Raw genomic sequence first — 72089 nt, 5'->3', positions numbered from 1 at the left:
ACCCCACCTTTCTGTTGTTCAAAACTTCTTATTACTTTCCATCAGAACTGAAAATTTTAAAATTCTCTTTCCCTCTTTCTCCTCTTAAAAAAATCTTTTGATATTTTGCTACTGAAAGGGATGAAGTTTAATGTTTTCTCTGGGGGTGGATAATTCTTTTCCACTTGTTCATTTTTCTTTCTCTTTTTCTACTACACCCATTTTTCCAAATTGCCACATGGAAAGGACAAATTCTGGCTAAAGAGGCTAAGACTGAGTCTGTAGCTGATGCTCTGCAAGCTTTCTTGAAAAGTTATCAGGACACAAATAACTTTTCATGGATGGGAAGGAATGAAAAAAAGGGGGTAGAAGAGACCAAGTGTATGTTCAAATACTACAAAATAGAAAACAAACAAAATCATTTCAAACTGGAAAAAGCATAGGTGGTTACAAATTTCCCTATGAAAGAGAAACAATGTCAACACTGACAATTTTATTTTGCAATTTAATTATACCTCCATTCGTCTTTGGTGAGAGTGTACAAGAGAGCATGTCAATGGCATGAGAAGCTCCTTCAGCAACAGCAAAACATAATAAATAAATTTAATTGCTAGTGATAATAATTAGACATTTCTGTGAAAAACAGTTCCCAGAACTACTGAAAACTATTGAGAAAAATAAATGTTATGGCTACTACAGGGAAATCCATTTAAATGCATTCATAGTGATAAATAATTTAAAACTGGTAAGGGTTTTTTATTATTTTTACTTTTTGAAACAAAAAAACCCCTCCCACAATTCCTTAGGACAAGCCTATACCGCTACTCATACAAATGGGTTCTGCCCATCACTTTAGTACCGAAGTAGTACCACAGCAATAATGACAATAATAATTAACGACAAATGCCATTCAATCTGTTGATCTCAGAATGCTGCAGCTCTTCCTATAAATGGCCTTCACCTAGTGAAATACAAGTCAGCATTAGCACACATTATTTTATCAGGCAGACAAGAGTTTTAACTCTTCCTTGGTAGAGGTGATAGTTTCCCAGTATCTCTTCTCTGAACCCAGGTATATGTACTTTCTCAGGACAGTGTAGAAAAAAAAGAAACTAGGATGAAAATCCCCCAGTGACAGATGCAAAGTGTCGGGCAGAGTTAAGGGTATCACGTCTTCTCTGTGCTTTATAGTGCATGATTTTCTTAGGAAGGAAGGGCGGGGGGTGGGCAGCTGGTAATCTTTCACTCTATACGGGGAATCCTTATCAAGTATTTGGGAACTGAGCATTATTTCTTAGATGGATGGGTCCCATTTAATGTTTTCAACACTGTTAGAAACACGAAGTTGCTGCTGACACAGATTGGGAAGGCGGTAAATAGTGATGGCAGGTCACTGATGCACAAAGGAAACAACAAGGCAGGAGAAGTGTAAACTGATAACTTTGGGTAAACAGATTGTAAGGAATAGTTACAGAAGGGAAGGACTCTCTCCTGGAAAGAAATGGCTCCAGAAAGAACATGGCAGGATGGTGGATGCTCAGCTACACATTAGCTCTGTAGCTGGAAGGGTAACTTCAGTCCTTAGGATATGTAAACAGGGGGATATAACCTAGAAGTCCGAGGTAATATTATCTTTGTCTGTGGCACTGGTGTAACCACTAATGGAATAGTGAATCCAGTTCTGGTGCCTATGTTTCAAGAGGTTGTTGATAAATTAGAGAAAAGAGCCAAGAGAATGGCTAAAGGACTAGAAAACATTGGGAGGATTAGAAAACAATTGTGAGAGGCTCAAGAAGCTCAGACTGTTTAGCTTAATAGAGAAAAGGTTAAGGAGTGACTTGACCACAGTATACAAGAACCTTCACAGGAAACAGAAATTTGATGGAGAGCTCTTCAGTTTAACAAAGACATAAGTAAAACAAGATCTAATGCCTGGAGGTTGAAGCTAGATGAATTCATGTGAGAAATTAAGGGGAATTTTTTAACAATGAGAGCACTTAGCAATGGGAGCAGCTTACTGAATATTGTGGTGGCTTCACTGTCATGATATTTTAACATCAGCTTTGGAAGGCCTGCTGAAAGATATATCATCATGTAAAGGAAAACCTTCAAGGAGTCCTGTGGCCTTTACTAGGCAGAAAGGCAAACTAGATAATGGCATTGCTTCTTTTCATCTTTAGCAACCAACAATTTATAATCTATGCTTTATGTCTAAACATTCATAGCTATCGTCATGATGTGTAACAGTGTGCCTGTTATTTAAAAAAACCACTTTTGGTCTGTTCATACTCTTAAATTGTTACCAGGAAATACAGAACATGACTCTCACACAATACACATGATGCTGAAAACTTTCTAATATACTTGTTGCTTCCTTTCAGATCAAGCCTGGTTTGATGATGTTAAAAAGAATTATCTTAATTTTTTGGTACTTTACAGTGTAAGCACAGATGGCCAGTGACTTGTTCCACTTCTCCCTTTTAGTCAGAAGATGCCCAAGTTTCACTTCTGAGCATAGAGCTTGCCAGCAATTAATATTGTTGTCTTCATAAGGTCCCAGGGGGAAGCTCAGTGGGTATAAAATAACTGGGTGTTTTTGAAAGGAGTTTGTAAACGTGCCACCACAATTTTAAAAAGTGAACACTCCAAAATGCAGAACCGCATTATTAGTGCTGATCTACCCTCAATCCTGCTCATCATATAACTCATTGAAGTACAAGTTTAATGAGCAAAATGAATGCATTCTTCTACCAAGGTTTCAGTAACATTCCTGAGAGTACGCCTCTCATTTTTACCTCTTCATTCATCCCTGCGACACTCTGCATGCACAGTAAATTACTGTGGATTGGTTTCTTGTTGAATCAACACGGTTTGAAGATAGTGTCCCTTTGAAAGTTAAAGCTAGGATGAGCAGTGCAATGGGCTGATCAATCCTACGGTCCCAAACATTTGTCAAATGAGATTTAATGAAAGAGGAGTGTCCTTGCTAACATGCTAAATCCAGCCTGTAATCCCCAGTATAACAAGAAAACAAAGACGTTTCCATCCCCTCTTATATCAGGAACAGAGATAGGATGATGGAATGATGTGAACATAAAATAATTGTACACACAGAAGCTTATGCAAAAAGGCTTTGTTTGGAAGTGCTGGAAAGCCACTCACCCTGAAACAATGGGGCAAATTAGCATGCATCCAGCCCAAGGGTGCAAGCAGCACACACACGCACTCCCGGTGACGGATGCTTAGCTCTTGCTGGGAGGTCACCACTACGAATCTTTCTTGAGAAGGCAGCATGTCAGATTTCAGACACTTTCCCTACAAATGGGCTTTTGCAGCTCAAAGGAGGAGGGGGGGAGCTTTTCGATCCAGATAATAAAGTCCATTTACATGAAAAGATGCCGCTTTCAATGACATGATTAATTTCGGAAATACCTGGCATCTGAATGAAGCAAAGACTTCAAGAGATGACTGATGATGAGAAAAGATAATTAGGCAAATGTCAAGAGTCAGTGTTTTGATTGGTGACTGAGAGACTGGTCTGACTAGGTTATCGTGTACTCATTCCAGATGGAAATGAAAGGTCTTTGTAGGGAGAGCAGGGTGATCCCTTCATGGTTAAACATAAACTCTGTTTAAGCCTGGATTTCTCCTAGGTTTTCCTCCTGGCAAGCCCTCCTACCTCAGCAAGTGCTCTATCTGCATGGTACTGCACCAAGCTTGCCCTGTTTGAGTCTTAAGATGTTTTAAACATGAACAATTTATCTTGCATTTTATTAGCGCAAGGCTAGAGTGGTCTTAGCCTTTCCAAAACACGCCAGGCTGCCTTCTCCCCAGCTCTCCAAAGCTGAAGGATAATACAGCTGTTTTGCAGAGAGGGCAAAAGACCCTTTCCCAAATGTGTCCAAATATCTCTCCTCAGCTTCTCATCAAATGCCCAGGGTAGCGACTGCCATTGAATGCTGGTGCCCTCCACAGGACAGATAAAGACCCGAAGAGGATGCTGGGGACCCTGGCGTGGTGCACTCTGACAGGATTGCCCTGTTGAGATTGACGGATTATCTCCCCTTCAGAAAAGGGAGCATTCACAAGGCCCTCTCCCTAATCCATCACGGTGCTCCAGACCGCGCTTCCCATCGCTTGCCCCTTCTCCACGCACGCTGCTTTTGATTTGTGGGATATGCTGGCTTTGTGCAGGCGCATTTAATCCTCAGCAGGAAAAGTGCCGACACTCAGAGACCTCACTGGCTTTCCAAACTGGTTTTCAGAGGAGCTCAAAGCACCACTTGCTTCACTTCTTTATTGTTGTGGTGCAGACCAAATATTAGGCCTGGTCACCACCTATTGAACCAGCTGCCAGCAAAGACCTCCTCTGCAAAGGCAGGCTCGAAAGAGCAGCGACGAAGCACCGGCCTGATAAGTCATACCTAATTTGGCTAGCCATCCAATGCTGAGGCTGCTATTAGTTAATCTTCATATAATTTGTTAAAGTAGGCTTTATGAAGCACTGGAAATAATTGTCTCCCTCCCCCCTTCTGAATCCTGCGACCGTGCACGTTTAGGGGTTTAATAACAGACTGTATCGCGCAGTCAGAAACGGTGAAGGTTTTATAGCAGTGCATTAGCCAGAGGTGGATAACCTATCTCTAGAGGCTTGATTGACTGGAAACATATTCTTAGCCTGCTTAAAACTGCTTAGAGTGTGTCACGGAGGTCCCCCAAAATAAAACGTTCAGTGTATTTAGTGAAACTCTACACCCTAAGTACATGTAAGGGCACTGTAAGATACTAATTAGGTTGTAACATAAAACACCGTAAAAAGCAAAGCATGACATACAAAAAAAAATGTTTAAGCTCTGGCCAGCTCTTTCATGTTAGAGAAACACATTAAAAATATATTCATAGCAAATATACTGGGGCTTTGAATAAATCTGTTTCTCATAGTAGCCCGTAGCTGAAAAGGATAGATATTGCTCATTATGGAGAAATTTGCACTTAAAACTGCCCTCAAATATTAGAAACTAGCCTTATTTACTTTTCCTTTAAAAAAAAAAAATAAATCCACTAGCACTAAGACCAGCAAATGATCATTACAATGACACTGGTTAAAATATGCATGCCCAGCTTTGCCTTCCCCAATCTTTTTCCCAGGAAAGGTGAGGAGAAGGATGATACCAGATGAAAATAATGATTCTGCATGCTGGCATATATAATAATCATTTCACAAGGGCAACATACCTCAGAATTTTTCCCCTGAAATTTAAAATTAAAAATACTGTTCAAAAACCTTTCACTGAAATACTAGCATAAAGTTAGTTTTTTAAGGTGAAAGTCTTCAGTTCTATCTCATGCAATCACTCACAAACTACAAAAGCAATGTTTTATGTATTTTCTTAGCATCTGTAAATTCTGAGATTCTTAGTATTTTATTTTTCAAGCGTTAGTTGTCTGGCAGAAGATTTTCTCCATACTTACACGTTTCTTCTGTTATCTAGTGCCACTCAGCTATATACCACATTGTATAAATTAGAAACACTACCTCCTTAATAATGTTGGAATTAGTGTAATTTTTAAACGTTTAAGAATATAATTATTTACCTGCATCATAAATATTAACTATTAACATAAAACACGTGTGATGTACTGAAAGAAGTAGAATTCAGCACTGTCAAGCACGAATTTAAATTTATCAAACAAAATTGAGTGTACATACATAGTTTTCTAGAAAGAAAATCCAGGTGAGATCGATCCCAATGCCTTTATAAACATCTCTAATGGTACATCCATATATATATGTATATATAATTTGCATTGTACAAAAATAACTGTATAGATTTAAATATTATCATACCACTACCAAGAGCTACCTTCTGAAAAAGCCTTGCCATTGTTGCGCATTATTGAAAGGAATGAAGTGCTAATTTAATAAATATGTCGCTAGCTGTGTTCAAACTAAACACCATTAATGTATGTTTGTTGTTGTATGTGCATAAGGTTACAGATTGCAAAAACCCTTACTAGGAAACAAGCTGCATTTTATCAATGAATATATTCTTCTTGGGATTTTATGGCTTTGCTTTAATGTGGACGGTCACTTTTCCTCCTTTGTTTGCAAAGGTACAGTTTATATTTCTTCCCAGATTTAGCATTTCCCTCAAAGGTTTTTGTGATTAACAATATAATATTTTTATTGAGTTATTTCACACACAAATGACTGGGCCCGAAGGGTATTCTAGGTTTACAAGATTTTACTAATAACTATGCTCCCCTTTGTATTAAAGCTGCTAATTAGTGCTTTTAAACAGCTCAACATTTAATTCTTTGAAGGCACCATATCAAGGGCTGATATAAAACTGTTTATGTAGAAGGATATATAAAATAAGAAGGTGTTAAACCCAACACAAATTGAGTGGCAGGGGGTTCCCTAAAGTGCTAATTTTATGTTTGTTTTCGTCTCATTTAAAGTTAAGATGTCTGCATTATAACAGTGATGTGTAACATGCTTTACATACAGATTAAGCAAAATGTGTCAATTTATGAGCCTTATTTGCCTGGAGAGGTAGCCACCAGTAGTTTCATCAGTGATTTTATTCATGGGGATATATATATATATATATACACACACGTGCGTGTGTGTTTTCACATGTGGGGATACAAAAGTGTGTGTTGTGTATACATAGCTGTGTGAGTGCCCACACACACATGAACACATTTTTATGTCCATATTAGCTAGCCTCTGTATGTCCCTGTATTTCAGTGATTTGGAAAACTTAAAACTAATTAATTAGGTGAGATTGCTCATTTAAAAAATTTAAATATTTAATTTCATTTAAATATACTGTGAGATTTTAAAGCCACATTTTGTTTAATTGGTATTGCTAAACTGAACTGATTTATACACACTGAAGATATTAGATGGCTGTAATTGAGAAATAAATGACTTGTGAGCTACATTTTATCCTTCTTTTCTCCAAGTTAATCTTCAAAATGTCCCGGAAATTCATTAAAAATACGAGAATTTTCACTCAAAAGTGCTGAAGGAAAATTGGAAAACTCCTTCTTAGGAAACCAAACATGAAAATTTCCTTTTTTCATCAAAGACATTGTTCATACAAATACAATTTTGAGCACTGCGTTCAACAAGGTTTTAAAAATAATCTCGTGAAGTGAATTTCTGAGTCTCATAAGGAACTGTGAATTGAGTGAAAGTCTCAACTGTCCATCTTCAGCTGACCCCACTTCACTTCCTGAGAGCACCACTGCTGCGCTCCACTCTCTGTGACCACTTCTGGAGGGGTGGTAATTGTTTTTTGATATATATATATCCTCATATACATCTATAAGATGACACAATATCATGCAGACAGGAGAGACCAGATCCTGGAAGTGGAAGAGCTCAGTGCAGAATCCCACCCAAGCTAAGTGGTCCTGGTGCAATTAATCAGTTTACAGGTCTTGAGCTAGTACAGGTGTACTCATTTCAGGGTTCACATGCAAAACTGATGAGAATTTATTTATGCAACCTAGCGACTGTGCATAATTATGTACTAAATGTAATTTACATAGTACCAAAAGTGTCTGATGCAAACATTAAGATGGAGAATGTCACTAAGGTAAAGCTGCAAGAGGGGGTAAAAATAAAAGGAAAATTATCAGGTAGGATAACAAATACATCAATGTCATCTCTTTAATGCTGTATCTTATTGCAATGAAATGGAGGTTAAGAACTAAATATCCACCCTTTTCATTGTATAGTAAACTTTTTTGAGAGTTCCCTTCTTAAACTACATTCAGTTCTGTCTTTTCATTTTGGATAGGCAAGTATTAGACATCAGCATCTGGCTATACCTGCCAATGTACAAACACATGCTAAAAATAGACTTTCCCCATAGATACCGGTCTAAGGGAACTGCCTCTTCACAGCAAGATGATAATGGAAGAATGTAAGCAATAGCATCTTTGTGGCATTGTTACTTCAAGAACAGTGCTTCACCACTCTGTTATGTTTATTTGGGCAAGCATTTTTCTCTTTTGTAGCATGAATCACTTATTTTGCAACCGATACTACAAATGTTTAGGTCTGTTTATTTTATATGTATGTATGAAGGCAGTGGGTGGAAATGAACTGGCTAAACTCAAGATTTTCTTAGCATGATCTTGAGTAAAATCCAGTGTGGCTTTTTAAAAGCCTATTTCAAAAGGCCTGTTAAAGCTTTACCTCATTCCCAAAGTATATGATTAGCTGGTGCTGTCAAAGCAGAAGTAGTAATGCTGTCCCCACAGCTTGAGGAGCAAGTGTTAGTATCTGCATCTGATTTATGCACCTCACCACATGCTGAAGTATCTAGAAAGATATGTATATTATTTTGTGTTGAAAATTTAAGGTGAAATTACATATGTGATGCTTTATATTTGCCTTAGCATTAGAACATAAAATACACCTATCTCCCATTTTCATTGTCTTTGTTTCTCTATTCCTAAACTCAGCTTCCCCTGGAGACCCTCTGGGACCATGAAAAATTGGAAAGTTGCCCTGACTCTCATTCCTCCCTGACACATGTGTTGGTATGGTTCAGGGCAGCCTAGAGGTAGCTTCGACAAATAACATCTGGCAGTTTGCCTCCAAGATTTGAATTTATCGTACTGAACTTTAGGCACACACACTGAGGCATCTTTGGTAGGAGCCCATCACTTTCTTTCCTCTCTAGGCAAGAAAGAAAGGCAGCCACATCCAAAACGGGCATCCCTGAGGCACACAGGATTTAATTTTCTTTATAAATTAATCTCATAAAAGAAAAAAGAAACGCAGTTATGATGTGAACTGTGGATGAAGTAGAAATGGGAGAGCAGCTCTGCCACTTCTCCTTTTTGTAACTTAGGAAGCCTAGCCATTATCCCACTGACATCAGCATTTTTATAATAGATTGATGGGTGCCACTGGCTTTTACTGTACAGTGTCAAAAAGTTGTCCATAGCTGAACGTTTAGAAAAGTCAGAAATAGTCTATCTCTGTATGGTCTAAGTCATTTATATTACCATGAGACACACCAGCTTTCTCCTTTGCTTCGGTGTGAACTTACCATACTGAAGAGTTGCCTCATACTACTGCATGACAGTCCAATTCCTAATAAATCCCACCTGACTGAAATGAATTAGGTCTGGGAATATGTGTTCCAGATTATTAACCAGCACCTTTGCAAGTAACTTACCATCCACATTTATTAAAGATATTGGGTGATAATTTGTGCAGTGTTCTGGATCTCTCTCTGGTCTAAGAATTATGGTAATTAGTGCTCAGAGAGAGGTTGTCACTCATATGTTTCTCAGGGTACAGAGAATAGCATATCATTACACTCCTTTTAGATTTGAGATGGATAACTCTAAGGCTATTCCTATTTTTTAACCTTGGCCAGCTGCATATGGATGGAGGCACCGAGCAGGTCAAGAGACCTGCACTCCATCTCCAGCTTTGCCAGCATGGGACAAGGTACTGCTTGCTTTGACCTGGCCCCTCATTTCCAGTTGCAAATGAGAATAAAGATCTGTGAGGCTGGGTTTCAATTTCAGCAGGCACTTGCCCAAGAGGAAACACTAGGTTTGATGAACTGCATGGAATAAAAGGTACCTGCATCTTCGGTGCACAGTGCCAGGTGAAGATCTGATGACAGTTCAGAGGGTTGTAAAGTGAAAGGCCACTCCAGGAGGAAGGGTCAATGAGAAGCTCTGCCTGAGGCTGATACAAATAACGGTGCTGGTGCTGTAGAGTGACCACTCTAAAAAGCCTTTTAAGACCTTCTTAAAAGATGCAGAGAAGGGCAGAAGATAATAAACCACCATCTGCATTTGGAGACATGAGAAAGCAGGTCTTCAAATTCTAGGAGATAATTTAAGAAAGAAGAAAATTATAAACTCCCCCAGGAACTTAAATATTAAATTCAAGTCTGTGAATGGACTTTCACTTCCCAAAGTACTCAGAAGTGTGCCTGCAGTGGTCCCGAGTAATCAGTCTGACAGAATTACCCAAACCAAAGTGCCTACTAATAACATTCATATCTCAGAGTTTCAAGAGACTTTAGCTATGTCCTTCACCTGAGTTACAGCAATCCTGCAATGTTATCTGAAAATCTCTGGCCGTTAGATACATCTGCTGGAACATGATGTCTTCATACCACTTTCCTAGGAGAGAAAGTAATCTACATTGCCACATCTTTATTTCTATGTGCAGTCATGCAGACACACAAAGGACTGTGATAACAGTACCGACAGCTCAGTTTTCTTCACCCCCTTGTAGAACTTTTCTTTGGCTTATTTCAGAGCTAGTCATTAAACAGTGCAATAATTTCCATGGCGCTATTTTGGGGGATGAAAAAAAAAAAATCAACTTTTCCCTTCAACAACATATTCCTGCTTGACTTTCATCAAAGAGTTAAACAGCCAAGGGCTTTTAGCATCTCATTTCACTTACACACACAGGCCATTATAACCTGCATAAACAAGGATGACAAGTTGAGATTAATGAAGGTCCCAAAGTGACAGAACAATTTAATTGTCAGAAATCATAGGAGGTGAACTTTGCCAGTGTATTTATATAAGACTGCCATAGTCTAAAAACTTCCCTAATTGATTATGACCAATAAGTAATAACACTGGAAGCAGTTTTCTGGTATACAAATAAGAAATGACCCAAAACAGTTAATAGTGGTATTAAGATGCATAATATAAGAATGTTAGATTGATAAAATAAATGACCAATAACACTCTGCAAATAATTGTAGTGTTTACACTTAGAAGTAGAGCAGAGAAAACTGCAGCTCTGACAAAAGTCAAATGAAATGGTCTGGCTTTAGAAAAACAACTTGCAACAATCAGGCAGGGAGCCTTGCAGTGATATGACTACAGCAGAGGCAAGCAGGATCCAAATTTTAAGATTATTGTGCCTTTTTGTTGAGGAAGATAAAACCAGTCTTGTGTAAGCAAACACATGTACACACACAAATCTCCAATACTAATTAAGTGAGGCAAGCCATGCAAAATCTTACTTCTAACCTTTGAAAGAGTCACCAGGTAATCCAAAGGTCAAAAATACAACCCACAGCTCTTTGTATTTTGAATTCCACATGCTCATTCAGTTGTTGTCTAAATATACCATTGCCTTTGGAGCTCACCACCTCAACTGGAAGCCTGTTCAACCTGTTCCCTTGCCTTTCTATGATCATATCTCCTTATTTTTCACTTCCACATATCCTGTCTTACGTTCCACTTATATCTTCTAGTCAGGCTTCTCCAATGATCCCAAGCAAATCATCAAACTAATTTGAATGATAACTCCTGGAGAGCTAGAATAACCTCTCTTTTATGTTTTTGCGGTATTTTTTCTTCTTCTTTTTTTTCTAGAAGGTAAGTAACTAACTGTGCTGGCAGCATTCCTCCTTCTAAATATAAAGAATATCTCTTCATTCCAGTAATATTTTACTTAAATGGCTGCCAGGGATGTCTGTATAATTGATCCTGCCTTCGAGCAGGAGAACAGAATATATGGCCTATGGAGTTTCCTTCCAGTCTTACATTTCAATGATTCTCTAATGCTAAAGGAAAAAGGCAGCACTTAATGCATTTCACTCATATCACCTCGTAACTGTCCCTCCACATGACTAAATCAGGCTCGTTGCACCATCTTGCTCTCCTAGTTACAACAGCACGTGTCAACTTAGCTATTCCAAACGTCTTCCAATACACAAACCAAACAGGATACTGTAGACCAAGCTCTGCCTCAATATACATGAGCTGTTCCCATTAGATCAAAGGGAAAGGTAAATATAGCTGAGGCAGAAATTGTCTCCATATGTCATAGTCAGCCTAACTGGTGTTTTATAAAATGATACTTACTGTCACCAGCAATCTGTGAAAACACTCCCAATTTCCATGGGATCTTCCCCTTGCCATTCTTTTCAAATGCTTAGAAAAAAGGTTAGATATTTTCACAGGAATTTTTGCACGCAGAAAGTCTACGCTTACTTTTCAACAAGAACTTGAAAACCTCAGTCCCAAATGCATTACTTGCTTTTGGAGTTCAGAAAGAAAGCGCCCACATTTCAATTTAGATTAGTTAGACACATCTTGATAAAAGCTGAGGTCTGACTAACCTTCCTTACTGCTGCTTTGAACAGGGCATATGCAGCATTAAGGGCAAACTTGTTCTGCTCAAGTTTAGTTTCTTCTTGATGAATACATTATTTGCAGGATTTTAGCAGAGATTTTTTTGGTTTTGGAAGTGGCCAGACAAATACTTTGTGTAAACCTCTTTCAGACAGTAGATAACTTCTAGGTGCTGCTTGGCTGATGGATTTTGAGAAATTAATATTCGAAATTCAGGACGTCTTGGCTGGTCCCTGATGTGTTTTAATTCTTTGATCAGATAAATGTAATTGCTTCAAAAAAAAGTATGTGTCTTGAAGGACTGGGAAAATGAATTCAAAATGTGCTTTCACAACCAGTTAAGGTTATTTAGAGAGAGGCCTGGCTTCTACAGCCTTCTTCCCCCTAAAATTTGTCGTGTGTTTATTTACAGAATGTGAAGGAAAAGGAGCATAAATCTAACACCAAAGGGTTAACAAAATGTAGTTTTGGGGGAAGACTCAGGTCACAGTCCTCTTGAGCCAATGTATGGTTTCAAGACTTTTATCATCATTAAAATCCTCACTGATAACAAACCAGAGCTCCTTAACCTTCTTACATCACCTCCCGTTGGAAGGTTGGGAGCCCAGCTCATAACGGGGTTGGGAAGGACAAGCTACAAACATCATGGTTTGGCTCCGGCACTTCTCCTTGATAAGTCCAAAACAGTCCACTTTGACAGGCTCTTTATATGCAAGCTTGAAAAATAACCTATTTAGCATTCCCCAGCCCCAGCACATGATTTCACTGGGAAACTATGCAAAAGATACTTTGGAAATAAATATGCACAAGAAATTACAACTCTGTCTGAATGACCCCCTACCTTGGAATGTCTAGAACTGTGAGAATTATAAGGTCAGGAAATATGTACAGGCCTAGTGCCTCGAAAAGTTACTATTCCTTATTAGGAATCTGCACAGACATGGAAGCAGGAGTTGTATAAACTAAAAGGAAGATTTTTTTCCTGTCGCTTACATGCCTAGTCCTTGACCTATCCCATTTATAGTTTCCTTTAAGATACTATGCATTGCAAGTTCATTTGTTTCCTAGTAGTCCTCCAGCAGTGATCTTCAGATCCAGCCAATACTGCAGACAGAGCGGGGCTATGTAAGCAGAAGCTTGAGATTTATATGCCTATAAAATCACAGGTATTCATTTATATCACTGCTAACAATTTTGAGCTCTGACTCTACAATTTCCAGGTAAAAGGTATCCTTACTCTCTGTCTGAAAATCTTAAATGCAGACATATAGAACTGTTTAGTCTGCTTTACTATAAATAGGAGGTAATATGTTATTTCAAACAAAAAGCATACCATAAACTACACACTTAATTTTGACAGATTGTGCATTCCTATATATGGCGCGGTCCTGCTGTGCTTTCATGGATCAAACTCCCATTGACTTCAGCTGTGTTCTCCTAACAGTGCAATGCCAAATATTGCCTTTTGTTATATTTCACACCTTTGGGTTTTCTCCTAATCCTTTTCTCTGCATAAAAGTACAGTATTCTGCAATATCCAATTGTAGGCTTGCACAGGCAATGCAATAGTTGAAAACTGCTTGCAAGAAGAAATTCTCTCCATTTCCTTTCCTCTCTCCCCACAATTCAAATGACACGATTAAACGATCAATTCTCAAAATTAAGGAGAATACCACTGCTGCAGATCACCACCAAAATCTGCAAAAGAAAAATAACTGCTTTTACACTGTAGATAAACCTTTCAGTGAACATTCTCCTCTGTATCCCCACAGTTTGCAGTTAAATTGCACGGTGTGTTTATTCTTCTAGTGAACAGGCCCATTATATGACTTAAAAGTGTTAGTGTACACAGCACTGACATGTCCATTACATCCATACACACTGATACATAGATTACAGAGAAGTTCAGGTTACTCAATTAAGAATTTGAGCTGCATTTTGGAAACCGAGAAGCAGGAGGGAGCTCTGGTCAGAGTATTTCCATTTACATGCTGATAAAGGCAGTGTCTGTTTGCAGAATATTGGTCCACCAGGTCCAAACACCAGCAATCAGAGGGAGAGTGGGACTGAAGAGAAAGACCCAAGCCCAAATATAAGTTCAAAATGTAGAGCCCTAGTTTAGCCTCTGAGAATTGAAAAAATGAGACTGAAAAGATGTGGCTTGTCCTCCTGCCAGTGCGGAAGTGCAGTCTGGAGAATGGGTGCAGGTAAAACCCATCACATGAGTCCTGGTCATGCCCAGGGCAGCCTGCCTCATCCCTGCATCCCGTGGCCACTTTACATCCTGCCTCCTCACTTGCACCAGGACTCACGCTTTAGGCCAAACAGCCCATGTAGCCATCAAAACAAATATAAAGTTAAACTAAAAAAAAAATCCCAAACAAATCCTGCTGTACCAGGAACATGGCCCAGCCAGCACGTACCTTCTCAGGGCTTCATAGCTGTGGGGTTAGGACAGATTTTGCCACGTGAGCCTTTCTGGTTTGAGCCTACCATTGGTTATCAGAGATTGTCAGCTTTAATTAAAATAAACTAAAAATAATGTAAGAGGTGTTCTGAGACTTTAGTTAAGCTCAAAACCTAGGTATTATAACTGCCAAAGATGCCCAGTGACTTAGAACTGGAAGACTGAAAAAAAAAAATCTCCTGGGGGGTATAAGGCTTTTGTCTTTGACGCAGCTCTTGCGAGTGGCTTGAGCCACAACTACGAATGCTGTGGGTTGACAATATCACTCTGCGTGGGTATAAATAACTCAAGTGCTGTGGGACAGCTGCGCACCTTTCTCAGTGCTTTGAGACTTCTCCTTTTTTCCATGGTAAGGTCTGTGCCATGAATCATTTCAGGTTACCAGGAGATTCTCCACTGACTTCAATGGGAACAAAATTGAACCTCAAGCAGTTGTCAGAGGAGGACACTGATAAAGGCAGCTCTAGCCGCTTCCATTTTATTTAAAGATGTTGTTACGTGCTTTGACAGTTCAGCCCTGCACATTTAAACATTCGGTTACTGTAGCTTTAGTGAAAGTGATTCTCTCTAGCAATACAAATCTCTGGTTACCAAACATTTACTTTATGCTCTCAAAAAGATAATCTAACAACATTCAGAGTTTTCTGTTTCCAAATAAAATGAATTCACGATATCCCCTTATGTTATTGTTACAGACTGTACAGCTAAATTTAACTCCTTTATCTCATGCTGATCTTTCAAATAAAGTTCATTATTATATCAGGTATGTTCACGGTTAGCAATGATTGTTTAATATTAAACACCCTTTGCCAATAAAGCTCCATATATAATTGACTGTTACAATCTTGGTTACAGCTGTTCCAATAATAAAAACTATAATTAAAATCACATTCAGATTTCCAAGATAACCACTTTGGCCTCACTCATGCAGAAAGTAGTACCTTGTAACTGTCCTAAAGACCAGAGCAAGACCATTTCTCCAAGAAAGCCCCTGATCAGTGGAAGACTGCAGAAGCTGTTCCTCTGTCTCAATTGCTGTCTCCTTTGGGAAGAAGGAGGCTGAAATTTCAGTGCTTTCAGACATATTTCTACCTAGTCAAATTTCTTAGAAGTCCAGATGAACTTCTGAATAGTAAGAGCTGAAAAACCTGTACCATTTTCTTTAACCTTCTACAATGATTTTATAACAATAGCTTTCCTAACACCAATATAGTTAAGCTTCATATATCTGAATTGTGGAACTTGCCCTATTCCCTCTGATATTGTCTCCTCTATTTCTTTCCCATCTAGCCCCAATTTGAAAAAAACTTTAGGGAAAGTCTATTCATACGTATTTGAGTCTGGAGTAGATGATGGTGTTCTTTTCCCGAGATGAAAGTAATAGAATCTTCTTTGCTTGTGCCTCTATCAAAATGCCTACTAAAGAGTTCACCTTGCTTGGACATAATGTGCCACAGTGAAGACTTAACGTGCCATTACTAAGAATGTTGAGATTAGATGCTAAAAATCGCAGTGGTTTAAAAAAGCAAATCAGTGAATTTAGAAGTTAACTTTGTGGCATGCATTTTTTTGTGTCACATAAGAAGCAAATGATAGCCTAAACTGTAGACTGGCTTAATAGGAAAAAGCAGAAAGACATGCCTCCTTACCCATCGAAGAACAGGTAACTCCTGAATAGGTGCTGCCCAGAGGCAGGAAAGCATGGCTGATACTTCAGCAGAAATCTGGACCTGTTGTTCCCAAAACCTGTAACCATATAATCCTGCATTCCAAGGGACACACTCCCTCCCTGGAATGTAAAAATGTTTATTCTCTTCTGAACTATGATTGTTCTCACAGTTGATATAGGTGCAACTCTGTATGTTACTCTTTTATATGTAGTAGGTCATAATACCTCTGTTTACTCTTAAGGAACTGTATAAGTATATATTAGTAATAGCTAAAACTACTACCACGTGGAAGAGACTAACAATCCCATGCTGAGCAGCCAGCCTGCCTTGTGGCAGATTAGGTGAAGATCTGTAAGTAGAGACATAGATAGAGTTGACCTTGCTCTGGATCTAACACCATGTCATCAAGACATTCTCAGGTATACACTCCACAAAACCAAATTCCACTTAACCATAAACAGCATAAAGAAATCACACATAGTATTCTGCTCCACTCCTCCATTTGTCTTCCCCCTCCAAATATTCATCTTAAAGAACTGAGACCCTGATATCAGCAGGAACAGGCAATTATCACAGCACAAACTAAGGGGTTCTTCCCTTGTAATCCAGCCTTACAATAAACCATTCTTTGGCAGAACCAGATGTGTGGAGTAGGATCTTGTCTTGACCCAGTCACCTTACTGGAGCATCATCCAATTTTTTTAATATTAACATTACAAAGGACAAGCAGTTCAACTCTTCTTTCTTTCTTTAAATAAAGCAAGCACACAGGGAAACTGAACACACTACATGCTTAAAGGGACAGATATAAACATAATTAAGTGAGAAAAGGAATGAATAAAGTTACTACCAGAAGACTTGCTCACTGTCACCAGGACTTCAGCTACAGGCCAAAATTTCAGCCAGTGCCCACCAGTGTTATTCCAGGCACTTCAACCACACTACTCTAGTTCACACCCTCCAAAGAACTCAACCCTTGCACATGAGCATGCAATTATGGCTAGGAAGTCTTGGCCACTGGTTTCTTCATTGCTGGGTCATCCTGAAATATTCCAGGAAAAGATCTGTGGTATCTGAGATGTCCTCTTTTCTCCTCTTTATCCAGTATCGGTCCCACTGCGGCTGGCTGAAGATTTCTTCTTTGCTCTTCACTCACCTATTTAGCCCCTGCCTTGCGGGGTGGACTGGGGAGGCTGTGTCAGTGGTACTCAGCAGAAATGAGATGTTGCCAGCTTTTGAGCAGACTTCTAACTCATCTGAGTCTTTCCACATTGGGTGCAGTGATTTAGGAAAGCCCTGCTGATGTGCAGAGCTATTTTGCAATCATGCCCTTATGTTCATCTGTTCCATTCAGATGAGTGAACACTGCTGTGAAAAAATTTGCTTCTGAGCTTCCTTGCATTTTAAATTTATACCCAAAATCTGCATTGAGAAAGTGATTTGGTGTTTTCATACTGAAATAAAACTCATTTGTTTTTATGAGGGTAATGTACCAGGCTAAATAAAAATAATCTTACATGGCACTTCAGAGTGAAAGTGAATTTTGGGTAATTCAAAACAGTAACCTACAGAGTACTGACCTACAGAGGACTGGTAAACCCTCACTTCGCCTGCCCCTTGGTACACTAGCTGTGTAGGACAGTATTAGGTTTGGTAGCACCCTTCTCATTGCATCATTACAAAGTGCTTTACAAAGCAGCTCTGCTATCATGTCGCGTTCAGTGTTTCTGTTGTCATACATTATTTTCTGAATATGCACAAGGAAAGGTATCTCCTGGACTTGGGACATCAAAAAGGAAACAAGTTTCACACCTGGTCACTCAGGTTTCCTGCACATGTCTGCAGTGAGTAACTTCATCTGATCAGCTCTCAGAGCCTGACAAAGCATCTTTATTCAGTAGCAGGTCTGAGCCTCTCACTTGCCATAATAACTGACCCACTTCTACCCCCCCATCTAAAAAGTGAACACACATGATGTATGTTTTAATGTAATACAGGGCTCCCCTCATTGCATCTCGTTCATTCGACAGCTTCTCTATCTGGCACCAAAGCTTGATTAAATATTAACACGGGGTGGGTCCTATTATTTCCTGACTTCCAAGAATCCATCGGTAAATTGAGATCTAGCTGCTAAAAATTTCTGACACAACATAATTTGTATTGAACCCCCGTTCCATGCCAGAGTGCCAGTGTTAATAAATCAGGCTGTTCACATTGAATAAATCTATTTAAATACTTATAAAATATTAAAGATGCATTTGGGAAAAGCCTCTAAGGTGATTGTTGCACCCATGCACCTCACAGTAACTAATTTATTAAAGAGTTTGCAAACCTGGGAAGGAAGGGAAAAGAAAAATGGTTTCATAAACCAAGAGCAGAAGCCAATTTTTCAGCTCAGATGATGAAAGGAAGCATGCATTTCTAATCAAAAAGACAGATACGCCTTTTCTCTCCCACCATTCCCTCAACAGCAAAGTGCCTTTTCATCATCAACAACACTCCATTCCTAATGTCTGCTGAGGCCTTTCTGCACCTTCTCCATACACTAGTAATGTACACACAGCATCCCTTTGAAACAAGAGCCCATTAGCCGTGGCAGACTACCTTTTCACATGAAGTCCTTCCGTTGGTAGTCATCAGCAGAGTGCTAAATCATCCCAACTGGGCATGCTCACATCATGGCAGTGGGATAAACAGATATTTAGAGCCACAGAATGAAAATTGCTTTTCTACCTTTCTTGAAGTTTTTTTTTGGTGGTTTTTTTTTTTTTTTTTTTTTAGGAAAGGTCATAAACTACACAGGGAACATCAAGCTCTCCTCTCTCACCCCATTCCCTCCTCCCTTAAATACAGATTTTTTAACAAATCCACTTTTGCTTACACCCAGGTCATCTGTAATTTTAGACCTTCAACCACCAGCCAGTCCCCTTTAAAGATTACATAGTAAATGCAACCATAAATTTGCCCCACAATAAGAAACGAGTTTGAGCATGCCCTGCAAGAGGGATTTATGTGATTGTTTTCCTTCCAGTGGGCGTGGTGAAGGGATATAGAAACTGTCAGCAAGAGCAGCAAGCGGGGTGATACTTCACAATAGCTACCTGAGTAATGCAAGAGAGATTAAGCCTAAATTGAGGACTGCCACTTCAGAGGACAATTAATTTTCAGGCTGTCGTAAATGCTCTGTTGATATTTCTCAGTTGAGATTTTGCTTCTTGGTAAGGGTTTAAAGAGCTTTGTTCAATACAGGCAGTGGTGCTGCTGCCATTCTTTGGGCTAAATCTACAGGGGGGTCCCCCTCGAAAAGCTTATTTCTCTGACATGCAAGAAAGCTTCTGTGTATTTTGTTAATGCTGACTTCTAGATATTCACCTGAGAGCCCATCTCAGACTCAGACACTCGAGAGCTGTTTTTCCATAAGTGCCTGATTCGGTATCCTAATGTGGTTGGGCAGACCAAAGATGAAGCAGCTGAACTAGAAGCAGCTGCCTCTGACCACATTTGGGCAAGGGTTTGCTTGTGAGACCCCTTTGCTAGTCCCTTTCTTTTCAACCCCAGCAAGCACCTAGGAGCACAATGGACCATACCTAGGAAGTCTATTGATCTCTGACTATGCCATATGTGCGCAAAATGCTTTTATGCATGCTCAAGTCATTCTTCAAGTCCGTAAGTAATTTTACTGCAAGAGATGACAGATGATGGTTCCAGGTCCACAAAGAGAAATCCTGGCCCCTGCCTGACAATAATGCCAGAATTGCTTTTTGTTTTAGTGACATTAATCATAGAATCATTTAGGTTGGAAAAGACCTTTAATATCATCAAGTCCAACCGTTAACTTAGCACTGCCAAGTCCACCACTAAACCATGTCCCTAAGTGCCACATCTACCTCCAGGGATGGTGACTCAACCACTTCCCTGGGCAGCCTGTGCCAGTGCTTGACAACCGTTTCTGTGAAGAAATTTTCCCTAATATCCAATCTAAACCCCATTCAAGCTCACGACAACAACAGACTGGCATCACCTAAAACTGTGGCCAGTGTGGCCTGGGGCACGTTCTTCCAGAAGGGTGTCTAAAAGAAGGTGCCTAAGTGAGTTGTTGGGCAGCTCAGAGAGTCCAGAAACAAGAAATAAATGAGCTAAACTTTGAAAAAGCACTTCTGCTACAGCGAAGCCACTAGGAAACTCCAGATCACGGTACCTGGCTGTAAGCAACACCATTGGAAGTGGTTGGCCTTGCTACTGGGTCCAATTTATTACCAGTGACAAATTGCCTGTCAAGAGGCAGCTGCTTTGTACGAATACACAAATGTTTGTGTACAGAGACCGAAGGACGAAAGGGTTAATTATCCAACAAACTCAGGCAGAAAGGGAAAAAAAGTTTCAAGCTCAGGGAGGTTATCATTGCCTTTTGCGCAGGCTGGTTTTAATCACTTTCTTGTACCTCTCCCTGACTTCATTTATCAAGCCTTCACATAAAAGTTGCAAAGTGAGGTTATTCAGCGGATACCTCCATTCATCTCGGATGATTGACCAGGGTGGTTTGCAGTACAAGCCAACCTGGGTGATGGCATTCCTCTTGTTTTCATTGCACAGCCTGCTTTCATTTTATGCTGTAATTGTGTTTTCACAAAACCATAACCAAGCAGGCTGCAGATCCCAGGTTCCAGATTTATTTACAAACACCCCTGACCAGCCCCCTCTGCCTTCTCCTGTTATCTGCTTTATGCTGCTTTGGATCTTACCGCCAGGAGTCTGGGGTGGATTAGCACAAAATAGGAATTAGATCCAATCTAAGCAAGAGGACCTAATCAACCCGTGCTTCCACCCCCGCTCCTCCTCCTCAGCATAAATCCAAGTCCTGCTTCCACACAAACATTTCATGGGAACTGGTATCTGATATTAAATACTACTTTGTGACTTTGCAGGAGTGGTGTCGACCTCAGGCAGGTAACAGAAGTGCTGGTCTTATTTGACAGAAAGATGTAAGCTGCTCCAGCAGGCAATTCAGGAGATGTAAGTGAAGAGGCCGCGTCTCTCGAGAGGCTGTTCAGGGACCTGAGGATCATCATCTCTGCACCTCCACCAGATGGGCCATTAAGGTGAACAAGGCAAGTTATAGATACTCTTACTACTCAAGGTGCGTATATATGGGTGAAGAGCAAGAAAAGAGCAGATAGTTTAACCATCTTTTTATTAATGCAAATAAGACCTGAGCTGAAATTTCATCTGCCAGTAAAGCTTCAGAGCTGATCACAAGGCAAAATGTGATAAAAACCTTTTTCCTGCCTTTTGCGGAAGTAAAACCAACAGAATCTGGATCCTGCTGATTACTAAACAGCTGATTCGCATATAATGTAAGGGGTTTTTTGTGTAGCTCAGGACCTTCAGCTCGGGTATATCTTGGTAAATCTTATTGATGGCTCTGAGTCAGTTCACACGGCTCCATTTCAAAACCTGATACAAATTTTTCAGTGTACTTCCTTCGGGAAATGTACATCGAGTGAGAAAAGCCCAGCCAGTGATTATGAAGAGTTCCTGTCGGCGCTGCTCATCTGAAGTCACTTTCTAGGCAAAAAGCCTTTTAGATAAAAGTAGCATTTCCATCCAAACAACCTGGACCAGTTTGGGTGGGGAAGAGGAAGGGCGACAGGGCAGAATAGCCGACCAAGTCTTTGTTCTATTTAAAGCATTCCAATAAGATTTCAACCACAGAATATGGCAACAGAACTGATCACAGGGGAAAATGCAATTAAAATACCTTCCTGCATTTTGCAGCCACAAAATCGTTGGCAAATCACTGTAATCTGGCTTTACTGAAGTGGAGGGCATGAGTCAATGCACCAGGAAAGAGTTTCAGCTAAGTACTTTTCAAGTTAATAACCTTGCTCAGGGACAGTTCAGAGCCTTTTATACCTTCCCTCATAGAAATTGGGATCCACAAGTGACTTTTCTTACTGTCCTTTGCTTCCACTGCAGTGCTGAAACCTTGAAGAGACTCAGTTCAGTGACTGCGTATGCCACAAGTGCAGCAGACAGAAAAATTGCAACTTCAGGTTGACAGAGATTCTGTCACCTTTTTTTTACCTTTAGGTTTTGTTTCTGTCTCTTAATAGGAGACTGGTTTTGTAAATTACAAATTAACTTTGAGCAAGAACAGCAAGCAAATCCATCCGGCCTGAAGCAAGAAGAGCCTTCAGGCGTGTGTTTGTAGGCTTTCTTTAGAAGGGCTCCCTGGACACATAAAGGGAGTTCATTAGTGGTGGTTTGTATATCACTGCTGCTATCTTGTTGATAGCATGCTTGTCTCCAATCTTCTTTGTCTGAGTCCAATTCAAACTGGAATTCAGACAGAAGTAATAACCAGAGAGGGATTCTCATTCATTTTTTCATCTCCTTCCAAATTCCTTGCTTGCAAAGGTAGTTCTTAGATTGCAACTTTGACAAAAAAAGTCTTCCACTATTGCTTTTGCCTGGACTGAGATCAGTCTTCCTGAGATTATTTATTCTTTTGTGTGTGTGTGTGTGTACTGAAGTTGAATATTAAGATTAAAAGGAGCTCTTCGTTCTTTTTCATCAAAGAGTTGAACACTCCCTGACCCCTGAGTGACCTTTTAGGTGATGCTTTGGGGAGACTAAAATCTTCAAAAAAGCAAAGGCTCAAAACCATGAATGTTATTAACACTAGATGCTGAGCAAGCCTTTGATCAGGTGGAGTGGAATTATATGATAATAGTCCTAATACAATGCTGAATTGGAGACACTTTTGGAGGTAGATTTCTTTCTCTATGTGACCTATAGCAGATGTCAGGACTAATGTAGACAAGTGAAAAGTTTTGCTCTTTTCTGGAAATATTTATAACACAGGCATATTTTATCATAAAGCTAATGAACAGAGTTTTAGCAGGAAGATTACTAAGGTTACCATCCTGCTGAGATGATCATGCCTCGCTATTACAAATGCAAATTGAAATGTTACCTTCCTGAAGAGATGAGAAAAAGGTTTTGCTGCGTAGTGTTTGAGACAATAAACTTTGGGACAGAACAGTAATGGAGAAATGAATGCATCAAATTAAAACTTGGCAAGAGAGGAAAAAAAAACCCCTTGGGTTTTTTTCCCCTAAATTTTTAAAAGACACATTGTCCAGATGTAAGGAAATGAATCATTAGAGAGTAAACCTGGCATTATCCCTGTATTGAACCCGAGGAATGAAGCAGGATTCATTCAGGGCTGCTTTTTCTTTGAGGATGGCAAAGATTAGCTGATTTATGTGAGAAATTTTAAGAGATTTTTTTCCCCCAAGATTTCACAGATTCCCTTGTTTCATGATAAAAATAAGTTTTGTGGGCTTGTTTGGTTTTCTTTTTTCCAGTAAGTGTCATTGTGAATCAAAACTTCTAGAAGATTTTTAAAAAATTTGTATGTCTTGCTGTCAGTTCATCATTATAATCAGTGTAACCTTTTTGTTGCTCGTTTCAGTGCGCTAGTCTATTTTATATCTCCTGAAACCAACAAGGGGGGGAAAAAAAGCCCTATTTAAACTTTACCCTGTGATGTAATATCTCTTTGTTTGTACTCCAAAATTTTATAGGCCTCCTTTGCTATTGTGCCTTATTGAAAACTCATGCCTTATTTGCTGTTCATTATTATCTTTTCAATACTTCTGCTTCTTAAGATTCCTCATCCTCTTCAACATTTGTTTCAAATGATTTTTCTCTGCAAAGGTATGCACTTGCATTTTTGAAGGGAACTGGCATATTGCTATTATCTACCCGTTTTTCTAATTCGTTTGGTCTCTGTCATGAGCTGTGTGTTGTCCAAGACAGATGTTTGCAAAGTATATTAGTTAAGAGTCTGCAGATCTCAAATGCCTGGCACGCATGGATGATGCAAACAGGTTTAGAGACAGGAGAAGGTAGGCTGGAACTTTCATTTACTTGTGAAACAGAAAAAATTAATAAATGGATGAGGAAGACAGTCCATTCTAAACACATATGATACTCCGCTAGAGTCAATCCTAAAACACAGCACTGCTCTATTTTTAATGCACTTACAAAGTTTCATCTGCAAATTTCATTAATATACTCCTGTAGATCCAGGATGGCTTCTCCTCAGGAGTCTCTACTTTCTGGATCATAAAGTTGTCTTCACCATAATTTAGGAACCTCTGCGATGATGCATGTTCAGCTGTATTTGTTACTCAACAGATGTCTGGGTAGTTAAATTCCTCCATGAGCCTTTATCAGTACTTCTATTCTGGGATTCCCAACTGGTTCAAGATGTACCTCTCCTAGTCGGCAGCAGTACCACTGCTCAGTGATCAATATGCACAGCTTGGGTCAGGCTTGTTCAGCAGAGATCTAGAGTGGCTGGCGGCCCTGACCACCACCAGTCTGGCTGCTCAAGTTGACCATGTAGGCCTGAAGTCAACGTCTTGTTGATTCCTGCTCAAGAAGGACCGGGTTATAGGGGCAGCTGGGGATAGGGCCCACATTCATAATTCTTGACACCATCTGCTGCGGTAACTGTCGCTGCTCTTCCTGTGGGGCTGCCGCCTGGGCTTGCTGCTCCTCCATAAATTTCGACAACACCTGCTGCTCTTGCTATTCCTTCATATATTACATCTACAACAGAAGCTCGAAAACATGCGCTGCTCACACTTCATTTAAACAGCTACCTTTCCGACATAACGCGCCGATTCCAAAGCCGCCCCTTCAAGCAGTTTGGTTTCAATAAAACAGGCGTGATAACAAGTTAACAATGCTAAGGGTGAACGTCTCTTCAGACCTACCCTGGGTTCTTCAGCCATCCCAGCTGCTCTTCCCACTCCCTAGGTCATCTCTTGTCTTGGAGAACCATTTGTGCCTGCCTTGGCCACTGGTTTCAAGGACTCAGCAGGATGCATTTAACCTTCTGCCAGAAGGATCAACACCCAACAGCAGTGTGGTAAAGTTTTAGGCAAACGATGCCAGCCTGCTCTATTCCCTTAGGCTACTTCTTTGCATTACATTCTAAGGAGCTTTCCCTAGAGCTGGTCAAAGAGTAAAATAAGAATCTGATTTGCAACTAGAAGTGCTGAATCTGGATCACTATGATTCACAGAGTCATAATATTAGTTATTAATGAGTATGCAGCCTACTGCTAGTATCTGAGAAAATGCTCCCAAATCCTCAGAGTTTAAGGAATTTTAGTCTGAATGATATTCACCCAGGAGTTTAGATGTCATTCTTCCATCTAGAAGTATTTGTCATCCAGAAACCAGAAAAAATCCTAGCCACTTTTTGGTTTTCTGAGCAATCAGAAATGAATAAACACAGTCAAAATAAATGGTTTATTTTGAGTAAGCTGAAAAGCACTTGTTCTCCTTCTGCACTGGCTGTGCACCAGTAAGTATTAAATTTACAGGTGTCAGAACTGGTTTGCAAAACATTTCTTATTAAAAAGAGGATTTCCACCTCACAGCAAAGGCATAGCTAAACTCTGTGTAATTTCAACTTGTCCTGTTCTGCACTGCAGCAACTGGTGAAGTTGGTCCTCTGACATGGGAAGTTTTGACTGTATTATAGGCACCTTTCACTTTGTCTGAAGCCGAAGTGCTTCCTTCTCCTGCTGAAAATGGGCAAGAAAGGAAGGAGATGAGACAGTATCATTCGAATATCCCTATCAGTTTGAAGATTTTTGCCTCTCTACTAATTTTTCTTCCTGGTCACTTATAATATGCTGATAAAAGGCAGGATGTGTTTCAGGACACTACTCACCATTTAAAAACAAGATAAAGTGCAACCAAAAAGAAATGCTTCTTCCTTTTCAACAACTAAATTGATCTCCTTTGCCTGCACCCCTCACCAAGTATCTGACTTCTTCTGGCTAGCTAGTAAATATAAAGTCAAACACCTGTTTACCAGACACAGAGCTATGTGTCTGCCGTTGCTGATCCATCTGTGGAACATAAACATAACTTTCACCAGCTGCTTCTTTTAGCATGGGCTGGTAATGGAAGCCATTATAGAGCATATCAACAACATACTTTCCTAATAATCATGGGCCAGAGCATCACAGGGCGTAAACTGGCAAAGCCTCACGGAAAGTGATACTGATTTACACCATCAGAGGACCTCACCCTGCTGTGTTTGTTTTCTTCACACTCTTCTTCTTTTAGCACTCTTATTTTCCTAGTTTCTAGTTTGTTTCTGGTGTTTGGTTTTTTTTTTTTTTTTCCCCCATTATATTATACTAATGAGGCAACGTGTTGTGAAATAATTCCTGGGTCAGGCTCAAGCAGTAATGGATAATTACCTTGGGTACCATACAGCCTCAATATTAATGACTCTAAGAAAACCTCTGAAGATTCAGAGGTGTGATACTGCAATGACTCCAACTGGATTTGGGCCAAACGCCCCATTCGTATAAACACACTCAACTCTATTGACTTCAGCAGAATTAAGCCTGCTTTTGTTTGTTGCAAATGTGCTGTAGGTGATTCACAAAATCACGTCCAACCACGTTCACACTCTTTAGATTTAAGTCAAGCTTGAAATCTCACAGTACAAACAGCAGATTCCTTTTTGTCTTGCATGAAGACTAGTGTCTTATGACTATAATTAAATTGCTGATAGATCCCCTTATCTCTCAGGCTGCTTCAGGATGCAGTAATGAGGAGCTGCTCTTGACGAGCATCAGCATACCTCTTCCCCTGTGTCACATCAGTTAGGCAGGTCAGGATCTTGATGGTGACCAAAGACAACATTCATCCTATGACCAGGCAGTTCATTTTCCTTTCAGTGCAAAGGGCGGAAAGGCCGTGAGACTTTTTGACTCTTAATTTTCCAGTCAGGAGACAACCTGGAACTCAGAAAAGAAATTCCATTAGTACCTGAGGCTCTCAAATGGGAAAAACTTGTACAGCTTTAGAGATGTCAAATTTGGGGAAATCCATCCTGTTGAGTTCAGCCCAGAAATGGTAGCATTCTCTGAGACTTACCAATTAAAATTCACTTTCCCCTTAGTAATTTTGTAACATATGCTGAACGCTGAACAGTGCTTTCCAGGACTTCTGCAATGGCAAAAATCAACGCTCACCTCTAATATATTCCGACTTAAAGTGTGCAACCTTGTTTAAAATGCACTGCTAAATCATATATTTTCATGTATCGTCATGTCTAAATGCATGATAACCAGGTTGAAAATCAAATTATCTGTGTTAAGGTGAATATTACAATGTGACTACTGCCTGCTGTGCCGCCAATGAATCTTGTAAACACAATCAAATATCTCTCTCCCTCTCACACACGGAGAGACACATGCACGCCCTTGCACAAGAAAAGAGATTCTTCACCTTCTGCCATTGTATTGTCACAGCAGCTCATGTTTATTGTGAATGACATCTTCAGCTACAACTCAGCATGAGCTCTGGTATGCTGGAGCTGAACATCCTACTAGGAAAATCAGCAGTGACATTAAAGTTGTTTCATGAATAATGAAAAAATAAATATCACATTTACTGTAGGTACACAAAATGCTTTGTTTAACTAAAAGCGTTTGCAGAGAAATTCCAGGTCTCTGAGGGTAGATACTATTTTATTAACTGTGGATAGAGAACTTATTTAGATGGAGCTGTTTTCATTATATTGGTAATTTTCTCAATTATACAAATGAAAGAACATGTGATCAGCACTATTAGTAGGATACAGACTTCTCTTTTACAAAACTCTCAGAAAATCGCAAAACAGCAAATATTCCATGCTTGCAGCCATATTGCATGCAACTTATGTTCTTATACAGTAACTTACATTCTGTATAAGGAGGCTTAAATATGTGTCCCAAGTCCAAATCTGTGTTACAAGAGTTTTAATCATTTGTGGGGGTAAAAAGGCTTCAGAGACAGTAATGCAATTATATAAGTGTGTAATGCAAAAGAGAATTCAATTGTCTCGATGCCATACAAGGCAAGGTTATTACAGGATCTCCGCAAAAGACACTCAAAACACGACTGCACTGCATCCAGAGTTTTGCTGGCAGCATCAGTGTGCGTTCCTGCCAGCCGTCAGAAGTTCATAATCACAAATTTCAGGGAGAAGAAACAAGCCTACTTTGAATTACGGGGTTACAGTGACCAGACATTTATATAAAAGTTATTTGTAGTGGAAATGCTATACTTTGTCCTATTAAGGACTGAGCAAACACACTTTTTACAGAGCATTAACGTGTCAGGCAAAAGTGAAATCTTTCAATGATTTCAGGCTTTGTGCTAGACTGAAACTTGTGATCCTAAAATGCAACGGCTTTTAATGAAATGCAAATATACTTGCTTCCAGAAGCGGAAAACAGTCTCACAACTCACAACTGTCCCTTAAAAAAAAAAAGGGGCTGTTATTCCCCATTCTTTGGAATGTTTCATCCATATTCATAGCGAGAACCCTGAGAAATGTTCTGAAGTGCCAAAAAGTATGAAAACTAATAACAAACACATTGTCAATATCCTACTAACTATTGCTTATGAACTTATCAGCATGGAAATAGTTATTCTCAGTAGAACTTTCTGAATAGCAATCATAAATAATCGGTTTCATAAATAGTGCAACTAGTAAGTACAGGCTTAATATTAGTGATTCAAAAGACCCACCTTCTCTCAAGGAGAGTGAACAGATTTGGTTTTTAGCTTTCACTGAGGCACGCACAAAAATGGTGTATTTTCCATAAACCTAGGTCTTCCCTTTTTTATACAGAGTAGCGTATTTTATGACTTCTTTCTTGTGAGTTCAAGTTGCCTTTATTTCCTATTCATAGAGGAATGCTCATCTCCTGTTTGAAAACACCCATGTATTTACTCTTATTTGTTTAACAACATCCTAATGGCAGTTACAAAAAGAACAGTAAACAGAAATAATCCACCTTATTGGTACCTGTACACAAAGGCTCTACTCATTCTTTGCCTTTAAATGAGACAGAAAATTAAAAGTATTTTTTTTTCTTTTTGACATGTGCCAATGCTTGCAGCAAAAACAATAAGGAGATAAGTCTAAGGTATATTATCTCTTTAGGCTCCCACTACTGTCAGGAGGTCTTAGGCAGGTGGTTTAGAGTTCCTCCTTACTAGCTGCAAGGCCAAATCATGAATTGAGAGAGGGCCAACATTTAGATCTGACATGCAGGAAGAGGTGCATCAGGTATCCCTTGTCATGCAGTGAAAAGAGTTAAAAGTAAGCAAATGTATTAGCAACTAAAACCCGTGTACTAATGGGGAATGTGTCAGTCAATAGCAATGCAAGCTGTGTTTCTATCTATTATACAAGAAAGGTAAAAGTATTCTACTAGGTCACTTAGTTACTTCAACCAGATGGAATCCAAAATGTTCAGAAAATTAAAAATCCATTTATTCCTCCAAAGTTGCATTCCATCTGTTTTCAGACATTTATGGAATCTTTTTGCATACAGGATATAGCAACCACTGGTGCCTTGGAAATATTTCTTCCCTGTGCAGCTCACAGAAAGCCAGGCTGGATATAGACAGTACTGGAGTAAGCCCTTTTTTCAGGTGTTCTTATTTCTCTTCAAAATATATAGGAAACTCTGGTCTTGTTTTAAATAGAGGAATCATAAAACCCAGTGTATTATTGTCTGCAAAATTGCAACAGGAACTTTTAATCTAAAAAAAAAACCCAACCCCAAAACAGGCTATTCCCTGCTCTTTCCACCTTGAAAATTTTAACTTTCCTGCCAGTCTGTTTCTCATTTTCAGCTTGTGGAGACAGTACGAATGATTCAGATGCTATGAAAGAATGCAGCCTGGCATGTAGTGATCTCCACCCTGAAGATAAAAGTGACAAAATTACCCCAGGAGTTATGAGCTCTAGTCATCATCAATCATTTTTCAAGAAATATTTTATTTAATTCAACTACATACTGTGCCTAGATCTAACTGGGGTATGGTCCCCTTCCTTCTATCCTTGTTCTCAGCATCTTCAGCTTCACCAGATGGAAGGATATCATCTGGCATGCAGGCCAGGCCAAATTTTCTGTATATGACACAAACATCCACATTTCCTCTGTTTCCTTAGGACCTTCTTTCCTTCGCCGTCAGTGGCTCATACAATAGTTCAGCATCAATGAGCATTACCCTGCTTGGTGCAGAGAACACTTTATCCCCCAGTGAAGCTCACCCACAAGGTAAGTACAGGCTATATCTGTACTGTCAGCTAAATTATAGTCCCACTTCACTCCTGATACTCCACACCTCACGTTAAATCACTCCAAGCTTCTATGCTGGAAGAAGCCAACTGGATCTCTCTGAGCTGAAAGACATTCAACAGGTAACTCTGCCCCAGGATTATTTCTTATAGGTCAAAACCACACCAGGTTTGGTGATCTGACAGAGTCTTCCAATGCTACATCACCAGTCCTTTGTACCATAAACACCCTTCATGCCCTTATGCCAAGGCTCAGATTACTTCACAATATGTGACTCAGGAGGATACATGTGTTCATTACTTACATCTGCATTTTGTTCACCTCCCCAAATCATTTGGGTAACTGGCAGGTGAGTGTCACATGGAAAGACAAAGCACTCAGAAATCCCAAGCCAGTACATCAAAAAGCAAAGAACTGGCTTTTAAGTGTAAGACTGCATTTTTTAAAAAAGTACTGGAAAAGAAAATCACAAACGGTGAATGATTTGTTTCAGTCTTTGTGTTTTGTTTTGAATGTCAGGTCATGTCTTCACGTTTTCTTCTGCAACCCCAAGGTCAGGGAAAGAAAAGGAAGTTAATATTCATACTTAGCCTCGTGCCATCCAAAACTGACACTTAACCACCCCACCCCACCCCAAATTCAGTGAGGGTATTGCAAGACTCTTACTGAAAACTGGCACCAGTGACATCAAGTTCTGCTATAACGAGTCTGTACTTTTCGTCACTACAGATTTGAAATCCACCAGGTTTGACTTTGGGGTTGAGGACCACATGCTAAAAGACCATATTCAATCTGCAGCAGAACCAGAGACTAGATTTCCTCCTTTTTTGGACAAATATTCTCCTTCAGTCATAGGGAAAGCCATCTGGGGAAGCTTGCTGCCCAAGATGGACAAAATGCAAGCAGCAAAACAGCAAAACTAGAAAAAACCTAACTGGTGCAAGAAGGGCTGCTGAGGAGCATCCCGAGAGTGCATCCATCCACATGAGGCAGGCACACATCTCCCTGGTGTCATCTTCTGTCCACACAAATAAAATACCTCTCTCTCAAGAGTTAAAACTAATTAAAGGTTTCCTTTGATTACACGGGGGGAACTTGGACCCACACCTCCTTGTCAGCTGAAGTGCCTGCACTGCTTCTCTTTAGTTTCACCCATCCCCTGCTAAGTTTAGAAGAAAAGGCAACAGCTGTGGCTACTGACAGAACAAGGTTGGCAGCTGCAAAACTGAGATGCCACATTTCAGTATATAATTTTCTTTCCAGTGTCTCTCCCTAACTTTCCTCTTTAAGAGGCACTTAAAATCCATGTGTCTGACTCAATTATTGTTATTGTAGCTACGGAACAGAATGTGATGTTGATGAGGGCCTACCTGTCTAGTTAGCTTCCCTTTCTGGATGCTTTCTTTCTTTGATTCATCATTGCTTGTGACACATGTATTGTCTAAACTATGTTCAAGAACAAGTCTCTAATACATTCAATGGAAGAAGGTGAAAAATCAGAAAACAGCCTATCAGTTGCATGCATAAATTTATGCACTAACTTTAAACATCCTATTTCTGAGAAACATCTTATATACAAAGCATGGTTTCATTGCAAATTAAGAATAACATTTGCAGCAAAATTAAGAATAAAATTTCTTTTACTTCCTTTGATTAGGAGAGCACCGAAACTGCATAAATGTTCTGTCTTTATGAACTCATCTAGAGATTCTGCGTTCCTTCAGCACTCAGTACATTATCAAATCACATCCGAAGTACTATGAATTCATGCCCCAGAGGGCATGAACCCAAATTTAAAGTCATCATCATTCTGTATATTTTCTGCTCAGTTGAAGGTTTTATGATACAGGCTGAATGTCTTTTCAGGACAATCCTAAAAATAAGCTAATGCAGTGGGGACTGAATTTATTGGACATGTACACTCACCTTCAGTTGATGTTCTCCCTAGGTCAGTTCTCATGTGATTGGCAAGGGATCGTGACAGCTTGTATCTTCCTATGAGAAACCTGTGTAGACACTGGTAATTAGAACTGCCACTCAGTCCTCCCTGACAACAGCTACTGCAGTGGCTCTGGGCCTCTGAACGAGCTACTGCCTCTGGAAAATCCTGTTTCCCGGTGTCTTCTCCTCCGTAGGCACATACCTAATTGCATGTAAACATTCTGTGATTTAGTACGGGACACAAAAACATTGGTACCTCAAGCTGAAAATACAGCAGCTGATAAATACCGAAAAACTACAATTCCAAAGTGTCATCTACAATGTAGCTCTCAAACTGCCTTCCCTGACTGATTGCTGAACTAAGGATACTTCCTCAGTAATGGAAAATCTGAGAAGGGTCTCAGTCTCCTTTTTAAGGAGCCTAATTCTTAGTCAAATTTATGAGTGTTGAGGCTTGTAAGTTAGTTCAGTTTCGGAAAAAAAATACTCCGTTTTGGTTTGAAAATATCAGTGTATTTTCTCTGTAGTATTCTACCTCATCAGCACAAGAATAAAAAAGCTCAATTCCTTATTAGTATATTTTTACCCATAACTGATTTATTGACAAACTGTTAATGACTGAAACTAACAAAGAAAATGAAAGAAAAGTAACGCAACAGGAAAAAGAACATGAGGGATCTCCAGTTCACAGCTGTATTTGCAAAAGACTAAGGATAAGGCAAGATGTTTGGAAATATTTGCAAATGAAAATGAGGCTGAAATTTTTCCTTGTACTAGTTTATCTACAGAACAAAACTTGGATTCTATTCTTGGCTTTGCTGCAATTTGGAGGTATCATTTCAGATACAGCTTGTCTGTGAAATGGGGCTAACAATAGAGCTGTAGTTTCCACACACGGTGCCCAGTTATTTAGATCTCATCATGTTAAATAGCATCTTTTTTTCCCGCAGTAGAGAAAAAAAAGAGCCAGAGAGAGGCAGTCAGGAATTGTTGAGATCCAGGGTTGAAAAGGCAGTGAAATCTAATCTCCAGACCATGAAAATCAGTGGAAATTGACTTCAAAACACTGTTGATTTCAGTGGTTTTGGGATCAAGGTTTAGGAGAACAAACTTACCACACGAAGACAAGTCTGTTTTCCAGAGCAATGCTTACCTTCTTGATAGAAGCAGCCTGTCAAGACAACAGCAAACTGTACTTTTGGGAAAAACCTATACAGAAGGGCTGTATATAGTTGTAGGGTGTCCAGGAGCAGGGAAGGAGTTCCCCCTCTGCTCTCCCCACAACTTGTTCAAGACAACAAGGAGGAAGTTCTGGTTTACTCCTGTGGTTAAGCAGAAAATATCTGGCACCAGACCAGGTGTGCAGAGCCCTGAGGAACAAGGAAGCCAGGCTGTGTGGGGAGGGGCAGGCACAGGGACCTGCTTCTACTTTGTATTCCTTCCCACTCCATCAGCATCAAGCCTGCCAGCTATGGGAATTTCAGACACGTTGTGTAGAATCACATACAGGGCACTGAACATGCCAGAGCTGGAAAGCATTGCAACCACCGCAATGCTGAGTTAATTCTCCCAGTAACAAAACAGCCCAAGAAGAGCACAGCAGAGTGTATTAAGCATCTTGATAAAGTTTTATGCAACCACTCTTCAAAAACCAACCCAGAAATGGCAGTGCTGTATTTTTAGATAGATAATTACAAGGGTACTCCCATATATGTGCTTCAAAATGAATCCAGTAGCGTAATCATGCAACGGGTCAGAAATTACCGAGTGAATAGTACCATTTCCTTTTTAGACTTCTATTATAGTATGGTGGCAGTGTAATTGTGCTGTATTTGGGTAACGCTTCGGCACAGCGCACAGGGGAGTAAGCATGGAGCTCTATCCCTGTTCATGGACACTTCTTCTTGAAGCGTCTGCCCATCACAGACACAAGACACCCTTCGCTTCTATCACTGTTAAACTACCTGTTCCCAGCGCTCAAAAGTCCCACTAAATTCAACAACAAACCCACAGACTTCTACTCCATTGACTGCACCCAGTTTTCAGAGGATGCAAAACCCAATGTGTTGGTAGCACCAAGCTCATCCGAGATATCCCATAACCCTCTTCTCAGGGATGGTGGGGAAAACAATGTTAAGATATAAGTAGCAAGGTAAGCTGTGGAAAAATGTATTTTAGAAATGTTACAGAAAGCTCAGAACAATCTAGCAATCCTAGACAACACAGGCGGAAGATGAAATCTAAAGGAAATCACATTTTAAGCACTGAAGCACAGTTATGGCAGCCAAGTAATTAGAACTCTGCCCTTTCAGACTGGTAGGTAAGTATCACTGAGCTTAAGAGCTCATGGTGTCCATAATATTCCAATTTTGAAACAAATAAGCTTTTGCTTATTCTTCTCCCCCATCACTCTTCACTATTGTGTAATAATCTCTATATTAATTTTCCATGTATTAGTAGCACAGGTACCTTCTGAGAAGAAACATTCTGAATTAAAGGTGGTTGCAATTTTATTTTATTTTATTTTTTTAATGTAACTGTTTAGCTGTTAGCAGAGGCTGATTAATAGAAAATTCTCTTTTAGAGAAATTTGTGAGCTGTTCTCATCTACCACTCCTTCCAGTGACCCCTCTGTCCTGGGTCCCGTCTTTTGGGCTCCCTGTTGATGTGGTAAAGGAACTGGAGTAAGTGTGTACCCAACAGGTACTACTAGTCAATCCCTAATTACATTGGGCCCATTTCAGTTCAGGTTTGATCCTAGAGATCTTATAAACTTTGAGAATTACATTTCCACATGAATATCAGCATCTCTTCTAGCAGGAGAAGGTCAAAACCTTTCTGAAGGTCTACAATGGCACAAAGGATGATTCAGCTGGTACCCCAGGAATGTTCTTAGTTTACATAACATAGAAAGACAGCTAGAAAATTATTCTTGCCGAACCTGACTAAAAATATGTTTGCAAAATCATTAATGGATTCTATTTCTTGTAACTGAGAAGCAATTTGATAAATCATCCTTTGCCACAGTGCCACTAATTGCAATGGATTCTGAAAAAAAATCCCAAATGATTTTTTTTAGAAAAGCCACAAATCCTGAAGGTACACTGCTGGCAAGCCCTCAAGTGTTTATATTACAAGCCAAGCAATTTAAATAATCCCCAAATTCATTACGTTCAGCTAGATGCTCAGGAGAGGTCCTCTCTTCCATTGGTTTCCAAGAATACACCAGTATAGAGCGTCTTATTTTTCACAACTGATGGGTTTTGTGTGGCTAGGACTAAATTACAGTAGCAGGATTTTAACAACTGCGGAAAAGACTATAAAACTTTCTGCCCCTTATTAACTACTGTGTGACTATTAGGTTTATGGGCAATGTTAACATTGCAGCATAGGAACAAAAACATTGTAAACGGTCTCCAAAATGTTGGGAAGCAATTTTCCCCAAGAGAGGCAGGGGGCCCTTCCAACCCTGGTAAGCTATGGAAAGGGTCATGCGGCACACACGTAAAACTAGATTAAACTTTCTGTTGCTAAGTAATTAAACCTAATTGTAAACCTGCGCAAGTGCTAATTTTAAAACTTAGCTCCCCATTCAGAGCTCCAAAATCGCTACTGAAAGTTCATGAAAAATGAAAACTGCCTCTTTAAAAGAAATCAGCTTGCAGCTCCCCTGAACAGAGCCCCTGGGCAAGTGGTTCAAAATATGATTTTTATAAACAAATCTGACATAGCAAACTTAATGCAAAACCCTATGCATATAACATCACTTATGTGTGCAACTCGTTTAAATTATAGCTGTAGAGAGAAGGAAATAAAACTGGCATATTAACCTTTGGCACAACAGTGCTCACATACTAGCAATGTTCAGCAGCAGATGATATTATTGTGACTCCCACTAGTATTGTCATAGTGAAGGGTCTGTCAGAATTCATGTTCGAAACCTCTACAGTCAGAGTTTATTAATTCAGCCATGAGCATCCGTTCCAGACCTACCTTGGCATGTTCAGTCTTAAGAGCAAAATCTTTTTTACTGCAACTTCGTTTTCCCCATGACCGCTGTATTTAAAGTTGCTGAACGCAAAAATAAAATAAAATAAAACAGAAATTCATTAAATACAGCATTTCCTCATCACCATCATATTTAAAAACACTGATTGCAAAAATAAAATGAACCAGAAATTAATGAAATATAGCATTCCACGGCTTATTGCCATAAGCTCACTGGATGCCTTGCTTCCCAAATGTCCTTTTTAAAGAATCGTCTGCTAATTCTTCCTTGAGAGAGAGGACCCTTTCCAGCAGTTCAAAAGGACAAGCCAAATGCATAAGCAAGATAGACTTAAAAAACTTACACTTACAAATGAAATGTAAAACATTCTCAGGTTTTTTTTTGGTGAATGCTCCACATTATTGAATAAATTCCTATATAACTAACAAAAGCATCTTATAAAATGAGCTTTCTTTGTTAAATAATGGCTTACTGCAAGTAGCTTTGGCAATGTCACTGAGGCCTTGATGTATGTTCTTGACCTGTCTATATGCTCTAAAACATTTTGGTCAAAAGTTTCAGACACAGGACTTACATGACAGCTTGGGGTATCCTTTGATTTGGTTTCTTTGTGCATCTTGAAAATGAAAAATGGTTCATTACAGATGAAGGCCACAAAGCTTACCCGTGGGTAAGGCTAATTTCACCTGGAGAACAGTTAGCCTTCAGAGTGACGGCCAGTGCAGACACAACCCAGCACAGGTCCAAGGGAAAATACTTCTTGGCTCCTTATTTCAGAGAGTGATTCATAAAAGGAAAAGCATTAAGCCAAAATTTTCAGAGCTAAAAAAGTTTATGAAGTTGACATTAAGTGAACTAATCCTGAGAGATAGTAAATATGACAGCCTATGCAATGAAAGTGAAACAAGTGCAGACCTGCTGCTGTGCTGGAAGATACAATGGTTGAAATAATAATCTGGTTATTGGAAAAACCATTAGATCTGAGAAAAGTTACTTTAGCAAAATATCACAGGACCATAGCAAGACACATTTATATTATATATATTGAAATGACATCTATATACATTGCTTTAAGCAATCCTCACTTTCTCTACTTTGTGGAAGAATCCTGAGAGCCACCTCTATTTCCCCAACTCCCTTCTACCAGCAAGCCCTTGGGCCAAGCTCTGACATGGGCACTGCAAAGCAAAGGAATACGTGATGTACTCTTAGTACTGCGGGATTAAGAATGTAACGTCTTTTCTATCTTCATTTCCTCTGATAAAACTGGGACAAATTACGACTGCAGAGGCTGCTATGCAAGCTGGACCTAGCACAGAGCCAAAGATCAATGCATGTGAAGCAGAAGTTAAAAAAGACAGATTTGGAGTACCAAAAATAAGCTGCAAAGAAACTTAATCCTCAAAGGTCAGATGTACATCTGAAAGGCCCAGGCCATGCCTTTGTATCAGAATGTTACAACATTAGCCCTAATGACTTAATAGTTTTGCCCTTGACTTGTGTCAACAGGAACCTATCTTATTACATGGTAAATTGGTTACTTCCAGCCTACTCCAGACTCCTAGGTGATGGGAAGACAGAGGCACTTCTAGCAAAATCAGAAATGTAACCTAGTACCTGAACAGTGTTGCTCAGTAGTATTTAGTAGCATTTCAATTTTTGTACATGTCTTTGAGTAAAGGGAGGCTGGACACAGTGTGGGGAAGAGACTACCATGTTTGGCATTCAGGAGCCAAAACTAAAAGGAAGGCATCTCCTTTGCATACTGTTGTGCAGTGTCATCAAAGGTCATCACCTGCTTCAGATATCAAGGGATAATAAGCTAGGGTCAGGCATAATGATGGTAGGCTCTAGGTAACAGAGGATGCTTTCTTATGATCCTTCCCTTCTCTTGGAGAAGTTTGCATCTTTAACAGACTTTCTTCACCTCCACACAGAAACAGTTTCCAAGCCTGGCACAGCACAAAGCCACCAGGTGACCAAGGTGCATTAGCACCTAACTGTTCAAAGCCTCTCCTTATATAAAACAAGGACAACCAGTAGTTTCTAAAAGAGTTACTGTTACAAGGCAATTGTCTCATTCTATCTAAATTGAGAAATTCTGTATTTTCCGGTTTATCTGGAAGGCTTTGTTTCACATCTGTCCTAAAAACCAGTCTCCTGTCAGCTGGATAAAGGGTTACTTTTCACAATAAAAACACGAGAAGGGAGAGACATGCTTATACGGTTATGTAAGTCTTCTTTAAGGAGTTTTACAGGCAAGTAAGATGCAGCTCCAGACACTAGACTTTTAAATCATTTAAAGCTGACATAAGCTGATCCTAGGCACAGTTTATAATCATGTTTTACTTTTCAGCTCTGACAATTACAAATTGTTTGTATTAGCTTCACAAGTATTCCTATTCAGCAGTATTGTCAAAGTCCATTCATCCCAGTCTCATAACAGCACACCAATCCTTTGCTTTGCCAGCCTCCATCCATAACCTTCATCCAACTGCTACCAACCACACGGGTAGGGGCAGGAGAGATCTACAGCCTGCAAAAAACCCCCCTCATCTGCAATCTGTGGTAGCTGCAGTTTCCCACGTTTCAATGTGGTTTTCAGACCATCTCAGCTCGACAGGAAGAAGCCTGGCATCCTCTAAGCATGTTGCACTTGTAACCTTTGAAGATGTTCAAAAGAAAAGGAAAAAAAAAAAAAAGAAAGGTCTTAACCATTTTGCATGAAGTTGCATGAAAGTCTTGGGGCCTAACTTGACTGGAACTGTTTTAAGTACTTCTCTACTACAGCAGCGGTGCGTCATATGAAAGGCTTTGTTTGGCATCTATCCACAGTTATAAATAAAAAACATATTTATCTTTGGTCATGCATATAATTTAAAAGTCGGACAGAAGAAACCTTTTGTCTCCTTTTAAATCTGTAGCAAGCCCAAGATAAATTCTTATAAATTATTTCTTTTAAAAGGAAGAAAAGAAAAAAACAATAACAAAATAAGCTGGCTATTTGGAAATCTGGAAAACAGATTATTTCTTTGGATGGAACAAAGTGTGTGTATGTGTCATCATGACTTTAAACAGTTCCATGGTTCCCCATGGAAATACTTAATTGAAGCTAATAAGATGTGGAGTTATCAGTGGTTTGGCATGATAGATTTCATATGGTCTCTCCAAGATGTTTTACCTCCTTTAAAACTCATTGACCTAAGATTGTGTTAACTGGTGATGTGAGCAGCAACCACCACAGATACTAAATCTGAGTGAAACTCTACTCACAGAGGGGACGTGAGTTTGGGCAAACTCCTTATAACTCCAACCTCTGTGCAACACAAACACTTAAACTTCTGATTTGTAGCATGTGTGACAACCTCCCATAGAAACCTCCAAATGAAAGACTTGTTTGCCTCTTAACACTTGCAGCGTGGGTCAGAAGTCCTTTCTTTTGGCATCACAAAATTAGGAAAGAAACTATTGTCAGCAGACTACAGATCCCAACACAAATCTTCCCCCAATTACCATGCTTCATAAGGTGATCCTACAAGCTCACCCCTCTGACACTACAGAGGACTAGGCCTACCTTCTTCCATTAAGCAGATTAGTTGATGCTAAGAAAATCTTTGACTAGTTACAAATTTTTTTTAAAAATGTGCCCTTCTAACACCTCAGTTTAGAAAAGTAAATCCCTGCTGTATTTGAGATAGATATATAGTGTCCATAGATAATAGTACATTTTTAACCATAAGCACGTATCTACACAACTTATTGGAGAGCCAGGAAAGCTCTCTGCATGTGCAGAAACAGGTTATTCGGCATCTGCAAAGTGCAGGTGCTTTATAAGCATCTGTATATACCCGTTTCTGATAATATCTCAAAATAAATTTGTCTTGAGCCAACGTATCTGTGTCACTATACATGATTAAGCCATTATGAAGTTTATGCAAGAGGAAAGGTTTTACTTATACTGATATAACAGAGTTTATAAAGGACTTTGGGGAGAGGTAATCTGCATAACTTTGGCACACATTCCACACCTACGTTTTAGGTAATTAATTAAACCATCTTCCTAAAATTGGCCAAAATTAAGCAGTTTATCATTATTTTCCTTCAGAAAGAGAAATTTGTAGACTTTTCTGGAATAACCACCTTCTGCCTTCAGCAATTCTTTTTCCTGAAAACTTATTCCCTGCACCTGCAAATGCATCCACTGCATATGTTTCTTTTTAATGTTAATATTCCTTTCAAATATACCATCCCCACTGATAAAGTCAAGTACATGTCTATGGGCTGTAGGGTCAAGTTCAGTGTACCACCTATCGGTAATTACGTCAGTCAGCAGCAAGCACAGTGCATTCATTAACCTATATGCAACCTTGGTATTTAACTTACACTGACCAATATTATAATAGGTATTAAAGAAACTGCATGCAAATAACATGATATGAGAAATGCAAGGATACAATAAATGCCATGGGATAACATTGCATTTGGAAATAGCTGAAGTCAACATAAAGAGAGAATCGTAAGATGAAACAACTACTTTGCAGCTGCTTATGGACAGAGACAGCCTGGGGAACCGACACTCAGGATTAATGCAACCTTCTTTAGGCACTGAACAAGGTGAATAGGAGCTCTGCATTCATTTTCTAGCCAGCAAAGAGTAGAAGTCACCTCCTGAAGGCGATTCCCATCTTAGTTATCCAAACTCTGTGACACCTCTGACTCCTCATCGACAATACAGGGAAGCGAGGACAACTGATCTCCTAAGTCAGGTGTCTTGTGTAGTTAGCAAGAAAAGAATCCAGCCTGAACTTTCTGGCATATTTCTGTTACCAGTTTCTCCTTAAGACAGTCTGTAACTTTATGTGTGTTCCTTAAAATGCAAAAGTGCCTAAGATTACAAGGTTAGCAATGTAAGCTGCTGTAAGCCGCATGCCAACTCAGATGCTGCAGGATCCAGTGCAAGTTTTCGTCCATCTCAGCATATGGATGAACTGAGCAGAGGAGAAGCAAGCCTGGCTGTAATTACATTAAGCACTTTGGCAATAAGGAAAAGTTTGTACTCGTACACAGATGGCTTTATGTTACAAAGCTATAAATGTGCCAAGTTTCATGGCTTCACCACATGATGCAGGGAAGGGGCTTGATCCAAAGTCTGTGCAAACCTTCTGAAAAGCTCTCACTGATTTCAGTGCATTTGTATCAGGTTTATGATAAGTCCACTGGACACACCTGGAAAAATGCTATTATTTTTAGACCATTTCTAGTCCAGCTTGCCTTTTTTAGCCCAAGTCTTCATGCTTTGGTGACTCTGTTTTCCTTTAAAGGAGATACAATAAAGTCCAGTTCAGGTTGATTAAAATGACTTTGACTGCCCACTGTAGCTCTCATCTAAGCTGGAAACTTAAACTTTGCAGACCTCATGGAAACTACCTGGGGGAAAAAATATTACATTCTTATTCTGTGAGGCCTCCTGAGTCCTTCTGGTGTTTTGGATTCAAGTCCTCTTTTCTGTGACCCTCCCACCCCTACTACTTCATGAAGGTAAGAGATTTTTAGACTTACTTTAAAAGTCCTTAATTTAGAAAAATAAACAAAAATTCTGTCAACCCATTCCCCAGTGTCTCACCATAACTTATTTTAGAGTAATAAATCTTCACCCTGACAGCTCTCTGATGATGCATTACATTAATACATCATAATGACAATACATGTGATATATGATGGATATATTTTCTGAAAGGGATATCACCTATACATTCCATCTTCCCAGCACAGCAGAAGAATGTTTGGGAAAAGGGGGAGAAGGGGAGCTAAAGGATGTTCTTTACCCAGAAGGCAAAATCTCACAAGAGAATGTGGAATCAAGTTGATTGCCCTTGTTAAAATACCAAAGAGAGTAAGAAATAAAATGCCTTCTGTGCAAAAAACCTTTCTATCAGCAAGATGACCTGTTTGTTCCTCAAATACTGATATTCAGGCTGGAATATAAAAGGGAAATTCTTTAATATACTTGTATCAGTCATGCTAATACAGCAGAAACAGACTCTAGGAAATAACCACAATGACTTCGATAGGGTTGAAAGACTGTGATAATGAGAGGTGCAATATTTAAAGGGGTAACTGAGGTGGTCTGCAAACAGAAATAACTGGCAGCCTCAGTGAATAATCTGCTGAGAGTTGTGTACACTCCAAAGAACCATCAATGACCAACGCAAATCAAAATCTTTTCAGTGCCCAAGCACAGACAAGGTGTTGACAGGGCTTTTCAGTAGGAAATAAAGTTAATTTTTGACATGGGTATCTGGCCTGCCACAACACCATTGCACATAGGAACCAGATCACAGGCTGGTGTTTGCTGTGCTAGGCTCTACACAAACAGAACACACACAATCCTGGCCTCAACCAATTGAAACTCGATTTCCAAGGTTTACAATGCAAAATCAGCCCCAGGCCTGTTGCCTGGGCAGAAGGTAGTAGTGACTTTGCTCCAAAGGCTCATCTCACACATGTGACTGTGTGGGCTGAACAGTATGAGATCTGACAGACAGTTTTGACAATAACTGGTCTAAAGTGGCCCTCCTGATGCACATGGCTTGCACACAGGTAACTCTGACAACAACCTCAGTGTCCCTGTTCTTGGCATAAAGATCTCAAGGGCAGTCAGAATCTACCTTTAGTCTATCGATAGCCTTTTTTTTTCAGAAACATGGTCTTTCCATCCACTACCAGGATACTGAATTCTTAGCATTCAGTTTAAGTGGAGAGCAAAAAACAGTGGAACAACAAGCTTCTGGCTTTTTAGGGGTTCTGACAGTGATCTGATGTTTTGGTGAAAAACTTGACTTTTGCAAAACACTTACAGCAGACTCCCTTCAACATCAAATTGCTGTTTGCTTCCCCACATTCCACAAGTATCTGAAGCCCATTTGGACAATGCTATTACGATTCCTGAGGTCTTATACTGTGTGTGATTGGCAGAGCTGTCTGAGAATAAACATCCTCCTTGACCTTTCTTCTCTTACAGACTTACCCACAGGTACCCACTGTGCCACTGAAATGGAGTCTGATGATAAAAGTTCTGACCTGGCAAATACTCACCTGTATCTTTGCAGAGGACTAAATGTGAAGAAGAGCACATGAAGCACTTTCTGTTTCTGTTTGGTCTTGCTGATGCTGCACCGGAGGGGTAGATCTGATGCCTGTTTTCAGAAACAACTCAGAGGCCTGATGTATTCCTTTGTCGTACGAGGAGCGGCTGAAGGAACTGGGGTTGTTTAGTCTGGAGAAGAGGAGGCTGAGGGGAGACCTCATCACCCTCTACAACTACCTGAAAGGAGGGTGCAGAGAGCTGGGGATGAGTCTCTTTAACCAAGGAACAAGTGATAGGACAAGAGGGAATGGCCTCAAATTGCACCAGGGAAGGTTTAGACTGGATATTAGGAAGCATTTCTTCACAGAACGGGTAGTTAGGCATTGGAATGGGCTGCCCAGGGAGGTGGTGGAGTCCCCATCCCTGGAGGTGTTCAAGAGGCGTGTTGACATAGCACTTAGGGATATGGTGTAGTTGGGATCTGTAAGTGCTACGTTAATGGTTGGACTAGATGATCTTCAAGGTCCTTTCCAACCTAGATGATTCTGTGATTTGTTAGTTGAAGAATTAGTAAACAAAATTCCTGTGAGACATTTAGTGGGAGAAAAAGATGTTGTGATTAAGATTATGGAAAAGGATTAACATATTACAATAAGAGTGAAATATGTATCTGAGCATGTATTTCCATGTGTAATCATCCTAGCTGACAAGCAAAATGGGTTTGAATATGGTGGCAGTAATATCAGCTCCATTGTAAAGTTCTGCATAAAGAGAGGCCTTGGACATTACTGTTTTGACTTTGCTAAAAACACTTGAGGGAAGAGCCCCAGATTCCTGATAGGGACTGTCAGGTCTCACTCTGTCTCAGAAATGCTGAAGACGGAAACATCAAGATACAAGCAAAATGACTGGAGTGTTGATGTTACTCTGTTGAACATATGCAAACAAGTGACGATGCCCAACGCAAGGCAGTATAATAACCACATTCTCTGAATGTGAATGGAGTGTTTCTGAAAGGTGCTTATTGACATCTGAATCTTCAATCTGTAGAAGAGATCTGAGCTATAAAGAATATAGGAAGCCAATACATGATAGCCATGGTGCCTTGCTAGCAAGTCTATCTCCTGAGGGTTGATTACAGGCAAAAAGAAAAAGGTTCTAATGGAAATCAGATGATACAATCAACCCTACTAAATCCACTGTCACTTTTCTATGACCACTTGCAAGACCCTATTGTAATGTTATTTTGCATTGTAAACATTTGGCCTTTAGCTGTTGAAGGGAAACAACCAGCTCATTTTGTAGATGAGCCATCAGTTTCTGGATACTGCTGCTCTGAGTTAAGCAAACTGCATTACCAAGTCCCATCAATGCTAGATTTCTTGGGCATGTCAGATGTCCTCTCACATACAGGAAAAAAAAAATCAGTGTCTGCAAAAACATCAAGAAAAACGCTAACTGACTTGCACTGGGGCCAAGTATACACTTAAGAGTTATAAAAAAGAACCCTTCTTAGTAACTTTACAGCAGGGATAGCACCCCATTTTTCTTGTCAGCCATGAAAAAATGCTATTTAATGTCCTAGCACAGCCTACCCTGCTGTCTTACCCTTGGGTGAGCTGGGGAAGTAATAGGGCAAAAGCTTTTCAAAGATACTCCATGTAAACAAAGCAGAGGTTTCTATATTTTCCTCTGCTGTCTTCTGTTCTGAGTACCAACTTTTGCCCTTTTCATCAAACATAGCTCTGGATAAGATGCTGTAATTTTAGTTGCTATTAGAGTCTAAAGTGATTTTCCTGTGTTCACTTGTTCCTGGCATTGAATGTGCACAGCCGAGTTCTGTTTATTCTTTCACTCTCTTTTGTCTGATGTTATTGTGAAAACTGAAGAAGTGTCACAACTGTACTGCCTTTCATGCAGGAATACAGGGACTTTCAGGCTCATTTTTAAACCCAGTGATATGGGTTTATAAGAAACTATTCAAAAACTGAAACATGGCATCTTTATTAGTAAGGCTAGTTGACTCAAATGATTTTATTAGAGTGTTCTTTGCTATTTTTCCTTCTATGTTAGGTGAGAAGCACATATAGAAAGTCCTGTTAACCATCATACAATCCACAGATCCATACTACTGTAAAAAAATTGCTCAGCTAAAGTTCACACAAAACAGAATTGAAATTACCCCAAAGGAATCTCTGTGTTTCAAGACAATTTTCTTGCTGAGTTTCAAATATTAAAACTCTCCCAGTTGTTAAATAAAGAGTGATGAGAAAATGCATGCAATTTTAATTTCCACTGGGATTATGCCTGGTGTGAGACAATCATGTTGCTAGATATTTTTCTAAAGACTAAAATAATATTATAGCGTCTGTGAAGGATGTTATGAAGAACAAGGTACTGAAATAAAAACATTTTTATCCCATATTGGCTACTTGTTATGCTTTTTGCTGAAACTGCTTGAATTAGAATTTATGCAAAGCTTTATTATCTAAGACACTTAAGCTCAACTCGGTTTAACTGATGTATCTATTAGCTTATCTATCTTGGAGTTAGTGAAGGCTTGATACATCAACTAAGGAGAATCCATGCAAGTCCAATGGATATTTATAAAAAATGACATAATATTCATTTGTTTAACCCCCCCAGCAGTGCCAAAGCAACAGCATACTTTAAATCCAAAGCTGATGTTCGCAGTGTTCCGTACAAAGCCACCGGTTAGTGGCATGGCTGGGTATTGGCAACACCTGTGCACCCGCCTTTGTCCTCTGGGGTCTGGTGGGATTTCAGGTGCTCATAAAAGACATTTGTAGGGAGACTGAAAAATGGGGAATGGCAAAGAGGAACTTTAAAAACCAAATTACATTCTTAAATATAACTAGTTCATAATCCCTAGATCGTAAACTGGAGAGCTGCCAGTCAGAGAGGGACCTGGGGGTGTTGATTGACAGCTGGCTGAACATGAGCCAGCAGTGTGCCCAGGTGGCCAAGAAAGCCAATGGCAACCTGGCCTGTATCAGCAATAGCGTGGCCAGCAGGGACAGGGAAGGGATCTTACCCCTGTACTGGGCACTGGTGAGGCCGCACCTTGATGACTGGGTTCAGTTTTGGGCCCCTCACTACAAAAAGGACATTGAATGACTCGAGCATGTCCAGAGAAGGGCAACGAAGCTGGTGCAGGGTCTGGAGCACAGGTCTGATGGGGAGTGGCTGCGGGAACTGGGGTTGTTTAGTCTGGAGAAGAGGAGGCTGAGGGGAGACCTCATCACCCTCTACAACTACCTGAAAGGAGGGTGCAGAGAGCTGGGGATGAGTCTCTCTAACCAAGGAACAAGTGATAGGACAAGAGGGAATGGCCTCAAATTGCGCCAGGGAAGGTTTAGACTAGCTATTAGGAATTATTTCTTTACAGAATGGGTTATGAGGGGTTGGAATGGGCTGCCCAGGGCAGTGGTGGAGTCCTGGAGGGGTTTAAGAGTCAGGTCGACATAGCGCTGAGGGATCTGGTGTAGTTGGAATCTGTCAGCGCTAGGTTAATGGTTGGACTAGATGATCTTCAAGGTCCTTTCCAACCTAGATGATTCTGTGATTCTGTAATCAGGTGCTGAGAAAGATATACCAGATATGAAGTATTAGATTGTAACTGTAAGGAGGAATTTGCTTGGGAGATGACTTTGGCTCTGTCTGGGAAAGAATTTAAAGGGACTTACTAAACAGCTTCATTGTCAGAAAACTAAAAATGTCAACAGTGACTATGAAAGCATACTGCTAGAAAAGTAAACATTACCTTGTTTGATTTTGTTTATTGTTTCGTTTGTCAGATCTGTAAATTTTCCTAAAATGCTTCAACCTGGAGGGAGGAAATAACACTAATGAAAACACTTATTATGTGAAAAATGTGTCAGTTTTGTAATTGAGGATAAATATGACAATATTGACAAAATTGTCAGTAAATACTGACAATGTATGTTTTAGTTCCTGTACTTCTTTAAATGTGGCAAAGTAAAAAGACATGGGACCTGCTGCCTTCACACTCACACAAGGGTCCATCCTGAACAACTTTTAGGAACCTACAAAATTCTTTTATTCTTTTCTATTAGTAGTGTTATTCAGTAATATACTTAGGACAAGGATGGGATAGGAGAAATACTAATTTTCATCTCACTTCACTTTCAGTTTTCACAAAGGAAACTACTCTCTAGGAAATGTGTTATACAGCCAAAGTTTAGGTGAAAACCAATTTTTCCAAATCCCCTTATATTTGATTGTCCTGATGCAGACATTTTCCAAAGGAGATGTTCTAGAGGAGTTTCCTAGGTTAGAGAGCAGCTTGTTTGCTTTGTGTTGTTTCCTGTTAAGTGGGTAAAATCTAGGCAAGCAATTCACACTTGTGGATCTTGGCCTAACACACTCTGAGTGTAAGGAATGGGTAATGATAGGAATTTTACCATGTATTTGTTGACAGGCAGCTGCATAGCTGAGAAGAGCTGTGAGAGTGACAGGGAGTTTATGCATCCTGGAGATATGGAGGAAAACAAAGGGAAATAGGAAAGAAGGGGGAAAAAAAATTAAGGGGCAAAATCAGCCGTTACTATAGTGGAACTACACAGCTGGTTAATTTTTTTTGGACTTGATTTAGAAAGAAAAATAATGGGCACATTTTTTCAGAACTGTTATGTTTGGAGGTAGTATATTTAAGCAGAATAGACAGTGGGTGATATGAGTGAGAGTCTAATGATAATAATAACTAAGGGGAATTTCAAGGCCAACCAAGAGTGAAGGAAACAAACTCTTTGCCCCCTGCACTATTGACAAAGTGGTGACTCTTCCATTTCTGGACATTTCCAAAGACAAACTGGGACAAAATAGTACAAGAAAAGACAAAACAGTGCCAAAATCAAGATCTAGGTAACAGCTCCAGCAAAAGCTGTTCCAAAGCCAAATAAACAATAGCAGCAAATCCAAAAGAGCAATATAGACTCCAGGAGGCACTGCACCTTCTTCCTTTCTTCTGGCCTCTAATCAGAGCCATCTGCAGGGTGTTAGCCCACTTGAAGGCTGACATGAAAGATCCTTACATTTATATTCATGACCACCCAGCAATGAATAGAGTTCTCCAGATCAGTCCTACACAACTCATGCCCATGAGGTAAAGAGTACATAAAGCCATTCCTATACTCTGTAAGCTTGGTAGTCTCTACAGAGCTGGCCTATGGTGTGGTAGTCCTATGTTCCATCTCTAAGGTTTGTCCAAAGCCAATGCCAGCCCTTGACAGTTTTTGTAAATGACACAAGAGTTTATCTAGGGATGCCAGAAAGCCTGTACCAGTTCCAATAGCAGAGCTCAGACCTGCGTGAGGGCATTACCACACACCAGGCAACCCATTTTTCCACCAAGTTGCTACAGCCTGGGCTACAGCTTGCTAAATGGGTAGCAAAGGGGGTCAACATCTGGCTCATTTCTCCTAAATGGCCAACAAGAGGTTTTAAAACCTGCAGGGTCAGAAACTCTCTCTGTCCACTGTGCTTCAGAAACGCAATGCCACTTGACCTGGTTCTTGATTTACCTTTACTGTATCTGAAGTCCCCAAAATAACATTCTCAAAATATGTGTAGGACAGTTTTGCATATGCAAAGACAGCAGTGAGTTACTTAAAAACTTAAGAGAAGATCATTTGAAATAGAACAGTTCACAGTTTACTGTATGATACCGCAGCTGTCAAAAACATAAACCATACATAAAACAAAAGTTGAAATCAGAAGCAAAAAGCAAACCTGAACATCTTTGATGACTTATGCACAATACAGGGGGTTTCAGAGCTCATGCTGGTGTAAACAGGAAGGAAAGAAAAGCCAATCCCCAAAATTGGAATAGGACTCAGAAAAAGCCAGGTCCCTTTCCCTCTACTCCACAGAATGTTTGTGTAAACGATGGGCACATTTAAACTCAAGTCTGAAACACAGAGAATGGGACATTAATACTCTCTACTTCTGTCCTGCCTAATGAGATTGTAAGATCTCTCATTAACTGTTTGTCCCAGTCATAGCACAGCTGAGACCAGACCTCCTTCGGGGCCCCTCTACTTTATGATGCAATTAATGCACATAACCCTATGCCATTTATAGTTCTCGAACCCTAACGTGTAATGTGTGCTGGGATGACAGCTTTTTGTGATCAGCACTGTCTCACTGGCAGCAGGCCTTCTTTCACTTCACATCTTTTGCATCTACCTGTTCTTCTGTGTTATGACCCCTCTAAGCTCCTGAGTGCTGGAGCTGATGAAAAGCAAGAGCATCCTTTTACAGGAGGCCAGAGTAAAGCAAAGATGCTTTAGGTAACTGTTCACAGACATCCAACTGGCCAACTCTCCCTGATTTTACTTACATAGGAAGGTTAAGTGGAAAGAATGGTAAAACTCCCATTGATCTCAACTGGGCCAGCACTTCTCACTCTAATGCAAGTGTCATTATTTGTCAGTGCAAGGAGGGTTTTGCTCAGTCTTTCTGTCCCACCTCACCTTTTTCAAAGGCATTTCTATTTCTCCACTGAAGAGATTTCCAACTGCAACTGCTTCATCATTAGATAAATTGCTTCTTTGTGCCAGAAAGATTTCATTCTATGTATTTGTTTATTTAATCTGTGTACCCCCATGAACTAACATCTTCTTTGCATTTAACAGGCAGTAGCGGGGCATGCAAAATCAAAGCTATGTTCTGCTGAAACTGCAAGATGAAACACAAGAGCACTCCTAACTTCAGGGAGTTTTGTAGAGAGAAAATAGGAAGTGAAACAACTTTAAAAAATGTACACTTTTGTAATGCATTAAAGCCTTCATTGCTTTTGCCAAAACTTCACTTTTAAGAAGAACCAGCTGTGGATTTGATTTCTATGTTTCTCAGCTATAAGTCAATAGAGGATTCATTTTTAAAGCACAAGACCTATAACATACAGTGTGAATCATCTCTTGTCTGCATATAAGATAGCACAGATAGATAACATACTTAGTGAAAGCTTTATCACCAAGGAAACACATTCATAAGCATTGAATCTAGCACCTTAACATTTACAACTCACTTTAAAAAAAATGCCAGCTGTAAATAAGTCCATACTCATAACTAGAAATATGTGGTATCTATCACTCATGCCTATTTTAAGAATTACTCATTGCCTATGAGTGGCAATGGGCAAAGCCAATTTGCAAAAGTTCAGAGCTTCTGGAGATTTGGACACTGATCTACCTGAAGTTAATTGTTTCAGAGAGATAATAATTTTTTGGTAATTATGTCCAACCAATCCATAAGTAACCCCTCACAGAATAGGTTTTATCTAGTGCCACTTGCTATTTCCTAAAGGTCATGGAATCTCTTTTTCTCACCTCTAACGGCTCACCTTTCCTGGGTGCACTATGGGGAAGCATAATTCCAGCAGAGTGGAAATTCAGTCAGCAAATGAGGCATCGACATAAATATTCATGGGGGAAAAAAACTTTTGAAAAAATGTTGAGAAAAGAGAGTAGGTAAATCATGGCATCCTCGGGAGACCACTAAGATATGCACTGACAATTTACATGGATTTGCTTAAAATTTTGTCTGTAATTTAATAAGTGTTATCATACTTACTGACTTATCATCTTCTTGTCAGTATTTGGACATCTCTTGAGCAGTGGATACTTGATCAAGGGCAGAACAGTTGCCCAGATGCCATGAGCCACCCATTTGTCATATCCTTGATTCACAGTCTGGGAATTAGCAAGGGAAATTATTCTGGATTACTCAGGGAAATGCTTATACCTCAGTCAATACACAACAGTTTTTCAGTTTTTACAATGTGAATTTGACTTCCTATCTAGGATTCTTTTCCCACTTTGCAAACCCGGAACCTGATATGAAGGCAAGCCATAGAAGCACATGAATTCACAGGGACCATCTGCGTGTACAAGGTTAAGTTTCTGCACAAGCACTAGAAGATACACTGGACATTATCTCAGGGTAGGGTCCCAGTGGAGTTCAGCACAACTTAATATGGTAATGATTCAGTTTCAAGAGAAAAAAATTGGAGGAAGAATTTTGAAAATGCTTGATTATGACTTGTTCTGCTTGTGGCTGTGGTCACTGGTAACACTTCTATTGACCCTGGTAGGAAGAGAGGGAAGCTGATGCTATGTGCCTTTAGAAAGCCAGCTCTGAAAACACACAATATACTTCAAATATTTGACTCCTTGCAGTTAATCCTACAAGGACACACATTCATAGAGACCTTTGTTTAATTGAGAATCCTCTGAACTCAATTCAAGCCTGGCTCCTGTCTGGTTCCATGACACTAAATAGATACAAATAAATGGAGCCATTTGCCAACTCAGGACTCAAATCACCAGCAGTCATCATAAAATCCAGTGCTCACAAGAGTCTGAGATGTAAAATACCAGACTCTGGCACCCAAATTTGACCATTCAGTGAAGAATAAGATACAGAGGATTACTTCAAAGCCACTGACCATGAAGAAAAAGAACACGCACTGGTAGGTAATGACGCAATCTTGAACTTTCACACCACATCTCAGTAAATATTACTGCACTATAATTGAGTTCATCAGGTTCCATGAGCATGCCCATACTTTCTTCTCCATTTCTGGATGATTTCCATTGGTGTTACGCAAAGGACACTAGTAGGGAGGTTGTCTGTACTAACCCAAAGCACATTCTTTTCAACTGTTTATTTCACCCTTGTTTGTCGCTTTTCAGCTCGCAGATCCTCCCTAATGAGGACAGTGACCAGAGGGCTAAAACATGTACCTTTTATAAGGACAAAATGAGGGACAATGTTAAGGTTTCCTCCTTTTTTTTTTAAAAAAACTTTTTCTCTCTTTTAAAGAAAACCTTTTATTCAACCCTGATGCCATAAAAGAAGGTGATGTCATAATTTATGATATTAAACTGGTTACTAAAATGTCATTACACAAGTGATGTTTTAATTGATGATGTTAAACTGGTTAGCAGGAAAGTGTCAAGTGTCACTTTCATGACATAAACTGCCAGTTATGATTATATAATATCAATTATTCTTTGGAAAACTGCATTAGATCAGTTAGTTCTGAACCAATGTAGTTGGGGCAGGTTCATATTTTTTTAAATGCTGTTCATCCAGTTCACATTATTAGGAGTAAAATATACTTTGGATGCAATTTAGACTTTTATAACTCTCCCCTTGAAACATAATACTTACCTTTCTCATTTGCCCTTTCAGCTGCCATCAGATCAACAGTGAGCTAAAAAGAAAGCAGTGAGATAAATGTTATAGCCTTAACCGAACTTGCCTTGTTCTGCAATCTTACAGAAAACCAAACTTTGGAATTGAAGGTAGACAAAAATAACAAAACATAATTTTAATAGTAGGTTAAATATAGAACATTAGGATTTGCTGACAGGATGTTGGTTACTCTGAGCCCTGCTTTGACGCTGGATCTCCTAAAGCTTTAGCATCCAGCTGCTCTCCAAATTCCTCTAAATCTTATTCAGGCACAGAACCAAAAGAACATATTAATATCTGAAATGCATGTAGCCAGATCTTAAAAACTTAATCCCTTCTAGGGATAGTTACAAGTAAAAGCAGCAAGTTTAGTTCATGTATACTCTCCGGGTCCAATACGAGTAGGCTGATTCACCGCTGATGCTGATCTGATTTAGCAAGTTTATAACATTTCCCTACGTCAAAGCTGCATTTTGTTCCTTGCTGTCAGTGACATATCTCTGGCTAACTGGCAAAGCTACTCAGAGATGCCCTGATAACAAGTTAGATACAACATAACAGGATGAGATTTTTATGGGAATTTCCCAGCTGAAATCTTATCTATTTTATAGGAGAACAGGTACATTCACATTAACAAGGGAGAAATAAACAGGCAGGACTATCTCTTGGTCAGGACTGTTGGATTTGTCTGAGTTTAAATAAGAGGATTTTCCCTATTATAAAATGGCAAAAAAATACAATGGAATGATAAATGATGTATATCCCTGCAACCACACCAATCCTGAGAAACAGTGAGGACTCCAGAGCCAACAAAAGTTGGCTGCTAAATAAGCAACAAACTGAGCAACTCTGGGCTCAGACCAGTGTTGTTTTATAATGAAAGCTGGATGTGGAGATGACTAAAAGGGCCACACTTCTCTTCATTCCATTACCCGTACTAACTTTGAACAGATCAGAAGCTGCACTTCATGGGAGAGGTCTTGGAGGTTTGATCAAAGGAGTTGTGGAAGGTCCCAGGAAGAAGCTGCAAAGAGGCAAGGGAGGACCGTGCTAAGAAATACTCAGAAACACACACGTGATTTTCATTAGGCTTAGTGGAGATGGTGGAAATTAATCTGTGAGGCAAGGCTTTGAAAACTTACCTCATGATTTCATCCATGCAAAAAGAATCTGTTGTCTCCTTTATGTCTCTTGTTTTCTACATGGTTTTGCATGTAATGGAATTTGGTATTATCCCACTTCCTCCATCTTTCTGACAAGCTTAATGATAATTACTGACTTGAGTTCACACACACACACACAAAAAGGTAAAAAATGAAGTAAAAGAAATAAAGGAGAAAAAGGGAAAGAGAGATGTTAAGTATTGATTATCCACATGTACCAGGTGTTTTATTACCCACATATCTCTAGGTAGCATTCTACCTGTCAGATTTTGGGGACATACAAATTCCATTAGATATCAGATCTTTACTGCAGGTGGCCAAATAATGCCAGAATTTTGAAAGTTTATTTCCTTAACCCGCTATCACATCTCTATTCCACAGACATTCTCATTGGAGCCAGTAACTATTTTTCTCTTTTTCCTAATTGGCTATAATTATTTAAAATACATTTTCAAGCCAGAGAGAGCTCGCATCAGGCATATGAGCAATGCATCATATCACTCTAATTTATATAACAAGTCAGATGAAATCTAAGCATTAAAGTGTGCACACTTGTTGACATGACAGAAGGTTGAAATCCTGTGAGACAGATGCCTCTTACACGAAAGATGGGGATAAAAAGTTTTTCAAAACCTTCATAGGTCAAACCTGCCCATCCTTGTAGTTGCTGCATTGTTGGAAACACACCCGTAAGCGCATGGTATTATCGATCAATCTGCAACAAGGTTCCAGCTTACAAAAGTGAAATTCCTTCTAACGTTTCATTGTAACTGAAAGAAGGCATCCAGACACTGGTGGGTTTTTTAGAAGTTATATCATAATTTATAATTGGTTGTTAATTAATGTCAGATCACAGAGGAATTCCTATGGAATTACAGAGTGGGGCCTCTTTAATTACCACTTTATAATTATAAATCTCACTGGAATGAAAAACACAGGAACTGTAATAAATGGTGAAGATCTTGGAAGACTTCTTTTGATTAATAAAATCTTCATGTATGCATCTGAAGGAATTTTAGAACAGTAGTCTTCATTTGGGGCAGAAAACATTTTCCATGATGCAGGATTTCCCTTCCTGCATTATGCAAAAACAAAGAGAAAAAGACCTTAAATGTTCTTTCACAACTACAGTGATTACATCTTGTGAATTGAAAAATATATCTCAGGTCTCTTAGCACTACGTCTTGCAATCTGTGTACACTGTACATCACTAAGGTAAGACCTTTCCCACTCTTGCTCTACGGTTTTGTCATTCTCTGCTGATTGGCCAGCAAAAAGCCAAGGAACTAGCCCCAGCTGTGAAAGATCCTCTATGCAACCACACAGCAGAGGCCTGCAGCTTACTGTTCAGGTTGTCATGATCTGTGCTGTACTTGCACACAGTCAAGGATGAGATGATTAGTACTGTGCATGTTCACTGTTAATTAAGTGTACTCACAGCAGTTTGTCCAATGTTCTGCTGCACACATTTGTACCTCCCTAAACACCTGTGGGTGGAGAATTACAACTATAACAGGTTTAAACCAGTACCCTACAGACCAAAAGCTGATGCAGGATGTATCTTGCTATGAATCTATTCAATCACCTTTTCCTCCTTTCAGTTTAATTTTGGGTTGGCTGAAATGAAACAGAAGTTGGGGTCCCTGCCGCATGGAAGCAGCCTTAAAAGAAGAGTTCCCAGTGCAGGAACCCATCTCTGCAACACATACAAGAGACAAGAGGAGGAGGAGGAGGAGGAGGAGGAGGCAGCTGACTCCCTGTCTTGTCAGTGCCATCCCATCATGGAACCCAAGTGTAGATCTGTGCACGCATATTCTCTCTCTCGGCCAAAGTCGTTCCCAAGGAACCCTTGGAGCTTATCTCCAGAGCTTGTATGGGGTGAGAAGGAAGATACTGATTTGAATTCAATAACTGTCTTCATAACTGGCTTTCCTTTGTTGGTCAGCAGCAGGTCCTGAGCCTCACCTGCTTGTTTGTAAGTCCCAACAAGCCCAGTCATTTTCTCTCATTCTCCAATGTGCTAGTTACTGCTTGCAGCCATCCTCCTAAGACTTCTCTTTCCTCCACAAGGACACGAGTAATTCATATGCTGAGCCCTTTCTCTCTCGCTTCTAACAACATTGGTTCTCTTTGTTCCTCACATTTTCCCCCGGTCCCCTCATAGTTCTGTTTCTCCGTGCCTTTGAGGCTGCAGCCCTGTGCTTCTCCCCGTGTCCCATGTACAGCCGTGGGAATCTGTAAACCTGCCAACGTGCACTTTGTAAAAACTTGTTGCAGACCTGATGGGTTTCATTTTGCGAGCCAAGAAACCCGGGCTTACAACATAATTGATACTAACAAATTGAGAGAGGAACTATGGCCCTTACCTAAAATAAAAGACAACCACAGTGAATTAAAGGTCATGGTATAAAGAACTGTGCAGAGGAACACTGGGAAATAAGAACAAATGTAATACAGGCTACAGTGGAGTTAAACCAGAGATGAATTTCGCTAAATAAAACATAAGAAACCTATTTCCTGTACTAATTACTCCGCTTCTTAGAGAAGTGTAATGTTGGCATCAGCCTTCATACTAAATTGCACCACAAAACCCCAACACTTAACAGTGTTTTAGCCTACACATTAGGCAGGCATTTACCAATTCTTTTTTTGCCTAGCTTTTGTTTGTTCTCTGACAAATTTTCATTGCAGGTTTTACCAAGTGGAGAGATGCTCCTTGCATAGCAGAACTGCTATTCAAGGCCTCTGAGAAGTAACCACACAATATTATTTGATTATCTGTTTGTTTTTCATTCCAATTTCCAAAAGTGCCCCTTTAGTAAATGCAGACCAGCAGTGTCGACAGGGCAACTTCCCCTGCACAGACAGTGCTTCCCATGGAGTACACAGGTTACAGTCGCTAACACAGGCAAAAGGACAGCTTGTTTCTTATTCATTTTGTCAGCAGAACAAAAATGACGTCACGTTAGCAACAGACTTTCATACGGACACTGGAATTAATCAGACTCAAGTTTGCCTTCCCTTAAATCACAGGGTCATGGTGAAGGTGGGGAGAAGAATTTGCAGTTGTATCTTTGCAGGACTGCATTCCTAATTCTGCCCAAGATGATGGAGTCCCAGCGCCTTGGATTGCTGATTATTACAATCACCAACAGACACACATACATATTCAGGGAAAGTGTTCGAACCCTCACATTTGTATTCATTTTACTTTGACTTGACTGGAATCATAAAAGGAATGTGTAAACGAGGAGAGCCTGTTGCTGAAATGAAGTTGAATTTTTTCCCCACAGAAACTTGGGTTCATGACAGCTTTTTGTTGGGCAGGACATTAGCCTTTTGTAATTTATTGCTTTTAGATTAAATCTGGGGAAACTCAATATTGCAGTTGAATGATTAGAGCAATACCCCTCGGAGTAATAAATTTTCTTTGGTGCTGTGCATCTCCCGATCATGTTTCCCTTCTAATTACATTTACATAAATGATATTCTGCGAAATTAAATTAACATTCAAACCGTTATGCTGGCAAGGAGAGACAAAAATTAGTTACAAACTTACATCCCTAAAAAAATGAAATGACACCTCGTTCTTTCCACAAACTGAATCACAGCTATCCCCCAAAGTGTCTCACACACACTGATTATTCTAGTTGGTTAATCACCGACCTAGACACTCTGCTCCCCCTTTCGGAAGTTTATAGTGTAAGGTCCTGCTTTCCACAGGGTCTCATTAAATAGAAGCAATTGGTGACAATCCAGTTTTGGTCAGCGAAGTGCTCTATTCAGACCTAGATTTGATTTCTACAGTTTTGGCCGCAGCCCTTCCTCAGGGCTTCCCTGTTTTGGCTCCTGCGCACCATTCCTCTAGTACAGAGCCAAGAAGGTGCTTGGCGGGGCTCCCTGTGAACTTAGACTTAGTGTTGCGCTAACACCCTCCTGACCAGGCTGAAGAAAGATGTTCTTGCTCTTGATACGTCCACACCGCCACGCTGGCTGGCTAGCAGCGCCATGTTTTCCTGGGCTGCTCTCCAACTGACGCATGGATGCAGGGTCTCACGGAGCAAGTTTTCACTTGCCAAGGGGAGGGACCATTATCCTGATGAGCAAAAAAAGAGTGCCAGCCTACGGCTGGCTCATGATGCCAGTCTTCAAACAGCTTTTCCAAGACCTGAAGTTTAAATGGATTGTCATATGCAGTGTTGATTTGCCTAAGGTCACTAATCTCCTGACTACTCAATCTATTTTCTCAGAGCTGTATGAGGAACAGTAGCTTTTGCAAAGAAAAACTGTTTCCTAAAACCTACTTGGAAAGGCATTATTTTTCTTGTCCAGCAGAGGATTTGCCCCTTCGGATACCCACCCACTGTAAAGACAGAGTACATCCTTTTCCTCTCTACTCTCTTTTGGTTTTTGATGCCATTAACAAACCATCAAAATACCTACACAAAGAACACATGATCTATTCTATCAGTGTGAGGCACCACTTGATTATTTGTCGACCATGAGTCCACTGCACTGAAAATCACAATATTTCCATTCAGGAATTTGATTACTGAACCTTGTCCTGCCCTCCCTTATAATAAAGAGCATATACTGCCACGTCTCTAGATGTCAATTCTCAAAAAAGTATACTCAAACAATTTTGAGGCATTAGTAATGAAAAAGAAAAAAAAAATCAATATTTACTATATGGCACATAAGTATATACATATATAGTCACATCTGGAACTAAATCTGTCAGCTCTACTGCAAGTGTGTCTGAGTGTGAGTGCACTGTGTGTAACTTGGGCATATTTCAATGGGGGAATATACATTATCTGGAGAAAAGAATTAATGTAAAAATGTCAAAGCTGCTGATTAAATAAAGACTGTGTATATATGATCCTACTTCTCAGTTTGAAACCTGGATGTTTTCAACATTTCAGTTTGTGAAAACAAAGTTTGCATTCAGCGATTGAATTTCCTTGTTGAAACCCATCAACATTTGCATTTTAGCATATTTCAGTTTACTTGGCATAGAGATTGCTGTTTTTTTCCAAAAAAAGAATGCTGGGCAGCCTGGCATTTGTTTGAAAACCTAATTTAATTTTCCCTAAACTTCACAGTTTCTGTATTTCTATAGGTCCTACAATAAATACAGTTAATTAGTTGTAGACATAACATTTAGAGACCATATTTTCTCAAAGTGTTTGATCGCAGTGAGTCATCTGCATGACAGTCCTCTTTTCAGGACTGCATTTCATTCCTGTCCACCTCACCCTGGTAAACATAACGTGCCAAGCACTCTAGAATTTCTGTTAAATAAGCTCGTCTCACAGCATTATGGCCCAGGCCCATTCAAAGCCATAATTGAATTCTTTGGCACACAAATTGCTTGGAAAGACCAGGCCGATTTATATGTTTAGGACCATATGACAAACATCTGTTTCACTGCAAGGAATTCTAGGGTATAACCACAGGTACCGAACGCCAATCACGTAGGAAATCTTGGTGCAGGTTCATTAACTGTGACTCCTGGAAAGGACACGAGACCCGAATTTCCATTTAATGGCAGACTCTTAGCCTGTGCAAGACTATGGTGAACTTTCTATGAAATCTAAGAGTCAATGAAAATTCAGAGCAGTCAAGGAGATGGGGAACATAATAGCACCAGACCAGCAGGTACATTTGCAACAACGTTATACAACAAAATTCCTTCCTCAAGGACTCCAAACTATAGCTCTAGAAGACAGAACAATATAACTAAAATGTCATAGCTAACTTCCACTGCTAGCATTAAACTTTAATTTACTTTATTTCATCAGTCTCTTATACTATTCCCATTATCATTGCGGTACTTTTTCCCCGTATTTAAAAACCAGCATAGCTTCAAGACACATATCAGCAAGGCACAACAAATGTATGTCTGAGAGAGCACTCAGTGAATGATGGGAGAATCCTTATGATTAAGAAAAGCAGTAAAGAGAATATGTGAGGCTTCAGCAACATTATCAAGAATTCATGACTACACACGGGTGTGATTCAGATGGCTGAGGTTATCAGACTCCAGGCGCATTGGACAGTGCCTGTGAATAAGCCAAGACCATCTGCCATCCACAAAGAGAAAATACTCATCTATCCTGAAGGAGGGTTCTTTACAAGCTTTCTGAGAAAGCTCCAAGGTGGGGTCCAAACATTTCGAAAGGTTGAGTAAAGCACAGATACATTATGTAGCTCCTGATCCAGGCATACCATAGCTCTGAGAAACAGAGAAGGGAGAAGAAATACAAATTTGTCAAAAGGTATCTCAATGACAAATGCAAAGAACACCTCGAGGGATGGCCGATACTTCCTGTTCTTGGGGATAGTTGGAAAATTGTGATCGTATTTTATCTCTCATAATTTATCATGAACAAGAGGAGATTCAAAATTGCATTTGGAGACCATCAGGAGAAATCAGAATGATTATGAGCTAATTTTACCATAAAGGTCAGGCTAATCTTTGCATATCAGAGACTATATCAATAAACACTCTTGACCACTTCAGTACCTCTCTCATTTACCACCCTTTGGTACTTCACCTTTGAGCAAGAATCCAACTGCCCAGGGGATGGGATGGGATGGGGGAGGAGTGGATGCATTTTGGGCTGTTCTTCTTAGAAAGTAGGGTTTTTTTTCTCTCCTGGTACAATCTTCAGGGACTCCCAAAGGCAGGTTACTGTAGCTGTGAGGAGAGCACCACTGCATGCACAAGGCATGGCTGCAATTAAGAGGAACCGAGGCTTGCTCTCACAGTGCCCATGTTTCTCCACTTCTGCATTTTGAACTGCCTGATTTTTGTTGTTGTTGATGGTGTCTGAAGATTAAATGTTATGGGCAGCAACAGATGTTAGTGATCTCATTCAGAGCTGAATACCTTTTTTACACATGGTTTGGTTGTGCACCAGGGGCCAAGAACTTTGGCTGTAGATAAGAAAATCAAAATCTGTTTTAACTGGCATATTGAGTCCATTGTCTATAAACATTTGCATTACCAGAATGAGATCAAATCTGCCAAGGGACATTATTATGTCATCAAATATATTTGCCCATCACAAAAGAATGACTGGAAAAGAGAGGAAAAGTGGTGATTATTGAGCTATGTACCAGTGGCCTAAATCTGCTCAAAAGCTCCACTAATTGCAAGCAAACACAATCCTGGGGAATAGAGAGTCAGTCACAAACATATGTATAGAAAACATCCAAGAAAGAGGAGGCAAGGACATTCTTTGAGGAATAAAGCAAGGAAATACTAGAGCTTGGCAGCTTCTGCCCTGCTTTGATTGGATGGGTGGCAACTATTAAAGGGCAGTGCCAAAAAGATCAGTGTTAGGCTGGATGGGATTTCCCTAGGAATATGAAAAACAACAGGCCAGGAAACAGAAATGCTGTGATACTGATCCATTTTTTTCAAGCAGTCACAGATTCTTAATGTAAATACCTGCAGATCACATCAGAAGGGAATCACCAGGAAGATGTCCCAGGAGCTGTCTTCAGAACTAATGTATTCAAGGGTTTATATTACTGTTGTTAGTAACATGGGAGCTGTGTTGTCTTTGGAACAGTGAAGGAAACAGCTTGAGAAGGAAATGTAGGGTTTCAAGGCATGAAGATGCAACTTTTGCATCAAACTGCTTTTGATGGATTAAAAACTGGAATCAATTGATAAGAAAAAGGCTGCAAGTGTTTGACTTCTCTCTGAGGAAATACTTGGGAATCTCACATACCTTTGCAAACTGCATTCAAATTGTAAGAAAAATACATTTCTTGAAGCCAAGACGAGAAGTAAGAATCTAGGTGGTATTAAACAGTATCATAGAAAAAAACAAGAGAAAACCATACATAGGTTTTCTAAATAATCTAATGCACGCAAGCAATTTCCTTAGTCAGCCTTAGTTCATGTCTACAGACGTGTTTCTCCCCTTCCATTGCTCCACTCACTTTTAGACAACAGGTGAGCTCTGTGAATGTGTGAAGAAAGCAGGGAATAATTATCATCAGCCATAGGCATCTTATCTATTTAGCAGTAAATCATCCTAGTGGCTTAGAGGGTCTATCAGGTGCTTTTCTACTGAATTCAGAGAGCTAACAAAAAAGATATGCAAAGCAAATCTATGTCTGTTCTGTTCTAACAGAACAAGAGAAAGATGACACCCTCTCCTCCCCAAAACCAAACACAAAAGCCACCCAAATGCCCACCCTACATTTATAGTCACTAAAAGATGGGAATCTCCTTCCAGACCCCTGTCCTAAAGGGGCAGGGGCTCTGCTGAGCCCGTGAGGCAGAACACAGACACCAGCAGTATCTCCATAAATGCCCCAGCTATCTGCTCAGCCTCAGATGTGCATTGGCATGAACTCATTGCTGTGCAGGGTAAAGAAAATGTTTTTCCCGGAGGTCTACTGACAGGGACCTGGGAGATATGGGTAGATATTATGGAGATAGTCCCACTGACTTCAAGGATCATTAAACACAGTCAGCTTTGTCAGAACCAAGCTCCTCTTCTAGAGGTGAAGGGGGTTTAATGGAACAGTGCTGGAGAAGCCCTTTTGTGTCTCTTTGGTGTGGAGCATGGTGTTATTCTCAGAATCAGAAACCTGGTCTTTGGCTAGAATAAAAACATTCGATAGTGTTTTGCTGAAAACGTTGTAATTTGTTGTACTGTCCATGATTAACGTTGGTCTTTCAAAAAATCATTTTCCTTTGTGCTATGTAAATAAAGCTTCTTCCCAGTGTTGTTGAAATGCTGGCTTTCATTATGCATGGTGAAGGAGAGGCTGATGATGCTTTATGATCTCTAGCAAGCACCACAGACATTTCTGGAACATGGAATCAAAAATAAGAGCAAGTAGCATTAAAATGTTCTTTGAGCTAATTTTTCTAACCAGAACATGAAAGTTCTTTTTCATTTAGTGCATGTGAACAGCATTCAAAGCAAAATAAAAATAATTCTGACACTGAGTCTTTATTTTTCTGGAATGGAGTCAGAGTGCTAGAATTGAGTCAAAGTAAAACCTTTTTATGACAACTGAATTTGAGTATTGGATTTCTTATTTGATGTGACATCTCATCACAAGATCCTCCAGGCACTGTGCATGGATCACCTCTAAAATCTAAACATCCTAATACTATACTACTACTGTTTCTCTGTGGTAGTAATAATTCACTTTCACATCAACTTCTTGGAAGAAAAAGCCAGAAGTGTCCACAACTTTTCACACCATACCCATCTCTTAAATAAAGGCAATAATGAAGACTCTTTCCCTCCCACTGGTAACTACATCATGTTGCAGTGGCAACAACACTGCTACTGGCTTTCACAGAAAAGGATTTAGAACAAAGTCTGGGAAAAGGGACAGTTCTTCAGGCAGAGTGGGGCTGCATGATTGCATTGACTCCTGTCAAATTTTGCCAGTCATATCATCACCTGACAATATGTTTCTGACTGGTGAACTTCTTTGAACATGATTTAATAGCTGAATCAAAGCATGAAAAATTCTCAAGATCAGCTAAATCTCAGCAGACCTTCAAGTCTGTGGATCACAATTTGGAAACTACTGACGTAATCCATCTTCTATCATGATGCCTAACAACTGATCGAACTTCATCCCTAAGTAGCCTAATGAACTAGCTTTGGACAATGTGAGAGGTGAGTAGTATCAAGGTCTTACTGTTTACTGAATAGCAGTGTGATGTATATAATTTAGATGACATCAAAAAAGTGTTTAATTTTCAGGAGATCAAAAGGTACAGTGTCTTCCAGAAAAGAAAAATGGTTATATCAAAATAAAAGGAAGCATCCTCAAGTTTCTGTTATTAGACTGAGGAGTTTGACTAAAAATGGAGATAACTCTGCATTAAAGAAATGTTTATTTTTAACAGGAGGCTAAAGCTGAGATGTCAACACAGCCCTGTTTGCTGTAGAAATGTGGCAAGTTAGGGCTAAACAAGTTATGCACATCCAGGCACCAAGAGACTGAAGTTCAACAAGATCTTCCTATTTCATACCAGTACAAGTCAACCATATTTTCCTGACCATGCGGGACCTTCCCAGACCCGATTACTATGTCTCTGATCCTCTCCACATTGCCCTGTACTCTCTCCAATACACAAGTGCTAACTCACAAAGTATTTCTCACAATATTTTGTTTCTTCTTTGCTGCACCCTACCTAAGAAAACATTTTCTGAACTGATCTTCCTGGTGTCTATTCCGTCATGTCTTCAAACCCCCAGCAAGATTATTTTTTTAAAGATTGTGCACGCTTTGAAACAGAAAACATTTGCATGATCAAATGAAAAAAAAGCCAAAAGTGAACCTCCTTGACTTTTCAGAAACTCTTGTCATGAAGAATATAACCTGGCTGCTTTCCTGTTTCACACATCTCCCAGCAGTGAGTTGCTGCTTAAGGCAGAGAACACAGTACTGTAACTAATCTGAAATGAAGGAAAACATTTAACCTACAGTCCCTCATATTCAGAACAAATAACTGTCTCTGTGTCCCTTGTGCATGTTTGATGGAGTCAGAAACAGGTTATTAATGAAGAATAACTCCATAAAAATGAACTCGCTCCAATCAGTCTTCTGGCACTACAACATCAAGAGGAGATGCCAGTCAAGCAGCTAATATTAAACCTGTAAATCTTTACCTATTTAGGGTGCTTTAATCATTTCCTATGAATTAATACCATAAAATGTGATTTATAGCTTAAGGAGGAAGATCCTTATAACCATTAATACACAAATTCAATCAACAGACATTTGGAAATTACAGATTCACTGGAGCTGTGTGTTGCTCAACAGAAAACCAATCCTGCCCCCTTCTCTCAGAGAAAGAGGGGCTTGAAATGATGGTATAGGTGCAGTTTCATCAATGCTGCCAGGAAACCTCCTTACACAGGCTTTCTTCAACAGATGGTCTTCTTAATTTGGTACAAGGTACAAGATTTATAGACAACCCTCAGCAACATGGGAAGTGCTTAAGGTGTCAGATGAAGCAATAAACAAATGGGAGAGCAATGGTCTCTTAGCAAACAAATTCTCTTAACCTTTCAAGGATTGCTACGACCCTGCTGATCCTACACATATATCTGAGAGAAAAAATGAAATTATTTAGGGTGGGGTTTTTTAACATGAAAAGGTTATTTTAATTTTTGTCTAGTTTTGCCGAAAATTATTAATGGCAGTCAACAAGGCCATTTAAGCATAAAATCCCACATATGTTGAGCTTATCAGAAACAGAGGTCTGCGTGCAGTCTATCCATCACAGTACACCTGGAGTTGACCTGGCTGTTTCCTCCTAAGCAATACTACCTCTCAGCCTCTAACAGTTTCTTGTGACTGTCTTGTCACTGCTGTGTACCAAACATGGCTAAAACCAAGGACATTTGTTCCACATTTCCTTCTCTCTGTCACCACAGGAGACTCTGCCAAGTGCCCATCACTTGGTCTCGTTTATTCGTGGCTATCGTTTATTTTTCTCTTTCTTTTGCCCCATATGTACAGGCTCATTCATCTGCTGTTCATTCCTCTGTGTCACTAGTTCTAATGCCCCTTTTTCTCTCTGGCATCTCCACAGATTCATACACACTGTATCACTTAAGTATATACAAAGGACCAGTTGCATCCTTTTCAAATTTAAGCATTTGCTTGAGGAGCCAAAAATAGAAAATGAGTTGCCCTTTGCTTCCTTTATCATCCATGAAGAGAACGAGTATCTAGACAGGCTTCCTTGGGTTTTAGATGAGTAGAATTGCTCTTTGGAGATACCTCCCAGGTTCTACTGACAAGAGAAAGTTTAGGGTTACTGGCTTTCTAATGCATCACCGAAGTGCTTATAGAGGATGGATCCAGGACAAAGTATAGACATTTTTTCCAGTCCCTGATTTGGAATTCTTCCTCTATCAACTTCTGTTTCTTTTTTCAAGTTGCTTTGCTTTGTCTGGTTTACATGGACAATCTTATTTTAACTAAAAAGGAAGCTGGATCCACCAGATCAAAAAGAGTTTTTGTAACACAGCTCTCCAGTGCGAAGGCAGGTGACACATTCTTTATATATTATTGTAAAGTTTTCCAAACAACATTTTAACCTTTGACTGTTCCAAAAGCCAAACTACCCTACTAGTACAGACTGATATTTATGCTTTTATGGAGAGAAGGAAAAAAAATAGTAGCTGAGAGCAAGAGGTTTTCAGAGAGCTAGAAACCTCTGCAGAGGACAGCTAAGCTTTTGCCTCAGGGCATTTAAAATTTCCCTTTCTCCTGCTCCATCTTTTCCCTTCTTCCCTGATCCCTCCTCCAGCATATGTCTGCTAAAGATCTCAGCCTGAGGAACAGAACTGGGAGGAAGCCCAATTCATCTTGGGAGTTTGATTTAATTTTCCATACAGCCCGACTGCTTCTTTAGTAATGATGTACATCCCGGCTAGCCTGACAAAAGCAGCACTGGTTTTCCTGTAGAGCACCAGAGTGATGGAGTTTCATAGGCAACCTGATACATTTGCTACTGGTCCAAGTGCAGCAGCACTTAGACAGCATCCGGCTTTGCTATAGACAGAGAAATTGCCAAAATGTCCATTAATTTTAGTAGTACCAGACTAGGCCCATGGAAACAAGATGGAAAGGATAAAAGTGAGGGAATGTGATACAAGTGGGAAGACAGAGCGGACAGCATGTTTTGAGAGAGGATGGAGAAGAAGAAACAAGCAGTAAGAAGGATGGCAGAGAAAGGACAGTTATTACAGAAAAAGCAATAGATACTGTCTTGAAAGGAATGCAAGGAAATTTTATAGTTATTGTTCAGAAGTATCTTCTTTTCCTTACAAGAAGGATTATGATGGATGATTCATTTTTTAAAAATGAAACATTTAGCTCAGAGTGGTTTTGGAGGGTTTGAAAGGAAAGAACAGCTGTCTATGGCAGGAGAACCTGGTTGGATGGATCAGACTACAAGTTCAGCTGTTTTTGTTCCCAACACCTACAAAACCTTTTAAACAAGAACCTTTCTGACACAGACAGATGTAAAGGAGGAGAAAAATGCATACAAAGAAATGGAAAAAAGGAAATATATAACAAGGGCTTTGGCTGTTCTCTTCATTTAATGTCATGGGACTATGAATTTTCCTTATTCTCCCTGAATGAAGTCTCTAACTGTGTATCTTTGGCAGCTGACACAGCAGCAATAGCTCCAGTTTGATCACTGTGAACATTGCATTGGCTGCACTTCCAAATCATCTCAGCACCCAGCGGCTACCGATTTTCTTGCCAAAACAGGAGACACACACACTTTCCCACCTATATCCCAATAACACAGATTACACTGGAAAATACTGTCAAAACAAGAAAGGTTTTACTTGGCAGAAACAAGATAAACCCATGTTTGTTGAGCACCTTAAGTCTGAACTGGTCAATCTATAATGAAGGTCTAAGTTACAGACTGCAGAACACTTGAATGAGTTAGTCATTTAAATGCAGTATTGCAGTCCAAATACCTTTCTACTGAATATTACTACAATTTAGGAGCACACAAGGACATGACGACTGTTAGCAGGGCAGTGATTTCTGGAAAGAAAATATCTGACAGTCAGGTAAATTTTCACCTCGGTATAGATTAAAACCAGCAGAACCTGCACTACTGAACTCCATCTTCCACACTGCCACCCTCTACACACACATTTATACACCTTTGCCCTGTACTCTTCAAAAGTGGACAACCACAATTTACTATAGGAAATTGAAATGTAAGCTCTTGGCTAATGTCACTGAAACAAAACAAAACAAGACAAAATAAACCAATTTGCTTGCCCATCAAAAATACAGTATTGCATTTAACAGAGACCACATAGTCGCAGTGGGAAACACGCTATACTCACTTAAGATCCAGTTTATTAAATATTCCCTATATTCTCAGTATAAGAAAGAACAGACCACATGTGTGGGGGAGCATAATTTCCTGGAGGCAACATTTTATCTTTGATTTCCATTAGGTCTTTCATGAACACACCACTCAATCCTTTCTGTCTAACTGCCCCTGCTGTGCCAGTGATCATACAGTATGTATTGTCAAGTCTGTCTTCGTCGGGACTGGGATCAATTAGAAGGCCCAATATTCAAATTATGTGCTCGACTCCCAAAGTGTTGCCGCACTTATTCCCTGAGAATAACTCAAGTATGTCAAAGTGTTCCACTGCACATGGTTTTTGGACTGCATTTTGCGTTATGCTTTCCACAGTAACCCAAACCAAATTTGTACCCACTGCTTTGGATGCCCAGGAGGGCTTTGGGCAAGAGCACCGCAGGCCTGGATTCACCCTATCTCACCTGTGACACCTCGGTTAGGGGATGACTCACCCAGGCTCCACAATTAACAGTGGGCTACAATCTCTTTAGGAGATGATTCATCCCATAGGTGGGCTGAAAAACTGCCTAAATATGCTCATTTCTCTCTGGTAACTGTAAAAGATTGTTGACTGGGCTATTAATTTAGTGAGGTGGGATTAACCTGGGACACAATTACAGGTTGTGTAGGGAGGGGCATGTGGAAACAGCATGTGGAAATCCCATCATGGGAGCAGCTGTCGGTTCAGCAATACCCCCAAAACTGGGATCAGAAAAAAAAATTATGAGGGGCACAAAGTTCACAAGCTGCTCCTGAAATCTCCAGCCTCAGGGAAGAAGACAGTAAAAGTTTGTGAATATAAACAGGGACTTTACGGGAACTTGACAAAACCCATACTTTTACAGTTATTTGCACATAATTGCCCGTCACATAATTCACTGCAGAAGAGAGATTCCCTTTGATTCCAGTCAGAACTGGCGAGAGCCCAGGCATTTCTGCACAGGGAAGGAACTAAACCCAGAGCCACTTTAGGCTGGTCTGGGGAGCGAAGGGAAGTCCTACCACCCCACGGCACTGCGAGCTGAATATATCCAGCTCCTCATATCTCTGCTTTAGCTATGATTTTTAATGGAGACTGACTTAATTCCTGTTTCTTCTCTCCAAAAATAAGCTTTTAGTTTATGTCCCTTCACTGGCTCCCTCTCTCTGACCTGAAACCAGTCCCCTGATTAACGAGATATGGAAAGTTTTAGGAATAGGGCCAAACTGGGGGAAGATTTTTCTTCTTGGCTCTATGGAAGGCTGTCTTGCCAGTCAGAGCAAGAAAACCTCGCAAATATTACTGCAGAGTTTCATCAAAACTAAAAGACTGTGCAGAATTCTTTTGTTGCCTCAAAAATATGCATCAGTAACCCCAATTCATTCACCCTGAACAAAATAGCTACAAACATTCATTTTGCCAATATACAGGCCTTAAGAAATGTGTAATTTCACAGCAGCAACAGAACATTTATATTGCGAATGTTAACCTAACTTCTAAGCTTCTGTAGGAAACTCTAAAATTGTTTAGCAAGAAGGGCTTTCTAAGCTGAGAATCAAGCTGTGAGAAAGAATAAAAAAAGAGCATTCATTTAAACATTTTCAGAAGCCCCTAAAAATGCTGTTTTCACACAGTAAATCCGCTGCACTTGAATGTCTGCTGGCTTTCTGAAAGGAATGCTCTTCACTGGGATGCAGCCTGCTGTGGTCAAGTATGATGGAAATAAAAGTGTTGCTAATGGTGATTGAAAAGGATTCCCACTGCTGCTGGCCAGTGTTGGTTTTAGATGGGCCAACTCTGTTGAACAGAGAGCAACGGGAGACAGTAAACTTTCTCTAAGACTCTCTAAACTTTGAGTCACCTCTGCTTCCCTTCCTTTTAACACTAGCCTGTCCTGTTGTTTCTCCACAGAGCTTTATATTAACCCAGTCTGGACCAGACTATCACTGGAAATGTAAAAGATGCCGATTTTCACACAAACGGAGTGACACAAAAAAAGAAAAACGAACCATGGGAATGAGCATTAGCATAGCAGCAAGTCAGCAAGCCCAAAATAGTTCCACATTGTGAGTTAGCCCAAGAAACAAAGTCGTTACTCAAGGGTAAATATCTAGTCATCCACTTTAACTGTGACACTTTATATTGACAGCAACTATCGGGAGCAAGGCTTGGCTGTGTGAGGCATCTTGTCTTTCTAAGAAAAATCAGCTTTGCACAGGCACACGGGAACTTTGTTCAGATAGTATGTGGCAACCCTAAGGGCAGGCAACAAGGCTGAGGCAAGGAGTTCAGGAAATCAGGAATTTGGCTTCTGTCTCCTGAATCCCCCTTCGATGCATTAAGCACAAGACATACCTCTCCTCACCAGGACCGGACTTCTTTTAACGGCTTTTCTGCCTTGCATCCTGTAGGATCGGCATGGGTCTGTGGCAAATTTCCATTAGTGGCTGATAGCTTAACTGGGCTCTGTCTCTCCTTATAGTTCACTAATTACATTGCCTCGAGACTTCAGAAGTATCCTGTACCTTCAGGCTCAGAGAGAACTTGGTAATCCAGGCCCTCAGCCACAGTGAAAGAAAATCAATTAATGACATTAGCGAGGAGAAAAAATCAGAAAGAATTAAGGAAAACCTGTCTTTCCTGCAAGTGGACTTCAGCTGCCTGACCGCTAAAAGAGCAGGTATCTCCTGGGCTTTGCAATATTGATGATGCTGTGGACATGTGGGGTCCTCCTGTGGTTTTACTTGGATGTACGGGTCTCCCCCCACACATGGGTCTCTCCTCCCTGGCTGCAACCAGAGAGCTCATACGGCTGCACGGCTGAGGAACCTGAGCCCGCTGAAAACCAACCTGACAAAATACAATAATGGGTTGCTCGGGCTGGGGTGATGGTTGCCTCAGCTAAGATGGTTGCCCAATAGCACAACTTTCGGTGTTTAAGTGTATCAGCCTAGAGGCTCCAAGGTGGGAAAATCAGGGTGTAAAGCAGGGGGCAGTAACAGGTTACAAGCTTTGTCCCGGATGCCTGATTTCTGCCTGAGTTGAATAGCAAGGCTGCCAGGCTTTGGCTGATCCAGGCTCTCTTGACTGATCCACCCCAGCACGAACCATGGACCACACCAGCACCGGCTAGGATTTCAGCTCTGTTGTACTATGTTTACTCACTCTGTATGCCTCGACAGGGGGCATAAAGGAGAAGATGAGCCAAAACGTAAATGTACTTTTAAAGGAGATTTTGATGGCTGAAAAATACTTTCAATTCAATGTATACAATCCCAGTGACAAAACTGTCCCTTCTTAGGCTATTTTCAGTATATTAAGAGCATATCAAGGTCTAGGAGACAATCTCACATGGCACAATGCAAGTAGTAATTGGTCCCTCTTCACACTGCTCTTTTTTGATCAGTCTAGCTTAGCCTTCTTCAGCAAAATGCCAAGATGTGGATCAAAGACTCTAGAGACTGCTCACTTTCAGGCCCCAAAGTGAGCAATTCTCGACTTTATTTTTTCCTGCCCCCTCACAGGTATCTATTGCAAGTGGTAATCATTTTGTGGTGCCTTTTAACATACACTTATCGTTACATCAGTGACTGAAAACCACAACTCTTGCACCTCATAGATATTCATTCACCTAATCCCAGTCTCTGGCAAGCTCCATTACCCAGCTGAGAGGGTAGCTAGCTCTCAGTCAGTCAGTGCTAACCCAATCTGCTTTCTCTACCTGTGAAAGCTGGCTGAGCCACTGGGACGCTGAACTTTCATACCAACAACTGGTTTGTCAAGAAAGACATAAACTGGCCAGAAGACAGAAGCTTAGAAACTATGCTGAAGTTCTCATTTTGCATGCAAAAGTAGGAGTGTGCAGGCACTGTACAAGGAAAGCACACAGGACTGGTTGGAGTCAAGTCTTTTGCTCTTAATGTAAAAGCAAGGTTGGGTAACATAAAAGCAGTGGGTTCACAGCCCTCCCTTCCGCCTCCAGTCACCAACACACTCCCCAGCTTGCTCATGGCAAACTGACACTAAGCAAAGAGCCTCACAAATCACTGACATAGGGATGCACTGGACAGGAACATACTGAATAGGGAGAGCAGCCCTCAGCCTGGCTCCCAGGGAGGCTCCCAGGTCAGAGAGGCAATAGGCCTGTGGGCAAAGGCTTAGGTGGGGCTGCAACACACCCTCCAAAATATGTTCAAATGTCAGCTGTGAGCATTGCAGAAAAATATCGCGAAAGGGCAAACAATGCAGTTCTCCCGGTCGGGCAGTTCCTGCCACACCTAGGCAGCTCTCTGCACCG

At 40.1% G+C, this 72089-nt stretch overlaps 1 long non-coding RNA gene across 1 annotated transcript; it reads left to right on the top strand.

Moving 5' to 3' along the window:
- Positions 1-30364: 30364 nt before the first annotated feature.
- Positions 30365-43807, top strand: LOC141921663 (uncharacterized). Its single transcript, XR_012622727.1, has 3 exons — positions 30365-30433; positions 41816-41942; positions 43426-43807. It is a non-coding gene; the product is annotated as an uncharacterized LOC141921663 (long non-coding RNA).
- The last annotated feature ends 28282 nt before the right edge of the window (positions 43808-72089 follow it).

This window comes from Strix aluco, chromosome 3 (assembly GCF_031877795.1).
Source record: "Strix aluco isolate bStrAlu1 chromosome 3, bStrAlu1.hap1, whole genome shotgun sequence".
Taxonomy (NCBI): domain Eukaryota; kingdom Metazoa; phylum Chordata; class Aves; order Strigiformes; family Strigidae; genus Strix; species Strix aluco.
Note: the sequence above shows the minus strand (reverse complement) of the source record. Positions and strands in the feature narration are given on the sequence as shown.